General features: G+C 45.3%; 3 protein-coding genes, 1 long non-coding RNA gene and 1 pseudogene across 4 annotated transcripts; 4 read left to right on the forward strand and 1 right to left on the reverse strand.

Moving 5' to 3' along the window:
* Positions 1 to 4,670: 4,670 nt before the first annotated feature.
* Positions 4,671 to 6,691, forward strand: LOC132251368 (uncharacterized). Its single transcript, XR_009463341.1, has 2 exons — positions 4,671 to 4,876; positions 6,260 to 6,691. It is a non-coding gene; the product is annotated as an uncharacterized LOC132251368 (long non-coding RNA).
* Positions 6,692 to 14,761: 8,070 nt separating this feature from the next.
* Positions 14,762 to 15,597, forward strand: LOC132251760 (olfactory receptor 14C36-like). The gene has a single exon (XM_059731692.1). The coding sequence runs from the start codon at positions 14,762 to 14,764 to the stop codon at positions 15,392 to 15,394; it is 633 nt and encodes a 210-aa protein (XP_059587675.1). The 3' UTR covers positions 15,395 to 15,597.
* Positions 15,598 to 23,425: 7,828 nt separating this feature from the next.
* On the forward strand, positions 23,426 to 24,346 carry LOC132251761 (olfactory receptor 14A16-like). Its single transcript, XM_059731693.1, has one exon. The coding sequence runs from the start codon at positions 23,426 to 23,428 to the stop codon at positions 24,344 to 24,346; it is 921 nt and encodes a 306-aa protein (XP_059587676.1).
* Positions 24,347 to 31,059: 6,713 nt separating this feature from the next.
* LOC132251762 (olfactory receptor 6F1-like) lies at positions 31,060 to 32,610 on the reverse strand (annotated as a pseudogene).
* Positions 32,611 to 38,227: 5,617 nt separating this feature from the next.
* On the forward strand, positions 38,228 to 38,722 carry LOC132251763 (olfactory receptor 14A16-like; the record flags this gene model as incomplete). Its single annotated transcript, XM_059731694.1, has 1 exon — positions 38,228 to 38,722. A coding segment is annotated over exon 1 (495 nt), but the record flags the coding sequence as incomplete, so codon positions are not given.
* Positions 38,723 to 67,176: the final 28,454 nt, after the last annotated feature.

Below are 67,176 nucleotides of genomic sequence, written 5' to 3' on the forward strand. Positions count from 1 at the left end.
ATTCAAAGAAGGGAGAGCAAATGCAGGCCAGAGGAAAAGGGGGCTTTCTGCTACATGGGCGCTGATCACCAGTGTGACTGGATCCTCTGCTGCGGCTAAGCTCTGCAGACTTTCATGCTTGAAGATCAGGTGCTAGCTATCTCTGTCCTGCAGCGCTGCATGAGAGATGGTAGGTAGGGCAGCAATGATGGTCTCTGGGAGGTCAATGAATGCAGATTCAGGAGCCCTCAGGTCACTTCCTGGCCTCGCTATAGACTTCCTGCGTGACCTTGAGCGCATCACCTAACTTAGGCAGTGTCACATCCCCATGCGTACCTGTGTCAACCCCCATGTCATCTGGTATGGCAGGTCCAGCATCTTCAGACAGCGTCTCGAACTGTTCCACGGAAAGAGGGAAAAAAGAAAAGTCAGGCCAGGTCTTGTTTGATCCGCGCTCCTCAGGATTTCTCTTGCTCACTCCTGCTGCGCTCGCTAGCCCCACTGAAAATGCTTGGTAGCTCTAACACTGCCTTTGCTGCCCACCCTCTGTTTGCTACCAGAAGAGCTCTGCTAGCTCCTCTCTGCACCTTTCTGTGCATGTCCAGGGTGGCGGGGCTTGCAACGCCGGGATCAGGAAGTATTGCTCAACCCCGACAACTCTTGGACATGGCACCTGAGCAATGAAGTGTGGCACTTGGCACTGCTGTGAGCAGCACTAAGGGAGCAGACCCCAACTACCCATTGTATTGTAGGGCTTAGAGCTGCAGGTTGCATGGAAGGGACCTAATTAGGGTCCACACTAATCCTGCACAACCAGCCAGCCTGAGCAGAGGGGAGGCAGCGCAGGTATCCTCCATTTCAGGTCATGCTCTAGCCTCTCTTTTACAGAGACCCAGCCTTTATTTCAGGACCTCAGGTGAGGGACAACTCATTGTACCCCCGCCCGGGTAAGTTGTTCCTGCGGTTAATAACCCGGTGTGTAACAAGAAAATAGGGTGCACCGTATTCCTCGAATGAAATTGTCCAGCTTCATCTTCCAGTCACTGCATTCTCCGGAAGCTTTAAGAGCCTTTAACAATCAGAAACTTTCTGTACATAGAGGTGCTTTTGGCCCACACTCAAATTGCTGTCAGGATAGAGATTAGGAAAAGGCGCTCAGCCCTACTCCTATTGAAACCAGGGGAAAAAGACCTCTCGACTTCAGGGATAGCAAGTTTGGAGCAACCGGGCTGGGGAACAGACTGCGCCACACGGCTAGAGGCAACCTCTGCAGAGAGATGACGGAAAAGATACCAGAAGCGAATGAAAGAGTGAGGAGCCTGCAAAAGGCAAGGGGTCAGCTGGGGGAGCCAAGAGACCTTTTGTGGGCCAACGTCCTGGGGTTGTTACCCGAGGCTTGACAGGAGCCTTACCACAGCAGTGTCTAAAGAGTCTTCTCTGCAGGGGTCAAAGTAGGGCAGATGGGCAGGAACAGCCCTGCACTCAACAGCTCCTGCTGCCCCCACCGACAGCCCTCCCACCTCTCCCCACCCCACTGCTCTACATAACTGGATTGATTATTGGATCCAGCATGGAATAGATTATGGTTTCTATGAGGTCAAGAGCTGATGGGGAGCTGGAGATAGGTTTCATATAGGGAAAGGTACACATGCTTATAAGTAAGCAGACCAGAATGAGGTGGGGAAGGAAAGTGAGAAGTCTTTGTGCTGTCCTTGCTCAGATGGGCACTGTGTTGAAGATCTGAATGTAAGATACAATTATGAAAAGTAAACAGGTCTAAAGTTATGCAAACACCAACAGCAAGTATCTCAAGGTGTGTATGGTACAAGTCAGAGCAAGTGAGCTTGATTAGCTGAGGGATTTCACAGAAGAACTGGTTGATGATATTAGCTTCCTGGAAAGACACACTAAAGGTGTTACCAGTGTGCAGGGTAGAAAATAGAAAACCACAGATCCATGCACTGGCTGCCATTTATCTGCAAGCTCTCCTGTTCAAGATTGTCTCATAGTGCAGTGTTCGGCAGATACCAATGCATCGATCATGTGCTGTGATGGCGAGGAAAGGGAAGTCAGCTGCAAGGAAGAACAAGAAGAAAAGGACTTGGATGACACATCCAGCACAGAACATGGACCTGGTGTTCAGCAGAGAATTGGCTAAGGATATTGAGCTGGTGACAGAGATCGTTCCAAGGTCTGGGATAGAAAGATTCATCAGGAAGAAGTGCATGGGGCTGTGACGATGGTGGTCAAGAATTATAACTGTGATCTCAAGAAGATTCCCAATCAGAGATGCCACCAGAAAGTGATGCCTTTCACATTGGGAAGACAAAACCACTTTTTTGTTGAAGGTTGCAACAAGGGCTATTGGGATAGCTGTATAACTCTATGTAATGGGCACAATATGATAGAGCGGGGGATCACCAACATTTTCTATTTTTAGACCAGACTGACCCAGCTCAGGGGAAAACTAGGCTGATACCAAAACCAGGTGACTACTACCACTTTTCCTCAGTGCTGCTTCTTTTTGCTGCCCAGCTGCAGTACAGCACAGCGCAGAGTAAGAGAAGGCCCCTGTTAGGAAAACACCTTCCTCCACAGGGTGGATACAGTGGGGTCATGGGCTCTAGATTGCCAACTGCTGTGATAAAGTCCAGACAAAACTGATAAGGTCAAAATGAAATGCTTTGGGACTGTTTGGTTCATGAAAAAATAAAATAAATCCCAAGCTGGGGTTTGAGAAAGTTTGATATTTTTAAATTTCTCTCATGATGGGATCATAGTTTCTGGCCATGGGAACATCTGTGAAGACAGCGAATTCCAAACAGCATAAATCTTCCAGCTGCTGCACTCCAACCAACCCCTGTCCCAAGTGGGAGCTGCCAGTACAGTAGGTTAGCATGGAGGCTGAAGGACAGAGACACATATTGTGACATCAGGCTCTGGCATCTGTCAGGTTTGGATCGAGAGCAATCAGGTCCATGAATGAGTCTCTGATCTCTTGGTGCTTCTTGTGGAGCCTGCCTGGCATAGACTGTACATGGCATGAGGCTGCATGGGGATGTCTGCTTCATGTGGCACCTGTGCCAGGCTAGCCCTGTGTACTAGACTGGGGGTCTGTGTGCACTGGGCCCATTGACCCACCCTGCACGCAGGATCCAGTGTGCACAGTCAGCTACACGTCTGCCCCACTGGGCAGTTTTTACTGTGCAGACATGTAGTACTTGCTGTAACGAGAACTAAATGAACACGCAGTACCCGCCGTGACTGCGAATTCCCCAAGGGGCAAGGAACATTTCAAACCCTACTGTGCAGTAGCAATGAAGTAATGCTCAGGAGCTCATTGCTACTGGACAGTAGCGGCAGCATCATGGTTAGTGCCTGCCAACACTACATTGCCACAGGGATGAACAACATCGCCGTAGCTCATCCCTACACCGACCTAGAATCTCGTATAGACTCAGCTACCCTGGTGCAAATGCCACATGCCATGAACGACACGTGCCCCCGGAAGCTGTTGGGGAACAGCGACTGCCTGCAGGCGGCAGTGATGGCAGCAAATGGGGAGCTCCTGCAGGTAGCCGTGGTAGTGTCGGCGGCGGGGCAGAGGGAGTGGCAAGTAGTGACCACCCGCAGACATCACCAGCCATGTTGGCAGTGACCAGTAGCGATCAGCGACCGGCCAGAGATACTGTTGGCAGTGTGGACAGTCGGGGGCGAGGGGGCACTGGCAAGTGGCAACTGCCTACAGGGACCGGAGGTGCTTCTTTCATGGGGTGAACCACCAATCTCAGGAGGTCCACATGCTCCCATGTACACCCCCTATGCATTGCCAATGCCATATGTAATCTGCACCCCCAGTGACCTGCTGTGGGTAACATGTGCCACAGGCTGGCTCCTCACATCTTATGCTGTGCACGGTGCTGGGGCTGTTTTGTGCTGTGTGTGGTGTGCAGGGATAGAGCTGTACTCGTGGTGCAAGCACCAGATGTGGCCAGCCCACAATGCACGTTGCATGCAGTGCCTCCATTAGACCACCCCTGTGGGCTTGACCTGGCAGATGGGGTCCATCTGTGTTTGATACCACTGGGTTCAAGGGAAACTGGTGGTGGAAGAAATGCGGGGGAGCTAGGACCTGGGATGTAAACAAGTCAAGGGAAAGTTCTCCATGGGGCTGTCATATTCATGACAGTAGATAGAGAACCAGGACCCTGCTAATGATTGCTGAGCTAATATTTTGTCAATGTGATGCCTTGCAATGGAGCTTGTTTGCCTGAGTTATGGAATATATTAATTATATTTAAAATTATTTCTTTTGCACCTTACAACCTAACTTTTATTCTCATGTTATTTTCTCATGCAAAACTACATAGGAACTAACCCAATTCAATTTGGTGCCTCCCTGCATCCTAAGGTGCCCAGGCTGGCTAACTGGGACAACAGAGCCAGATAGAGAAGCTCAGGGCCTTCTCAGAGATCCCATGACTTGTGTTGTGAGGGACATTAAACCACAGCACAGCTCTGCTGTTCTGCTAACATCTGTACAGCTCAGACTGTTTACATCTGGGCTTTTCCTTCTGAGCTGTGCAGGACTCCAGGGAATGAGTCCCATGAGCCTTTGGAAGAAAAAAACCTAAAAAAAATGCTGTCTTATTCACTCCTTTTGTACAAGGCAGGGTTGAGGTCAGCTGCACACTCAGACACTTGGTTGGATTTACTCCAGTCACTCAGTGACAGAGGGAGCAGGGAAAGACCTCTGGGCTATCTGTGCTTTTGGGGATCTCGACTAGTGGTCGGTGCAGAGGAGATCTGAGAGATCAACTGGACAAGAGCAAAGGATCTCAGGAAGGGAACCCTGAATATGGCACAAGATCAGGACATTTCCAAAAAAAACATTTCAGTAAGTTTTCTGTATCAATGAAGTGTCGTGTTTTAGGAAGATGCAGAGGACAATTAAAAATATTAAAGTTGGAAAACCTGGCTCCATAAATCATATTGCATTCTACATATAATAGATTCAAAGCTACAAGAGTCAGTGAAGAATGTTTCACTGTTTTTGCTATTAATTCAGATAAAGTTATACAGCTTGTTGGGAGTTGGGTGGAGGGTGGGGTGGGATTAGGACCACTAAGGAAGTCAAATTTTATATATCTTATATTTCACACATATTTGTTTCCAGCATACATTTTCTAGGTCAGATGGATAAATTATAGACTTTTGGATTTAAATCAATAAAAATAAATAAATAAATAAATCATGAGTTGCGGTTGGGCTACCATTTTTTTCACTTTCTAAATGGAATATTAAAATATTTTATTTTATGTATGTAGGGTCTTGCCAGGGAAAATAATTTATTAAAATCAAATTTCCCATGAGCAAAAATTGGAATATTTACATTCTTACCATGAAATTTGGAGACATTATTGATGGGACTATCAAAGCCACTGAGTTGGTTACTGTCCTCCTTACCACTGCCCTTGTTCTATTATACCCAGGACTTGCACGGTGCCCTGGAAAGGAAGATGCCCAACTGCACCACTGTAACTGAGTTCCTCCTCCTGGGCTTCTCTGACACTTGGCAGCTGCAGATCTTGCACTTTGTCATCTTTCTGGCAGCGTACCTGGCAGCTCTGGTGGGGAACCTCCTTGTTACCACTGTTGTAACTATGGACCACCACCTCCACAGCCCCATGTACTACTTTTTGGCAAATTTGTCCATCCTTGACCTTGGATCCATCTCTGTCATTGTCCCTAACTCCATGGCCAATTCTCTCTTAAGCACCAAGACAATTTCCTATGCTGGATGTGTGTCCCAGGTCTTTCTCTTGATCCTCTTTTGTTCAGCTGATTTTTCATTCCTCACCATCATGGCGTATGACCGGTACATTGCCATCTGCAAGCCACTGCATTATGGGATAATTATGAACAGAAGAGCTTGCGTCCAGATGATTGCCAGTGCTTGGGCTGCTGGTGTCATGTACTCTGCACTGCACACTGGGAACACCTTTAGTCTCCCCTTCTGCCACTCAAATATCATCAACCACTTCTTCTGTGAAGTGCCCCAGCTGCTCAAGCTCTCCTGCTCTGACACATACCGCAGGGAGCTGGCAGCTCTTGCCTTCAGTGTGTTTTTATGTTTAGGCTGTTTTGTTTTCATCATTGTGTCGTATGTTCAGATCTTCACCACGGTGTGAAGCATCCCCTCGGAGCAGGGCCGGCAGAAAGCCTTCTCCACCTGCATTCCTCACCTTACTGTTGTCTCCCTGCTTCTTTCCACTACCAGCATTGCCTACATGAAGCCCGTCTCTGACTCCCCGTCCCCTCTGGATCTCCTGGCAGCTGTTCTGTATTCTGTGGTGCCTCCATTGATGAATCCGGTCATCTACAGCATGAGGAACAGGGAGATAGAAGCTGCCCTGAGGAAACTGCTCCACAGGCTGATCCGCTCCAAGAACAGTCTGTCCATGTTTCTTTCATGACTTTGCTTTACTTATATTTTTGTTTTCTAATTTACACATTAACTTAGTTTTTTCATAGTATTGTGTGAATCCTACATATATAAAATGAAGGTGGTGGGTTAATTCTGTAACGTTGTAAGGTCAAATACTTGGCTTTTATCATTTTGTATTGGCACTGTTGAAGTGGGAAAGTAATGTTTCATGCATCAATTTTACTGTTTTTGCACCATCTAAAATACATCCCATCAATTGCAAGATATGAAGAATTAAAGTGTTTTGTTTACTAATTGGTGCAATCAATTATTCGGATGACAGAATATACAGGCAGATCTCCAGATGATGTGAAACTGGAATGATGTGCAAGTAGCTTAGGGGACAGGGATAGAGTTCAGATGGATGAGGATAGATTGGGAAGCTGGGCTTGAAACAATAAGACGAAAGCCAAGGAAATAAATGCAAGTTGCCACACATAGGGGAGCATAATCAAAAGCACAAATACAGCTTGGGTTATAAATGGGTGGTATCATGGCTGAAAAGGTGGGTCACAGAGTCAATATGAACCAGCAATTTGATGCAACTACAGAAAAGTGAATGCAGTTTTTGGCTGCAACAACAGGAGTATTAAATGTAAAACAAGCATGTTCATTGTGGTCGTGTTGGCCACAGGCAAACAAGGTTCTTTGCGTGAATCTGATACTTTTCATTAGACCAGCTTAAATAGTTGGAAACAATTTTCGTAGCAAGCATTTGGATTTAAAAGACAGGAAGAGCACACACCAACTGCAGATGCTTCCCCAGCCTGACGAAGGGTTTTTAAACCCAAAAGCTTGCTAAGAAAGATGTAAAACATAGGAGGTGATAGTACTAGGCTTCACTTAGACTACTGTGTGAATTTCTGGGCTTCACATTTTAAGATGGAATATGAAGCAATTAGAAAAGTTCAGAGATAGGTGACAAAAATGATAAATTGTTGGAAGACAAGCCATGTTAAGAAGAGATGGAGAGAAGTAGGCATATTTAGCTTGCAGAAAGGGTAATTAAGAGACAGATCAGAGCAGTCTTGAAATATCTGAAAAACTGCCATGAAGAAGAGGGTGAACAATTGTTCTCCCTTGTTGAATAAGGAAACACATCAAGCTTCAGATGACAGCAAAGTAGATTTAGATTAGATTTCAGGGGGAAAAGCACCCTTGTTTCTAGACCAGTGTGGACGTGGAATACACTGCCCAGGGACGTTGTGGAGTTTCCTTCATTTCAGGTTTTCAAAAAGGGGATAGTCATTGGTCACAGATGATTTAGGAGTAACAGGCTTACATTTGTGCAGGGGGTGGACTACATGATCCTTGAGGCCCCTTCTAAACTTATGAGTTTATTATTATTATCATTGTAATAGCATCATAAATTTATATTGTGGATTAAAACAGTCAACTGCAAGTGAATGGACACTGAGACAGAAGGATTACCGTGTGTCTTATTACACAATCTCTTTTTTTTCTTTTTAGAGGGTAGACAGACAGATGGGTACTAGTCTTCCTAATATTTCATGCACGTGTGAACTGCTGGAACTCGAGTTGACATTGTTAGGGTAACAATATGGATTTTGGATGCTGGAGTAACGATAGGGAATTTGAGGAGTGCTGAGCGTGCAGCTGAATGAAGGCTTTTACCTGTGTCTCAGCAAAAAGCTGCTGGTCACAAGATTGGTTTATATATTAAAAGGTAACCTCAGGAAAAGCTGCTGGTCACAAGGCTAGCTGACATATTAAAAGCAACCAATTTAGCTAGTGCTTAAGTAAGCGGATTCTTAACAAAAGGATAGAGTGCAAAGTGCATGATGTGTTAAGCAACTAGTGCCAGGAGACAACAGCAGAGATACAGCCTTGGAGATGGAGAAGTCAGCAAGAAAACCAGCAAGAACTGTCGAGAAACTGCAAAGTGACCAAAAGAAGATAGGGGTCAATTTTTTATGCATGCGCTCTTAGCAGAGAGGCAAGTAAATGAATGAAATGCATAGGCAATACCAAGCTAATGAGGCAAACAGTAAACAGGTGGAGCTGGAGATGGGAGGAGAAATGGGTGGAACCACAGGAAGGTCATAGGTGGAATCCATGTAAATATGTATAGACCAGGTGTATGAATATTGAAAAGAACTGTTGTTCAGGGCTGCTCCCCGTATTTGGTCGGTGAGGGAGCTCGCCCAAAGCCATCTCTGTTCTGAAAAAAGCTGTTGCGAGCAATGTGTGCTGGTGTTTGCTCCCTGCCCTGCTCTGGCTAATGAGCAACAGGATCCCTGGGCAATTGGACCATCATCTCCCCAGTTGTTTGGTTGCCGCATGGAGTCAAAGTCTAACAGACATGACTAAGGTTTTGTGAACTTGTCCGGTTATAGCAACACAGCATGTTCCAAATAAAAAAATGTTTTAAAGGAAATGTCCTGATCAGCTTTGCTACTGATCACACGAAACTTTCTGGAATTAGCCCGTGTTCTAACTACTATAAATAAGCTTTGAATACAGCAATATCCTGTCTAAACCTCGGTATGGCAAAGCGCTTCCTCTTTCCATCTGAGAACATGCTTCCTTGCCCATATCTCCCAAGTGCTCCTTCATTTTTTTTTCTCTCCAGACTCTGACTGCAAGGTTTCAGGGCAAGGATGAGAACTACAGACATTAGGAAGCTCAGTCAGTTTGGGCCCACAGTAAGCCATGAAACAAGCCTTTTTTGCACCACAAGGAAGAGGATACCCAAGGAGAATATTCATGTAGATTTGCTTATGGAGACATTTTTATTTCTGATGCAGACAGAGCAGTTTTCCAAATGGCAAAAGGAATGATTCAAGGCTGAGGAAGGCATGCCATTGAAGAACAGAGTCTCATTAATCTGTGTTAGAGCACATCATTGTCACCAAAGCCTTGAGGTCCGGTGCTCAGAGGGCTAGCACATTCAAAAGTGCTTTGGCATTGTTGGGTGCCTAACTACATTTGGCTGTTTGGAAACAGCTGTCTCATTAACTCCAAGCCTTAGTACTGTGTTTTGATCAAAGTAAGGGAGGGTTACCAGATAATTAGGAAAAAAAAATCAGTGTCATAGATATCTGTTCACCACTGCTTAAACAAGCTGAGGTTTGAAAAAAACAAACAAACAAACCCTAAAGGAAGTTAGGTGCTTACTTTCAATGAGATTAAAGATCTTAAACTCACTTGCCTGTTTCAAAATATTCATAGGTTCCTAGGACTGGAAGGGAGAGTATTGCTTTCTCCGATGCTATGTTTGGTCCTAATACAACAACACTGTTCTTCGGGTGCATCTATTCATGAAATTAGCACAATCGAATAAACTCCAACACAGTTCTTGCTGGAGTTTATTGTTCCTGGGTGCAGAATTAGAGTAGATGGCAATTTGTTCCCAGTCATCCTAGGTAGTGGGGGGACACAGAGGACAGTGGGTGGGGTGGTGGGACCTGTTCATGGCTCCTGTGTGAAGATCATGATCTCAGTCCAGCTTGATGGTGCTGGCTTGGGGTGACGCCTGTGCCCAAGCGCGTGTGGGTGGCGGGGGCCATAACCACTGCTGGGACTGGGGAGAGGGGAACCACGAGGGGGAAGCAGCACCAGGACTTTCCTGTAGGGTTTGTTAAAGACGCCATCAGCATGGCTAGGTGGAAAACAAAGATCACATGTAACAAAGAGGATCGAAGCCCAGACTCAAGGAGGGTGGGTGCTGGAGGGATCACAGCCTTGTCCTGCTGAATACCATCCCCCAACTGGCTGATGGGTCTGAGCCTGGTTCCTCAATTTAAAGGGGTATAGGTGCACAGTGTGCAGCCCCCAGCCATTCCCTGCCTAGTTCAAGTGACATGCAGTACAAGGTGTATATGTTGTCCAGCTTGTTACCCCCTCTCATCTTCTCCCTGCAGTCCCAGTGCTGCTTAGCTCCACTGCCAGGCATAAGGCATCAGAGGGCGTGGGATCCCAAGATCCGTGCAGCTGGGAGCTGTCCCCCATTTCAGGACAGTTCCCCCCTATCTCCAAAACTCAGGCCTGACCCCTGTGCCGCCTGCCAGCCCAGGGCTGGCACTGGGGAAGCCTGGAACTCCCCCTGGCTGCTGCAGCACAGCAAAGCAGGGCAGGCAGGTAGGAACAGCCCTGCACTCAATTGCTCCCACTGGGAGCAGATTTGCTCTTGACCCAGGTGCACATGTATACACATACCCAGGTGAAATTTAGTGGGTTGATAGTTTTTACCATGCAACACTTTTTGCCATATTGTGCTGAGATGCTACTGCAGAGCAGTGTAACAGCTGTATATCTCACTGGGCTGCAAGCTTGGTGGACACACCATGTTTAGTTCCCTTTGCATAAAGGCCAGCAAATGCTTGCACTGGGTGCCATGGCTTTTCCAAGCAGGAGAACACACTATACACTGTGCATGCTTTTTATTGGACCATCTGCAATGTAATCAGAGCCCCACTGCAAACTGAGGGCTCTGATTGACTGTGCTTGTGCTTTAAAGCACCCATAATGTGGGAAAAGAGGAGAGGAGGATCCAATTCCAGCTTTGAGAGAGACGGGGCAGAGGTTCAGCCCTCCACTCCTCCACTGGAACGGGATATGAGCCTTGCTCCAGGAGCTCACATGCCAGAGATCAATCAGCGACTGGAAGGTGGAGTGGGGGTCCCCTCACAGCCAATCTTGCCAAATGGGCGGGGAGGGGGCGTTCCCCCATGGCCGATCACATTGACTGGGAAGCACCCACGGCACTCCTGGAAGTGGCCGCAGCATTCCTGGAAGTGGCTGCGGCACTGATGAAAGGGGGTCAGAGCCTCAAGAAGAACAGGAGCTGTGTTCACACCAGATAGTGGCAGATCCTTGCAATAAATGTGTTGCTATTTATTACAATGAGAGGGGAGGTTAAATTCTAAAAGGAAACTGTTTCCTTTTTATCAAAAGGATATGATCATGCAAGTGTAATCAGTGCCGGAGTCTGCTGTAACGGAACAACCCCCTGTGTTACAATAATTCACTTACAGTTACATTGCTAGATTGTATTCAAATGATTGCTTTTATTATTCTCTATTGATAATATATATATGTATATATGCCTTCTTTTTGATTAATCTCTTTCTCTTCCTGTATATAGTTATATATATAATAAAGAAACCCATCTGTTCATTGGGCTTGGAGTAAATGCTTGGACTATGAGGGTGAGGGCCAAACCCGCTCCCACGGACACCCATCAGCAGATCTGCCTGAGGGAGATCCCAGGACTACTGGCACCTTGAGGATCTCAAATCTGGCATATCGCCCAGCCTAATGCTCCGGCAAAGGTTACAGTAGTATAAGGCTACTGCACAGTAGTGTCACTTAAAAGGTGTTTGCTCGTGCTACTGTGTAGTAACTCTTGTTACTGTGAATTTATATAATACTTCTCTTATACAAGCACTAAATAAATATGCAGTAAAAACTGTGCAGTAATGCCTTGTGTAGATGCACCAACTGGACCTTTTTTTAATGCACAGTAACTTTGAGGTTAACCTACACATGAAAAAAAAAAAAGCCCTGCACTCATCGGTTGCTGCAGCAGCTGTCGTAGTCTCTGGGGGCTCATGGCAGAGCCCGCCTCTCCCCCACCACACACACAGCGTAGGGTAGTGGTGGGGCTCTGGGGATCCGCCCCCGTGCCTGGCAAGAACCAGTGAGTGCAGGTTGTTTTAGGGTTTTTTTTAAGGTGTTGGGACACTGGAGCCAGGTGGGGCAGCCATTGATGGGGCTAGGAGAGCGGACAGGAGATCAGGCCTGTTCAGTTCAGAGATTCAGCCAATATGGCAGCCCCTGAATCTCCAACTCAGATTTGGCTGAATTGATTCAGGATGGTGATTTGAATCACTGAATTGAATCACTATCTTCGAACCGGATGAATCCGAATCCGAAGCAAATACTAGCCGCTTTGTACAGGCCTACCGCAGATGACACAAATTCTGGCCCAGAAGAAGGAAACAATAGATAAAAGATGATCAAAGTAAAGAATTAAACAAAACTTATTTGCCTTAAAATACATGAATCCAGAAAGGCTTGTTTCTGATTCTGTGCTTCAGAGGTAAGCTGGGCTCTAGGGATCAAGTCCCAGAAGCCCTAACAAGAGAGATGTGGATAAATCACCTTCCTGCAGCATCAGTTCTTCCAAAACAGTGAAGTTCACCGTCTTCTGCAGAGAGAAATTGGTTTGAATCTACTTCTGTCAGGTCAGTCTTGGAGCGGAGAGAAAGCTCCTACTAAGATATTTTGACTTGTGAAGGTTTGGTAGTGGCAGGGAAAAGGGAAATCAAACAGATCAGTAGAAGGAAATAAAGCAAAGACTCCTGGCATTCGAGGATCAGATCAATAGCTGAGAAAAACTTCACATTCATTTGTTTAATAAACTTAGAGCAATGTGGTTGGTTGGTAAGAAGAGGGATGTGTGTGGAAATTAGATAGATCATTAGAGGGAAAATCATGCAACATTCTTTGTGAAGTTTTTCTCAGTTTAAGATCGATCCTCCAGATTCTTTGCTTAAGTTTTTAATTGAAATTAAATATGGTTGGTTGACAAGAAGGGCGGTGTGTGGGGTATTTAAGAACGTGAAAATGACATTGAAGTGGAAAGCTCTCAGCATTTTAATAGCAAGGTCTTCAAAATTCTTCAGCTGGTCAAAGGAAAAAAGAAAAGAAAGAAAAGAAAACAGCTCCCTTTTGAAAGCTGAAATTGCCATCAAGTACCCACACATTGCAGTGTTTCAGCAACTTGAGAGTTTGTTTTTTTTTTCAATCAAAAGTTCCTGGAGGCCTCCTATTTTAAACCAATTTATTCCTCCATCCCCATATTGATAGATCTTCTTCATGAACTGATTGTTTTGAAGAAAATGCATGTATTGTGAGAGAGGATATGTTTAACAGAATACATTTTTATAAGAATCATCTTTATAGGCTTAAATTCTAAACCCCTTGGCAGAGATTCAGTATTGCCCAGCAACACCAGAATTACAATCCCACCTCAGTCATTGCATCCAGATATGGTCGTTTTCCAGAAAAATTCCTGGAGGAGGGAGAACTCAGTAAGCCCCACAGTTGATCCCCCTGAAAATGTCTTTTACATATCTGAGTGCGTCTCATGTTAGGGTCGGGGGACTCAAGAAAGTGAGATGAGGAAATGCATAGTGAGAAGCATCCCTTGCCCAAAATACCTTCAAGTTCTTGTACCCAAATGACAAAGATCAATGACACAATGTGGAGATAACAGAAGGATGAAATTGGCCTATCATGGCATAGAGATGACTGTCCAGATGGGGAAGGGGACAATATAAATTGGCAAATAGCCACATGGCAGGCATTACTCAGATTCATTTCAGATGAGGTGACACTTAGGATGGTGTCTATGCATATGCAGTATATACCAGGGAAGGGGAAAGGTGGATGGGCTAGCAGTTTATTGACCAGCTTCTTACTGTAGTCACAAGTGCTGTGTTGCCTGATCTTGATGTTTGCTGAGCTTCTTGCTGTTCTTGTTGTTGCTGTTAAAAATCAAATAAAAATGCTGTACTCTGGTCTGCCAATTTGTTGAAGGGAGATGGGTTCATAGTTAGATCTGAAATGAGGTGAATGACAGCATGAAGCAATGAAAAGGCAAACCCACTGAGATGTTGCATAACCAATATTCATAATTATAAACATTGTTTTGTTCTGAAAGAGTCTCTTTTGTGTGTTTTGGTTTTAGATATATAAAACCACCGTTAAGGATGTTTGTGAAGCTCTTTTATACTCAAAAAGACATATTCCCAGCAATAATACTTTCCACTGACAATTTTATAGCACTTAAAGACAGTACTGACAGTTAGTTTACGAGCTATATCTGATATGAGATTGCCTCCTTTTATATTTGCAACATTAATCCTGGCAACTATTCTTGTCCTTTCTTCACAGGCTTGGCACTATGCGCTGAAGAGGGAAATGTCCAACCAAACCACCGTGACTGAATTCCTGCTCCTGGACTTTTCTGATATTCGGGAGCTCCAGATCTTACACTTTGTTATTTTTCTCGCAGCATACTTGGCAGCCCTGATGGGGAATCTCCTCATCATCACAGTTGTAACTCTTAACTGTGAACTTCATTCTCCCATGTTCTTTTTCTTGATTAATTTGTCCATTGTGGATCTTGGCTCCATCTCAGTGACTGTGCCCAAATCCATGTCTAACTCTTTATTGAACACCAGGTCGATCTCCTACTCTGGATGTGTTGCCCAAGTGTTTTGTCTCTTCTGCTTCTTGGGAGCAAATTTATCCCTTCTTACAGTTATGGCATATGACCGATACATTGCTGTCTGCAAACCACTGCATTATGGGATAATAATGAACAGAAGAGCTTGCATCCAGATGGCTGCTTGTTCTTGGACTGCTAGTGTCATCTACTCTGCACTGCACACGGGGAACACCTTTAGTCTCCCCTTCTGCCACTCAGATACCATCAACCAGTTCTTCTGTGAAATACCCCAGCTGCTCAAGCTCTCCTGCTCTGACACATACCGCAGAGAGTTGACAGCTCTTGTCTTAAGTATGTTTTTAGTTCTAGGCTGTTTTGTTTTCATCGTTGTGTCGTATGTTCAGATCTTCACCGCAGTGTGGAGGATCCCCTCGGAGCAGGGCCATCAGAAAGCCTTCTCCACCTGCATTCCTCACCTTATTGTGGTCTCCCTGTTTCTTTCCACTGGTGGCGTTGCCTACTTGAAGCCCATCTCTGACTCCCTGTCCCCCCTGGATCTCCTGGCAGCTGTTCTGTATTGTGTGGTGCCTCCATTGATGAATCCAGTCATCTACAGCATGAGGAACAGGGAGATCCAAGCTGCCCTGATGAAACTGCTCCACAGGCTGATCCGCTCCAAGAACAAAACTTCCATTACTTTGCTTTACTTATGTTTCTTTTATAATTAACTAATGAAATTAGTGTTTTCATACTATAATGTGCAAACTGTTTACAAAAAATGAAGGTGGTGGGTTAATTCTGTAGCTTTGTACGTACAATGACACTTGACTTGAGTCATTTTGTGTTAACACCATTGAAGCAGGAAAGTAATGTTTCATGCATCAATTTTACTGTCTGCGCCACCTAATATATATGCCATCAATTACAAGATGATGAATGGAAGTTGGTGTAATCCATTATTTGGATATAGGCAAATATCCAGATTCTGTGCCGCTGGGATGAACTGCAGACATTTTAGAGGGCAGGCACAGAATTCAGATGGACCTGGATAGACTGGGAAGCTGGGCTAGAAACAACAGGATGAAGTCCAAGGAAAGAAATGCAAGTTGCTGCACCTAGGGAAGAATAATTAAAAGCACAAATACAACCTGGGTTATAAATAACTGTGTGGCAGCATTGTTGAAAAGGATCTTGAACGGTAAGTGTGGCCAAAATTTGGATATTGCTTCCAAGGGAGGTGGTGCTCTCCCTTAACTTGGAGGGTCTGTAAGAGAACCCTGGATAGGCATCTGGCTGGGGTTATCAGACCCCACCACTCTTTCCTGTGTAGGCAGGGGTTGGATTTGATGATCTGTTGAGGTCCCTTCTGACCCTAGCATCTATGAATACATGGATCCTGGGGATCTGGTGCCTCACAGACTCAACATGAGTCATCAATTTGATGTAGCTAAAAAAACATGAATGCAGTTTTGGGCTGCAACAACAGGGGTATTAGTTAGAAAACATGGGAGGTGGTAGGAATTAGTGCTTGGACCAATGCTATTCAATATATTCTTTAATTATATGGACGATGGGGTGGAAAGCTCAATGATTAAGTCAGCAGACAATACCAAGCTGTTCAGATACACGGATGTACTGTAAGATAGGGTGAAGGTCAGGATGACCTTGGAAGACTGGATTTATGGGTGGAACAAAATCAGATGAGGCTTAACAGGGAGGGAGAAGTGCAAGGTCCTTCACCTGGGTAGGGAGAACCCTCACCACAACTATACAATGAGTGGTGGTCCACTGGCTGGCACAGCGTCTGAATCAGACCTGGGGGTCACAATCAACTGGAACACGAGCATATATAAGCCAACTGTGTGTTGAGGCTGCTAGAAGGTAAAACAAAATTCTGGCATTCATCAACTAATGTGTGGCCAATAGATCCAGGAAGGGGCTCCTCCCTCTCTAGTCAGCCTCAGCTGGAGTCCTGTGCCGGTTCTGGGCACCACACTTCAAGAAAAATGTGGATAAGTTCAAGAAGGTACAAAGAAGGGCCACTCATTTGGGTAAGGGCATGGAGGGTAGGCCCTATGAGGAGAGACTCTGGGAACTGGGCCTGTTCAGGCTGAGTAAGAGAAGGCTGAGAGATGACTTGATAGCTGTTTACAAGCACATCAGGGGGGAGCATCAAGAAGTAGGAGAGCGACTATTCAGGAGGGCACCTCAAGGGAGGATGAGGACTCATGGGCATAAACTAATAAAGGGTAACCTTCAGGGTGAACATAAGGAAAAACTTCTTCTCTGTAAGGGTCACCAGGTGCAGTCAACCTCCTTGGAGGTGTTCAAGATGAGGCTGGAAAGGAGCACATCTGAGTCCAAAAACTTCCAGCCCATGGCAGGGGACTGGACTTGATGATCTTACAGGTCCCTTCCAGTTCTATGTTTCTATGGCTCTATACAGCCAATTGACCTGCTCCTGGTTAGGCTTCATCTAGACTATTATGTGAAGTTCTGGGCTCCATGTTGTAAGAAAAAATTTTGAAAAGTTAGGGAAGTTCAGAGATAGGTGACATGAATGAAAATGGGTTGGAATGCAAGCCATGCAAGGAGAGGTTGAGAGAACTAGGCATATCTAGGTGGCAGAAAAGGTAATTATGGGGGCACATCACAGTAGTCTTGAAATATCTGAATAAGTGCCGTGCAACAGTGGGTGGAAAGCAACAGTTCTTCATTGCTGCATAGGGAAGGATGTCAAGCTTCCAATGAAAGAAAAGTAATTTTTGATTAGATTTGAGGAAAAAAGCACTCTTGTTTTTAGAGGAGTGAGGACATTTAATAGATGTCTCAGGGAAGTTGTGGAGTCTTCTTCATTGGAGGTTTTCAAGAAGAGGTTGGATGAACATTGGCCAGGGATAATTTTGGAGTAACATTCTTGCATTTGTGCAGGGATGAGATCACATGATTCTTGAGGCCTCTTCTATTCTATTGTTATTAACTGAGATTCTATTATTATTAAAATTATTTGAACAATAGAATTGTGATTCTAGCATTGTTAATTGCATCACTAATAGGTAGGGGATTTAAACAATGGACCTCTTGTCAGCCCGTAGACTTCTTCAGTCAAATAGAGCTCCTCAATGCAAGTGAGGAAGCTTTGTGACTGATCGGATTTGGCTGAATGCTCTTCCCATGAGATGTCAGGGTGGTTGAAGTCACACATGATGACCACGCACTGAAAATGTGCATCTTCTGCCAGTTCCCTAGCAAATTCATGGTCAAGCTCTTCCTCCTGGTTAGGAGGTCTGTAATAGACTCCTACAGTTATAACACCTGCACCATGGTCTCCCCGTATTGTAACCCAGAGGGTGTCAAGTCACACTCCTTGAGTGCCAATCTCTGCCTATAGTGAAGTGTACTGCCCCTTCACATAGAGAGCTACACCCCTGCCTCTCCTCCGTTATCCCTATGAGATCATATTCATTTTTGGTTACCAAAAGGGCCAGTTTCTCCTGTTTGACCCCATGCTCCTGGCAGTTGTGTACAGGAAGCTAAGCCTGCCATCGGAAGCTCTGGGATTCCCGGTGCTCTTAGAAGAGTCTCGTCCTAGGGCTGGGGTAGGAGTGAGAGCCTTTGTGTTACCTGACCTCCTGATTCTGTGGTTGCCCTGATTCTTCCAGGGCTAGCACAAGTGATCGTCCACCCGTGCCCTGTCGATTTTAGTGTAAATATCATGGCATCCTTGGGTTAAAGAATGACATCATCAGTATTTCCTTCCAATATTAAATGTCAAGAAAAGAGTTTCTGTAGGTTTCTGGATGGGCACATCCCCAGTTAAAAGACTATATTAATGCTGGTTGGACCTTACCGCATGTTTAGCCATGTGTTAATATGAACCTACAATCTTACATATGTGTCCTTTTCTCTTGTTAAACCTAAGTGGCTAAATACATGCATGCTGTGTCAATTTTAGCACGATGGAAAGGCATTTTGGAAGACAAGGACATACAGTATTTCCTAAGACAACCTATGACTGAAGAATAATATCACATGTTGATCCTGTTGATGTTGTTGGGAGCAACCAGTTTCTTTGAAGAGTTCTGATTTTGAGCAATGTATTTGTTCAATGATTGGTAAATTGAAGCACATAAACTTTTAGTAATGATGGGATACATGTCCAAGAAGAGGGTTCAAACTTCCTGTGGCCAAGATGGTTCTGGAAGCAGATCTCTCACTTTCCAAGGCAACTGAGTATGAGGCTGAGTAATGAGAAAGTGCTCTGAGTACTAGGTTGCTGGAAAAGAGGTGGGTTCTTCTTCCTCCATTATGCATAGTTTTAGGACACCTGACATGCACCTAAGTGTCACAGACCCTTTCATTGCTGTGATGACATGTTTTGGAATCCCAAATCTCTTACAGTTGGATGAAGATGGCAATGTACATATCTCTTTCAAAATGGTGGCCATACCCAGACCATACTTTTGTGAGGAAGGCAGCTACACTTCAGACAACACCACCTGAGCCATTGCAGTTTGTACCAGTTTGCTGGTTAGCACTACAGATGAAAGGGACTTGGGGGTCATGATTGACCACAAGATGAACATGAGCCTTCAATGTGATGTGTCATATGTTCAGATCTTCACTGCAGTGTGGAGAATCCCCGCTGAGCAGAGCCGGCAGAAAGCCTTCTCCACCTGCATTCGTCATCTGATTGTGGTATCCCGTCTCTGACTCCCCGTCCCCTCTGGATCTCCTGGCAGCTGTTCTGTATTGTGTGGTGCCTCCATTGATGAATCCGGTCATCTATAACATAAGAAACAAGGAGATCCAAGCTGACCTCAAGCAACTGCTCCATAGGCTGATCCCCTCCAAGAACAATATGTCCATTTTTCTTTCATGACTTCCTTTTCATATATTTTTATTTTCTAATTTACACATGAAATTAGTTTTTTTTCATAGTATTGTGTGAATCTTACAGACTTAAAATGAAGGTGGTGGGTTAATTCTGTAACTTTGTAAGGTCAAAGACTTGGCTTTTATCATTTTCGTTGACACTGTTGAAGTGGGAAAGTAATGTTTCATGCATCAATTTTCGTGTTTTTGCACCATCTAAAATATATCCCTCAATTGCAAGATAATGAAGAATTCTAGTCTTTTGTTTACTAATTGGTGCAATCAATTATTCGGATGACAGAATATACAGGCAACTCTCCAGATGACGTGAAACTGGAATGAAGTGCAAGTACTTTAGGGGACAGGGATAGAGTTCAGATGGATGCGGATAGATTGGGGCGCTGGGCCTGAAACAATAAGATGAAGGCCTAGAAACAAATGCAAGTTGCTGCACATAGGGGAGAATAATAAAAAGCACAAATACAGCTTGGATTATAAATGCCTGGGTGGTATCATTGTTGAAAAGGTGGATCCCAGACTCAATATGAACTAGCAAGTGTGCTAAGAAAGATGTAAAACATAGGAGGTGATAGTACCACTCCACATGGTGCTAGTTTGGCTTCACCTAGACTACTGTGTGACTTTCTGGGGTTCACACTTTAAGAAGGAATATGAAGAAGTTAAAAAAGTTCAGAGATAGGTGACGAAAATGATAAATGGTTGGAAAACAAGCCATGTTAAGAAGAGATGGAGAGAACTAGGCATATTTAGCTTGCAAAAAAGATAATTAAGAGGCAGAACATAGCAGTCTTGAAAAAGCTGAAAAACTGCCAAGAAGAAGAGAGTGAACAATTGATCTCCCTTGTTGAATAGGGAAGGACATCAAGCTTCAGATGACAGTGAAGTAGATTCAGATTAGATTTCAGGGGGAAAAGCACCCTTGTTTCTAGATCAGTGCGGACGTGGAATAGACTGCCCAGGGACATTGTGGAGTTTCCTTCATTTCAGGTTTTCAAAAAGAGGATAGTCATTGCTCATGGATGATTTAGGAGTAACAGACTTGCATTTGTGCAGGGGGTGGACCACAAGATCCTTGAGGCCCCTTCTAACCTTATGAGTTTATTATTATTATCATTGTAATAGCATCATGAATATACAGTGGATTAAAACAGTCAACTGCAAGTGAATGGACACTGAGACAGTAGGGTTACTGTATGTCTTATTGTACAATCTCTTTTATTTCCTTTTTCCTTTCAGAGGGTATACAGACAGATGGGTACTAGTCCTCCTAATCGTTCACGCATGTGTAAATGGCTGGAACTCGAGTTGACATGACTAAAGTTTTGTGAACTTTTCCGGTTATATTAACACAGCACTTTCCAAACAAAAAGGGTTTGAAGGGAAATTTCCTGATGAGCTTTACTACTGATCACATTAAACACCACTTAAAAAAAACAAACAAACAGCCCTGCACTCATCGGCTGCTTCAGCAGCTGTCAAGCCTCTGAGGGCTAATGGCTGAGCCCCCCCGCATAGCGTGGGATAGTGAATGATAGTAGGGATTGCCCCCCTTCCTGGCAGGAGGCAGTAAGTGTGGGGCTTTTTTTTGTTTGATTAAGGTGTCCGGATGCTGGGGTCGGACAGGGTGGCCACAGATGGGGTGGGAGAATGGGTGGGGGATCAGGCCTGTTCAGTTCGGAGATTAAGCCAATTTGGCAGTGGTCGAATCTCTGAATCAGATTTGGCTGAATTGATTTGGGACAGCGATTTGAATCACTGAATCCAACCACTGAACCGGACAAAACCGAATTCAAAGTGAATACTAGCCGTTTTGCACATGCCTACCACAGATGACACATATCCTGGGCCGGAAGTACAAAACAATACCAAAAAGATGATCAAAGTAAAGAATCAAAACAAAACTTTTTTGCTTTAATATACATGAACCCAGGAAGGCTTGTTTCTGATTCTGTGCTTCAGAGGTAAGCTGGGCTCTAGGGAATAAGTCCCAGAAGCCCTAACAAGAGAGATGTGGATAAATCATCTTCCTGCAGCATCAGTTCTTCCAAACCAGTGAAGTTCACCGTCTTCTGCAGAGAGAAACTGGTTTGGATCTACTTGTGCCAGGTCAGTCTTGGAGTGGAGATAGCTCCTACTAAGGTATTCTGACTTCTGAAGATTTGGTAGTGGCAGGGAAAAGGGAAATTAGATAGATCAGGAGAGGGAAAATAAACAGAGACTCCTGGCACTGGAGGATGAGATCACAAGCTGAGAAAAACTTCACATTACTGTAAGTTTATTAGTCAAATTAACTGTGGTTGGTTGGTAAGAAGAGGAATGTGTGTAGAGGTTAGATAGATCAGTAGAGGGAGAATAAGCTAAGAATCTGGAGGATCTCTCGTAAGCTGAGAAAAACTTCACAAGGAATGCTGCAGTAAGTTTTTAATTGCAATTAAATATGGTTGGGTGGCAAGAAGGGTGATGTGTGGGGTATTGAAGAACCTGAATATGACATTCAGCTGGAAAGCTCTCAGCATCTTAATAGTAAGGTATTCAAAATACTTAACTGGTCAAAGGAAAAAAGGCAAGAAAGGAAAGAAAACAGCTCCCTTTGAAATGTGTGGGTTCTCGGTAGGAAGTTCAGATTTGTAGCATTTCAGTAACTTGAGATTTTTCAGTCAAAAGCTCCTGGAGGTTGCACTTTTATACCAGATTATCTCTCCACCCCGGTATTGATGGTTCTTCTTCATAGATTGATGGTTCTGAAGAAAATACATGTATTGTGAAAAAGTATATGTTTAGCAAAAGACCTTTTTTATACGAAAGATCTTTCTAGATTTAAATTCTAAGCCCCACGGCAGAGATTCAGTATTGCCCAGCAACACCAGGATTACAATCCCACCTCAGTCATTGCATCCAGATTTGGTTGTTTTCCAGGAAAAATTCCTGGAGGAGGGAGAACTCAGTAAGCCCCACAGTTGATCCCCCTGGAAATGTACTTGACATACCCGAGTGCCTCTCAAATTAGGATTGGGGGACCCACCAAAGTGTGACGAGGAAATGAATAGTGAGAAGCATCCCTTGCCCAAAAGAGCTTAAAGTTCTTGTACCCAAATGACAAAGATCAATGACACAATGTGGAGGTGACAGAAGGATGGTATTGGCCTATCATGGCATAGAGATGACCGTCCAGATGCAGATGGGGACCATATAAATTGGCTTATAACCACGTGGCAGGCAGAACTCGGAATAGATTCATTTCATACAAGGTGACACTTAGGATGCTGTCTATGTTAATGCTGTATATAGCAGGGAAGAGGAAAGGGTGGTGTTAGCAGTTTATTGACCAGCTTCTTATTGTAGTCACAAGTGCTGTGTTTATTGTGTCTGATCTTTCTGTGGCCTTTAAGTTTGCTGGGGTTCTTGCTTTTCCTGTTGTTGCTATTAGAAATCAAATACAAAATGCTGCACTCTGGTCTGCCAACTTGATGAAGGGAGATGGTTTCATAGTGAGATCTGAAATGAGGAGAATGAGAGCATGAAGCAATTAAAAGCAAACCGTCTGAGATGTTGCAAAACTGATATTCATAAGTATAAACCTTGTTTTGTTCTGAAATACTCAATCTTGTGATGTTTGGTTTTATACATACATATATGCCCACAGATAAGGAATTTGTGTCATTTCCTTATACTCATAAAAACATATTCCCAGCAATAATACTTTCCACTGACAATTTTGCAGCACTTATAGATAGACAGTACTGACAGCTTGTTCATGAGGTGTTTCCAAATTGGGATTCCCTCCTGTTATTTTTGTAACTCTGATCCTGACCACTGTCCTTGTCCTTCCTTCACAGGCCTTGCACTATGCACTGAAGAGGGAAATGTCCAACCAAACCATCGTGACTGAGTTCCTGCTCCTGGGCTTTTCTGATATTCGAGAGCTCCAGATATTACACTTTGTTATCTTTCTAGCAGCATACTTGGCAGCCCTGATGGGGAATCTCCTCATCATCACAATTGTAACTCTTAACTATGAACTTCATTCTCCCATGTTCTTTTTCTTGATTAATTTGTCTCTTCTGGACCTTGGCTCCGTCTCAGTGACCATGCCCAAATCCATGTCTAATTCCCTATTGAACATCAGGTCAATCTCCTACTCTGGATGTGTTGTCCAAGTGTTTTGTCTCATCTGCTTCTTGGGAGCAAATGTATCCCTTCTCACAGTTATGGCATATGACCGATATGTTGCCATCTGCAAGCCACTGCATTATGGAATAATAATGAACAGGAGAGCTTGCATCCACATGGCCGCCTGTACTTGGACTGCTGGTGTCATCTACTCTGCATTGCACACTGGGAACACTTTTACCATACCCTTCTGCCAATCAAATACCATCAACCAGTTCTTCTGTGAAATACCCCAGCTACTCAAGCTTTCCTGTTCTGGCACATACCTCAAAGAGCTCGCAGCTCTTGCCTTTAGTGTGTGTTTAGCTTTAGGCTGTTCGGTTTTCATCGTTGTGTCGTATGTTCAGATCTTCACCGCAGTGTGGAGAATCCCCTCGGAGCAGGGCCATCAGAAAGCCTTCTCCACCTGCCTTCCTCACCTTATCATGGTCTCCCTGTTTCTTTCCACTGCCGGCATTGCCTACTTGAAACCCATCCATGACTCCCCATCCCCTCTGGATCTCCTGGCAGCTGTTCTGTATTGTGTGGTGCCTCCATTGATGAATCCAGTCATCTACAGCATGAGGAACAAGGAGATTCAAGCTGCCCTGAGGAAACTGCTCCAAAGGTTTTGAGGAATCTACTCGAGAAATAATAGGTCTATCATTCTTTAATTACTTCACTTTAGTAGTACATATATTTTTGGTGATGAATTGCTTTCATACTATCATGTGAAACCTGCTTATAAAAATGAAGGTGGTGGGCTTAATTTTGTAGCATGCTAAGGACAATGATTCTTTATGCAGATCATTTTGCATTAACACTGTTGAAGTGGAAAAGTATTATTTCATTCATCAATGTTTCTTTGTCCCACCTAAAATAAATCCCACCAATTGCAATGTCATAGAATTATAGAAAATCATAGTAATTAGCATTGGAAGGGATCAAAAGATGTAATCTAGTGCAGGGGTGCCCAAAGTTTTTATGCTATGACCCAGCTAACCGTGGCTTGGCAAACCATGGCCCAGCAGTCACAGAGGACTCCAGATAGATTTTCTGGCCGACAGGTAAGGATACCTATCTTCAGGGCAGTGGTGCAGCAAACCCTGAGCTGCCATGGGCCTAGCCGAAGGGGCCATGGCCTCTCCATCCAGCTGTGGCGGGCCATGGTTTGCCGGTCTGCTGCTACTTCCGGTCTGGCAGCCAACCATGCTGCAGACCAGCAGCTGCTGCCCAGGGATTAAGAACCCCGATCTAGTTAAAATCCCAAAATTATAAAGAATTTTAGAATTTTTTTTCTAGTTGGTATAATTAGCTATTTGGATGGCAGAATATATAAAAATATCCAGATGAGGTGAAACTGGGATGAACTGCAAATACTTTATATCATAAACATAGATATATATAGATTGGGAAAATGGGCTAAAAACAACAGGGTGAAATGTAAAGAAATAAATGCAAGGTGCTGCACCTATCAAGGACTCATCAAAAGCCAAATACAGGTTGGGTTATAAATGGCTGGGTGACAACAGTGTTGAACAGGATCTGGGGAGTCTGGTGGGTCACAGACTCAACATGAGACAGCAACTTCATGTAGCTGCAAAAAAACTGACTTCAGTTTGGGGCTTCCACAACAGAGGTATTAGATTAAAACATGGGAAGTGATGGTTTCCACTCTCCATGGTGCTGGTTAGGCTTCATCTAAAGTATTTTGTGAAGGTCTGGGCTCCGCATTTTAAGAAGGAATATGGAGAAGTTAGAGAGTTCAGAGATAGGTGAAAGAATGCTAAAGGGCTGGAAGGCAAGTCATGCAGGGAGAGGGTAAGAGAACTAGGCATGCTTAGCTTGCAGAAAAGGCAATTAAGGGGCAGATCATAACAATCTTTAAATATCTGAAAAGCTGCCAAGAAGAAGAGGGTGAACAACTATTCTCCCTTGCTGCATTGGGAAGGATATCAAGCTTCAGATTATAGCAAAGTAGAAGTAGATTAGACTTTGGGGAAAAAGCTCCCTTGTTTTTAGAATAGTGAGGAAATGGAATAGACTTCTCGGGGAAGTTGTGCAGTCTCTGTCATTGGAGGTTTTCAGAACGAGGCTGGAGAGGCACTCATCAGGGATGATTTAGGAGTGACATTCCTGCATTTGTACAGGGGCTTAGACCACATGGCCCTTGAGGCCCCTTCTAACCCTTCAATTTTATTGTTCTAATATAATAAAAGGCTTAGTCTTTCTGTTGGTCTGTCTTCAAAGCTTTTGCCCTACTGTGCATGTGCCAATTGGCTGGGCTGGCTGGGTGGCCAGGGGCAGGGCCAGCTGAGTTAAAACGGGACCCCTTTGCCATGCCACCTTCTCCTGCAGCCTCTGGCTCGGTGGTTCCCCCCACCCCACCTCCACAGAGGGAAAAAAAATAAAGATGACATGAGCACTTTAGAAATGGTGGGGCCAGATGAGGTAAAGTGTGAGCCCCTCTGTCACGGTGGGGTTGGACCTGAAGGGTGGGGAGGAGGAGCAGCGGGGTCAGACCTGAACTGGGGGAGAGTGGGGGCAAGGTCAGACCCACAGAGCAGGGGAGGGAGTGGGTGAGGCGGGATCAGACCTGAACCAGGTGGGGGGGGCAGGGAGCAGTGTTAGCCCTGAAGTGGGGGGGGGGGGTGGCGAACCGTGTTGGACATGATTGGTGGCAGAGCGTGGGGGTTGGATGCTAACGGGGGGGAGGGAGGTGGGGCTGGGTTGGACACACACTGAGGGTGTTTGATGGCAGGGACTGGCCTGATCCAGGGGGGATGGGGGAAACAAGATTGAACCCAAACCAGGATGAGAGGGATGCCTCACCCAAACAGGGCGAGGCAGGGAGTAGGGGGAGAGTTGGAACTGAATGGGGGGATGGGGTCAGACCCAAAGTGGGAGAGCAGGTTCAGACCCAAAGCGGGGAGCGGGGTGTGCTTAGTGACCCGTTGCAGAGGCAGTTCTCAAAGTAATATTGGCTGACACAAAGTCAGCCTGACATAAGTTCACAATATTTGGTTGCGAGTAAAAGGGTATGAATTTTGTCAGCCTTTGGGGAAAATACTGGAAACTCAGAATTGGGCCTAGGAGTTTTATAGCAGGCTCTGTAGGTTATGTTTAACGCACATTGGCAGAGCTATGTGTGTATGTGCATGCACAATTGTTTTGGAGCCCAGCGTTGGGTAGCAGGGGGGCCTACAGGTCATGCATGCGGCTCCTGGGCATATATTTATGTCTGGCAGGGTGGCACCTTACAGGCTAACTGGTTATCTGCCACTAAAGGCTGGAATCCAAGCAGTGTTTTTTGAACGTGACACCTGGGCCTGCCCGCCTGTGCCGACCTCCTGGGAACCTGGGCTGCGTTTGTGTGTCAGTGGCACTACGCCGCACCCTCACATTCCTTGTAGACTGTATGGATGGGATTCATTCACAGAATTAATGAATAAAGGCATCACCCTTCCCATGAACTGGCCATCACAGCTTGACCCATACTACCTTACCCATCAGGGGGCAACTTGACATACGAGCTGTTCATTTCCTTCCTTCTCACACTTTAATCTATACTCCCTGACTTGCTTTTCATACCAGCCCCAGAAGACTTCCTCAGACCTGCATTTCCCAAATTACTTTTTATTCTAACGACTCCCCGTGGGACCCATCAAGAACAATCGATAGCTTTGTTTCTGTCACAGCCCTTAATGCCCAGAGATTTGCCAGATCTCCCTGCAGTGTCCCTGGCTCCTCACCTCAGCACAGTATTCCTTGGAGCGCCCATTAAAGTGCATGATGTTATAATGATGGATGTGGGCTCCTACAATTCTCTGGAGCAGCAGGTGCTTCACCGCTAATTAGCGAGATGTCTTTTTAGAAGGTGTGCTGCTGAGAGAGTTGTTGTTAATGATTATTGGAACTTTTTATTTTTTTAACTGAAAATTTTATTAGTTTTATCCAAATGAAAAAATAAAGTTAACATGTTTCAAATGAAATGGATGAGGAAGCTTTCGGAGTAGGGGTCTGTCACTCCAGATCTTTGATTAGATGGATAGAAACAGATGCAACCTGTTGGCTATTATGTTCTTGCCACTTCCCTTGACTAGTCATGAGGGGCTAGGAGTCTTTGCTTGATCTTTAACCCTCTTCTGGGGATGGCTATGGTAGTGGTTACAGTTGCATTGCAAAACCTTGCTAGGTTCATTTCCCATTTGCTTTGTCTCTAAACAATTAGCTATACCATCATGAAAAATATTCTTTAAAACTAACAAAACAAACCAACGATGTTTAAAAAAATAATGCAGTACTCCTGACATAGAAAATAGCCACTCTGTAGCCTCTGCCCAATGAAGTTCACTGTGCATAAAGAATGTGTTCATAAGTCTTGGGTGTAAAGACACGGAGAGAGAGACAGATAGAGAGAGAAAGAGAGAAAAAAAAGAATTTTATTTTTTTTTTTACATGATTGCAAACTATTAATAACAAAATCAATGGCCCTCCCAAAGAGCTAAGAATGAAATACTTGTTGGTAATAAAAACACTCATTTGACCAAATACTGAAACCTGTTTAGAAACCACCTGAATATAGAGAATACAGAATTCTTCAGTATCTGCTTAATGAACTTGAACTGCACAAGAAGTGGGTTTGTTACTTTTCAGAAGATTTATCTATCATTCTTTCTTTCTTCCTCTTTCTGTCCTTTGCTTTCTGGTCTGGGCACATTTGGATCTAAACACTTAGCTTTATAATAAAATGTGGACTAGTTTGTGTCATGCTGGGCTGTGGAAGAGGCACTCTGCAACCTAAGTGGTGCACAGAGGTGCCCATGGCCAAGACCCCATGCAGCAGCTGTCACTGGAAGCCACCGTTTCTCTTGGTGATGGGTACCCTGCACAGGGTGTGCCAGGATGTGTTGACTTACCCTGGTCTTGTTGTCACTAAGCATCATCTCCAATTCATGTCAGGCTATTTTTAATATAATCTCTGCTGCAGCCAGGGCAGGCAGCAAAGACAGGGATGTGGCACACTTTGACCGTGCATGTGAACAGTGCCTTCCCAGACAGGATCTCAAGGCAGATCACCTGAGTTGTAGCTGGGCACAGGGAGGGACAGCAGAGTGCCAGGCCTGCCACTCCCATTGCTGCCCACCACTAGAGAAACAGGCAGTGATAGAGGTGGCCTGTCTAGTGAGCTGCCACTGGGGAAGACTTGTGGTGTGCAGACTTGGACTTCTAGTAGGGAGGAAGGAGCAGAGGCACCTGTTCCTCTTAGGCAGAATTTGGGGGTGGGTTGGACCCTCCACTGCAGCTCTCTTACTCTCTGCCTCTGGCCTGCTTGTGAGAGGTGACAGCCTAGAAATGAGACAGTAAAGCCACTCTGGGGATGTCCTGTCTCTCAGAGGTGCTCTTAAGACTGCTTGGAAAGTGGTATGAGCATACACACCGTTATAATAACTATCGTATAAGTTCCTACATAAAATAGAGGAGAATGTGGCTCCATTAGGTGTGTGTTGGGTGTGAGCCAGTGGTTCTCAGCCCCTACTGTGTATGTGCAGCTGCCCACTGATAGCTGCTCATCTTTTGCAATTTATATCCATGCCTTGAGTCCTGAAGGTTATCACACTGCCTCACAGTGGCTGTTACAAGCCATTTCCCTTGAGGAAATGGTTACCTCTGACTAGACATGGACACACAACACCTTCACCAGTGTAATTACCACTGCTATGTATTTCGACCTGCTTGTCCCTGCAGTATTCCTACACAAGATTCAAACAAGTTACACAAATGTAGGGCTGTACATCTTGTGGTTTCTTGTCTACACCAGCATAAGGCTGGTGACTGATCGATGCATCCTACATGTCTGATCCCCATAAAAATTCATCTTTCTAATGCACTGCTTCAGGGGTATATGGTAGCACAGAGTGCTAGGCAGAAAGAAGTTAAAATCTTCTACAGATCTATGGCTTAATATAGTAGTTTCCAAACTGTCGTACATGTCCCACTGATAGTACAAATGGACATGCTGGTTAGATTTTCACCTGAACAAGTCTTATTGTATTTAGTCTGGGGTACAGCAGGGGTTTCCCCTGTCCCCAGCACCGTTTATTTGTGCTGTTGAGATGATATCTATGTCACAGTAAGGAACAGATTGTGCCCTACTTGTTCTTTGGAACAAGTCTGGAACAGGCCTGGCCATGCCCCCGCGCCTGGCGCTGCAGTAGCAAAGGGGGAGCGCCTGGTGGACCCCGGCTTAGGTCCATGCAGATGGAACAGGGAGGAATTAAACCCCCACCCTGGCCAGGTCACTCCAGGCTACTGCTGGGGCTGGCCAGGCCCCTCCCACTGGAGCAGCAAGGGAGAAATGCCTGGCAGGTCCATGCTGGTGGGACAGGGGAGGGAGAAGTGGAATAAAACTCTTCCCTGCTCCCTTCCAGGGCCAGCGTCTGGCCAGGCCCCCGCCCCTACCTACCCCTGCTCTGGCTGGGGAGCAAAGGGGCAGGACCAGCCCTGCTTGGCTGGAGCAGAGAGCGCAATTCAGCCCAGAGAGCATGCTGGGATGCTGGGGGATTCTGGTTTAACTTAACCAGGAAGAGGTCTGGGACAGAAATTTCATAAACCTGTTTGAGCTCTATCAGTTAAGTCAATACTGCATTCAACCAGGTTTATCTCAAACTGGTTTTGGCCATTTTGAACCTGGCTTATGTGCACTGCACTTATATTCTGTTACGGTTTTAAACCAGTTTCTGATCCCTTAAACCGGTCTGTGTGTAACTTCTGTCCTTAGCCCTCAACATTATTTCCAAATCACAGATTTATTTATCTTTTTACCATGCTTGATATTTACTCAGTAGTTGGACTGAATGTTGAAAGGAGCCTCCGTTACTCTTAAATACATGAGCCAGTAGTTACACTGTCTTCCAGTTCTTTGGTTAGATAGGAACATGACAGCTGTGGGTAACCAGAGCACTTGCTACCTAGATAGTAATAATGACAATGGTTCGGATTTTCAGGGAAGCTAAAGGGAGATCATAACACAATCTACACTTTTCCTCAGTAGAGTCCAGAAAGCTTTAAGAAAACAAAGCCAGCACCATTAACTCTAGCTTGTGGATGGCAAAAACAGGCACAGAGAACTGGAGCAACTTGGCCAGGTCACAGACTTCCTTTGCCATAGGCTTGGAAATGTAGCCCAGGTCTACAGGGCCCGACCTCCCCAGGCGTGACATCCTCTTTCTAGCATGCTGAGGTCACAGTGACTTCTGAGAATAAGGGATATCAGCACTTGGACAGTAAAAATGTCATCAGACAGTATATTGTTTATCTACTGACAGTAACATTTTGGGAGAGTGAGTCATGCCGCATTGACCACTTTTCTCAAAGCATCCTTCACCCCTTTGTTCCTCAAAGCATAGATAAACGGGTTCAGCACTGGAGTGACAATAGTGTTTAGTACATGGACAGTTTTGGTCAAATCCAGTGACTCCTTTATGGAAGGCTTGACATGCAGGAAAATGGTGGAGCCATACCAGATAATCACGACAATCAGATGAGAAGAACAAGTAGAAAAGGCCTTTTGGTGACCTTTGGCTGATGGGATGCTCAATATGGTGGAGATGATGTAAATGTAGGATACCAAAGTTATTGTGCATGAGCCCAGGATGACAATGAATGAGATGATGAAGGCCACCAGCTCCACTGACTGTGTGTCAGTGCAGGAGAGAACTATCCATGGGGCTATGTCACAAAATAAATGATTAATGATATTACGGCCACAGAAGGACAGCCTGGAGATCAAATATGCTGGGGCAGAAATAGCTACAAAGCCACAGAGCCAAGAGCCAGCTGAGCAGACAAGGTGCCATTCATAATGGAGCTATAGTGCAGTGGGTAGCATATGGCCAAATACCGGTCATAGGCCATGACAGCCAGGAGGAAATATTCTGTACAGCCCAGGGAGAAAACAAAGTACATCTGTAGGAGGCAGCTAAGGAAGGAGATTGCCTGACTTTCCTCCAAGAGGACAGCCAGGGCTTTAGGGACACAAGCTGTTGTGTACCATATTTCCAGGAAAGAGAGGTTGCAGAGAAACCAGTACATGGGTGTGTGTAGCTGTGGGTGAGTTCTCACTAAGAGTATGATGGAGACATTTGCTGTCACTGTCAGGATGTACATGAAGAGGAAGAGCATGAAGAGGGAGACCTGAAAATAACAATTGCCAGGGAATTCTTGGAGGATGAAAACTTACAAACTGCTCTGGTTCCCCCTCTCTGCACTGGCTGTAACATTCATCTGTCAAGTCACAAGACACAGTAAGGGATACAACTGAATACTACCGAATACATTGCTGGATGTTGTGAAATATATTTAATAACGTACTCATTAAAAATATATATATCCTTTTGGAACAAGCTTATGAAACACCGTCATCTATTGTTCTCTCCTCTGTTATTAACCTCTAGACACAACTCGATGTGACTCGGACTACCCCAGTGGCTCAGAAAACACTACAACAATCATAGGGAGAGAGTTTTAAAAGAACTGAATGGGTTGGGGTTTTTTTGGATGATGATGGTGATGATGATGATGATACTGAGCAATCAGTTCAATACACTTTAGAAAGTGTCCTCATTTTCAAAAATGCTGCTATCTGAAAGTCAAGCCTACCTTTAAAAGCTGCAACTTATGCCCTTGGCACCCATTCAATTTTTGTCATTCCAAATCCATTTCCGACATCCTGAAGTGTAAGGAGAGGCACATTCAAGCCATTTGACAGCAGAAGAGAAAAGATGCAAAGTTGAGGTTTATCTTGGGATCGTAGCATCTTTGACAGGCACATCAAACATGTACCTGCTGTATAGAGATACTGCTGTCTTCCAACATCCCAGAATGCACCCTTCCCCATCCTTATTTACAGCTTTGGAGATGGGAATTAACCCTTAATTGTCCCAACAAGCTGCAAACTAGCTCCTTGGCCCATCCCACACTGCACACAGGAACTAAGTTTCTGCTAGAGTACCCAGGGGAAGAGCAGGGTTGGGCCCTACCACCATCATCTGCACCCCTAAACCTCAGCTTCCCCCGCAAGCCAAACGCAGGCTGTCAGCCAGACAGGCAATTTGCACTTCGTTCAGTTCTCAGGAATTAGTGGAGCAAGGCATGCTGGAATATCTGCTCAGCATCCCTATAGTGGTGGAGCATGAGCACTGCATGCTCAGACTCATTGGGAGTGCCTGCTTCTGTATTGTTCCAACTTTATTGCAGCACAAAATCCCCAAATTTGGAATTGCACAAACTGAATATGGCCCAAGGCCCATTGGCACTCAAAATGGGACATGCTGAAAACCCCTATTCAACTTTGTGTATCTTGGCACACAATAAGCAAAAACAAGAGAACAGGGGACTGTAAAGAAATGGATCTGGAGAAGGAATTTAGTCCACCCCTGTGCCAAGGTAGGGTCATGTAAGTCTAAAGTATTCTGAACAGATATTTGTTTCACATGCTGTCAATAACCAATGACGTACATTCCCTGGGTAATCATTAGGACTAGCCTGTGCTCATTTAGAGCAGCCTACCTAGAGAAATGGGAATCTCCATCCTTGGAGCAGGTTACACAGACATTTAGCAGCGATGGTTTAGTCAGGGTTGATCCTGCCTTGAGCAGGGAGCTGGATTAGATGACCTTCTGAGGTCCCTTCCAGCCAAGGATTTCCAAAAGAAACAAAGAGGTTGAAGCACCCAACTCATGAATTGAGTCTTTGGCATCAAATGTCTCCTTTTGAATATGCAATGGTAGTAATATATTGATGCAAACAGCATTCAAATATGTAGAAGCAAAGGTCATTAAACTGATTTTATATTACTAAGAACCAACTTGGATGAGACTTTCAGAAAAAGCCTAATTGAATTTGCTACCCACATGAAATTCATTGGAAGATGATTGCTAAATTCCCTTGGACTTCCTTGGAAAAATAGTCATATGATCTGTTTCTCTTACACTCAGTCAGGTTCACAGAGGAGAAAACAGCAGTCTCATAAATTAGGTTTGGAGTCTGTGTGAAGAAGAGCAAAAACTTGTTAAAGTGTTTTTCAGAAAAGGGAAAACCTGCGGAGGATGGGTGTGACCTACTTTCACCATTGCAGAAACAGAAAGCTTATATGGTTATAGAGAATAATTTACACTTAAAATTGGGACACAGCCACAGTTGCTTAAGGTTGGCAAGATGGAACTAAAACACTTGGGAAAGGGGGACGTATATATGTGTTTAGTGTAGATAAACATAGAAATTATAACTGAAATTAAATAGAGACTGAAAACCAGAGGGCTATGAAAATACACGTGCAGGCACATATGCAGGCAGAGGGTGTCAAAAGAAAGGGGTCAATGTATGTTTGTGTGTGGAGAGAAAGAGAGAGGCTAAAGTTAAGTTTGAGGCTTTCAAAGAGTCCTAAGAGAGTTAAGCACCTGAATGCTTTTGACATTTTATTAGAATTTGATACCTCTTAAGTACTTTTGACAAGCCTAGACTGAATAGAAATGGACACTTAGCCCAATGACAAAAATTATTATAGAAGTTTAGTTCAGCTCTCTTGAGATTAATACATTGCACATTCAGTTGGTACAAATCAATGTAGCTGTGTTGAAACAAGTGGGACAAATATTCCTTTCATGTATAAAAGTGCAGCTCCATTTACATCACTTGAGGATCAAAACAAAGATAACTAATTTGGCACGCACCAGAATGATGCTTTCTAGAAACTATTGTAACAGAAGTGTCTAAGTACTACTGTAATATTTGTAAATAAGAAATTGTGGGAATAGGATACAAAAAAAGACGATGCAGTGGGCAACAGAGATTGAACAGAATGAGACAAAATAAAGTAACCCACAATATTAAATAGTACAAAGAAGATAAATTAGTGATAGCTGCTCTTTCCCATAAAATGTTTGAACTAAAAATAATATAAACTATGTTATGATGATGTTTATGATGTTGTTTATAATAATGATGATGATGATGATGTAATTACCCTGTGGAACCCATCACTACCAGTTATTAAAACAATCCAGCCCTTGGCAGAATTTAAAGGAAAAGAAAATGATGTAGGTAATGATAGGTAATCTGTAGACATTTACTTTTGAATTTTTATACATATTTTATGTTAGTTATTATCAAAGAAAGCCAAGAAAGAAGTGATGTATCCAGTTAGAAGAAAAAAGGAGGAGAGAAATGAAGAGAAATAGATGAAAAGACAAAATGAAAGAAAGAAATGCACATCTAGAAATACAAAGAATCAAAGAGAGGAATACTGACACACACCCCAAGATAAAAATCAAGATAAAAAGACAGAAACAAGAGAGGTCTGGCCAGGGATAGATGACAAGAAAGGCAGGGAGGGCTGTACAGGGCTAAAGAAAACAAAAAGCGAATGACAGGAAGTGATAAGAGGGGGTGGGTGAACAGAGACAACAGAAAGGAAGATGACAGTGAGAAATGAAATTTGTTACACAGATAGTTATATAGACAAATAGAAAGATGGAATCAGTGGATGTTAACTGAGATTTCTCTTTTCAAATCAGATTTAATTGCAAGGCAGTTAAAAGCCGAGTATCTTAACACAGGGTCACAAAGACGAACGTGGAGGACCCACGGGAAGCTCTCTCAGACGTTCTCTGAACATCCCAATATCTCATAAGCTGAAGTATCTGACACTTATCTTTGGAATAAGGACAGGCCCTTTCATGACTCCTACATGTGCTTCTTTCCTATATGTCCTTGAGCCCCTGGGGAAGAATCTCTGGGGTGACTGCGAATACTGTGTGAATGTGAGGACATCCAATCAATTTGTAGCTAAGCAAATACACTTTCATTCCACTTTGCTTTGAACTCTGAAGCTCTGAAGTCAGAACTTGTTTATTGTATCTCACCGTCTAAGTTGATGAACAGAGACTGTATTTGTCCTACGAGAAACTGTATTTTCCTGGGACAATGTGAATGCATACAGCCATCCATTTCCCATGTCCCAAGGCAAAGCCCAAAAAATGGATCCAGGACAAGAGGCAGTAACAGCTCCTTCTGGGGTATTGCAAAGTGTATCTCAGGGCATCATCCTAGGACAAGTCCCCAGTTGGTCCTCTAGGCACCACCTCTGCCCCAATCTCAGGCCATCATCAACTTGGGGCAGCTGCTGCAGGCCTGGTGTTAGAACTCGACTGCCCAAAAGTAGCAGGGCCCAGGCAGTTTTACCCACCTATTAATTGCACTGAATGGTGAATTTGCCAGCCATTTCATGTTCCCCAGCCACTTAAGTTTAGCATCAGAGCCACGTCCATCTGAACAACCATAGACCCATCCACCCACCAGGAAGATCTACTCATTGGGGGACCTGCCCACCCATCCAATCGTTCATCCACTGAGTCAAGGTCCACTTTGGACACCCCTCTATTCATCCACTCATCCACTGATCCATCAGCAATGGCCCCACCATTATTGTCCAGCGCCATTTGCAAGAGCAACACCAACTGGGGCCAGGAGGAGGCAGTGGATCTCCTTGCTATTTGGGAAGGGGTTGAGAGCCAGTATGGACTCCATTCAAGCCCCCAAAACCTAGCAGCCTTTGAATGGGTCACTGCAGAAATGGCAGCCCATGGACAGAACCATGGTTAGGCTCATTGTTTCTGCAAGTGCCAGGTCACCTGTGTTTCCATTACATGCACGGTGATGTGTACCAGACCCACAGCCACACAGGTATGGCATAATGCATGCCCAGACATACAGTGGACAGATTGTACATAATCCCCAAAAGTGATATGAATTTTGATGCTGCCTTAGTCAAAAGCTTGTAGCCTTCCCAGATGGCACATCTCTTGGGTTGTCACTATGATCATTTCAAGGACTCAAAGACTTTCATGGACAACAGGCTCCAAGAAAATTTCACTGCTTTATTTCCAGGATATACAGAGAAGAAGCAAGTGTCTTATGTGTGTTCAAGAGTCACATTCTCAGGAGTATCCTGAAAGTGGTAAAGACATACCCTGTGTGCTATTCGAAAATTACAGCCCCAAATTTTATCACCAACCAAATGGGCTTACCCTTATGTTCCTTGAATACAAGGTGATGGTTGAAGTGGTATAGAAGAGAGGAGGCCAATGTATTTCTTAGCTTGTGGTCAATCTGGTATTCTCATTTCATGAATGAGAAGAGATGATGAGAAGCATGGCACTTTATACCCCTAGGAAAGTGGGTACTTTTTGTCTGTTATCTTGTTTGCATATCATAGTAATGTATACCACTTTTCCTCTATAGATCTCTAAGCACCTTACATTCCCATGGCAGACTTCAATACCCTAGTAAAATGGAAATACAAAGACATGGCCTTTTTGACTTCAAAACTTCATGCTCAGTTACTTGTGGGTCAGATTCAGGCACTGACATTGATGAAATGATAGGATTTGAACATCTCCAATGATGGTGATTTCACAACAGCCCTAATCAGTCTAGCTCACTGCCCCATTGGTGCATAGGTGAAGACGTTCTCCTGATACCCAATCTGAACCTACTTTATTGGTGTTTTGGATTTTCTCTCTTCTCTACTCCCCTTTGTCCTTCTTCCCTCCTGACTTTGCCCCCATCCCTTCAGATCTCCAATGTTAACAAGTATGTGGACATCATCCCACTTTTCCCTCAAGCTAAGGTCAGTATGTGTCAGCCTCATCTCCTCATCCCCACTTGCTACCATGTAATTGGTCCCTCGCTTTCCACACATGCATCCAACTGGGCTTGTGTGCTCTCCTCCACTGCAGTACTTAGGAAGGAAAGAGCAGACAACCCACTGAAAACTTCCCCATTTTCACAGACATGGGAAATGCATAAGGTTTAATCAGGGGGCATAACAACGTCTCTGCAAAAGCACTAGAACAATACTTCTCCGGCCCACTTTTTGGATGTAATGTGCCGATGTTCTGAAGTGAGAAAAACATTTCATGAAAAATGTAGTCACTTTAGAAACCCTTATCTTTCATCAGAAAACTGCCTTTCAATTGAAAATAAAAGTCTCTAAAAGTGAAGTTATGCACAACTGCAGACAGAAATGGTGGGGTTATTCTCTTGCGTGCTCTTCTTCTGACACAGTCATTCCCTTTCCCTCCACAGGGTCCTAAAAGGCACTGTGGATGATGACGTCCAATTGCACCGCTGTGACTGAGTTCCTACTCCTGGGGTTCTCCGATGCCCTGGGATTGCAGATCTTGCACTTGGCCACTTTTCTAACAATATACCTGGCAGCCCTGATTGGCAATCTCCTTGTTATAACCCTCATTGCCGTTGACAGCCACCTCCACACCCCGATGTACTTCTTCCTCCTTAATCTGTCCATCCTCGACATTGGATCCATCTCTGTCATTGTTCCCAAATCCATGGCCAATTCCATACTGAAAACCAGGCTGATTTCCTATTCTGGATGTGTCATCCAAGCTTTTTTCTTCCTCTTCTTCATTACAGCAGACCTTGCCATTCTCACCATGATGGCTTATGACCGATACATTGGCATCTGCAAACCACTGCACTATGCAACAGTGATGAACAGGAGAGCTTGTCTGCAAATGGCAGCCACGGCCTGGAGCACAACTCTTCTGTACTCTGCCCTGCACACGGGGAACACCTTTAGACTGCCTTTCTGCCACTCCAAAATCATCAACCAGTTCTTCTGTGAAGTCCCCCAGCTACTTAGGATCTCTGGCTCGGAGGTGTTTACTAGTGGAATTCAGATTCTTATCTCTGGTGCATGTTTAGGTCTTGTTTGCATTGTGTTTATATTTGTGTCTTATATTCAGATATTCACTACTGTAATGAGGGTCCCTTCTGAGCAGGGCCGGCATAAAGCAGTTTCCACCTGTCTTCCTCACCTCATTGTCGTCTCTTTGCTCGGTAGCACTGGTCTGATTGCCTATGTGAAGCCCACATCTGAATCCCCATCAGCTGTGGACCTCATAGTATCTGTTCTCTATTCCATGATCCCACCAATGATGAATCCGGTCATCTACAGCATGAGAAACAAGGACATCAAAGCAGCACTGTGGAAATTGGTGAGATGGAAGTGGTTTATTCCAAAGAAAATGTCAGTTATTCTCCAGTGACTTTGGTTTGACTGACCATTTTTATAGAAACAGAGTTTTTAATACAAATTAACTCCACCAATGTCAGTAGTGGAGCTTTAATAGAAACAATCAACTGTGTTATTAATACAGATTAATTGAACCAGTGTCAGTTGTGCTTCTGTAGGTTTATACCATTTAAAATAATTTATCTAATTTTAAGCTTGTCTCCCTGAAATTGTTGTTCTCTAAGATATCACTCTGTCCTAGATGATCTTCTTGTATCTGTTCAATTTTATCTTTGATTCTGAGTCTGTCATTTGTTAGTGCGGTATTGCAACACCTTGTACATACCTTCAATGTTTGTAAGATTCCCTCGTGGAGAAGATCACTGGATCTTTCTCTTTTCTGGATTAAAAAGTTTTCTTGAGGTTTGACTATTTGGGATCTGGAAGGAGGGAATGAGAAGGTTTAAACGGGAGTGATAATGTTTTTTAGATTGTAGGTGTCAGTCATTCCTCAGGTGCTGGGGCTTTCAGTCATGCTTTCCTTGTAAGGGTTGTAAAAGAGCGCTGAGGGTTTTCCTCCACACAACGCTGAAGAGATGGAAATGATTTCCTGTAGGTGTGTACACACTAGAGCTCCTGTGCACGTCATGACTGCAGTGATGTTGGATTTTGGCTGTCCTTGTATTCCACTATAGGAAAGCTTTAGATAGGTAAACTTGGGGATATTGTCATCTGATTTAAGTATGTCAAGCCCAAATGATGTTCATGCTCCTGGTCCCTAAATCCTTTCAGGACCAGTAGCATCTACTTTCACCTTCCCAACAAGCAGCCAATGCCGGTAACTCCAGTAATGGAAATAGTGTGGCCTTGTTTAGAATGGATGTGAAAGGAAACTCAATAAACACCCCAATCTGTTACCGTACAACTGCATCAAAATTGGGACTTCTATTGGGGCACAATCTCCTTCCTTGGAGGTTCTTAAGACTGGGCTAGACCAAGCCATGGTTGGCATGATCCAACTGGAGATTTTGCTTTTAGTTTTGCTTTTAGTCTGAGTTGGACTAGATGACATCCTGAGGTTCCTTCCACCCCTAAATTTCTATGCTTCTATAATTGTATGAGAGGAGTGGTGTTGTAAAAACCTGAGCAATGTTTTCCCTGTAGCTAACGCTGCTCTAAACCAATGACTAATCTTAGGGTCATAGAAAATTAGGGTTGGAATGGACCTCAGGAGATCATCATGTCCAACACACTCCTCAAATCAGGGCCACTCACAACTTGATCATCTCACTCAAGGCTTTGTATAGCGGGATCCTAAAAACCACCAAGGATGGAGCTTCCACCACCTCTCTGGGTAGCCTCTTCCAGTGCATTACTACCCTCCTGATAAGATTTTTTTTCCTAATATCTAAACTGAACCAGAGACCACTTCTTCTTGTTCAATCATCTGCCAGCACTGAGAACAACTGGGCTCCATCCCCTTTGTAACCACCATTAAGGGAGTTAAAGGCTGCTTTTAAACACGATCTTGCTCTTCTCTTCACCAAACTAAATAAGCCCAGTTCCTTCAACCTCTCCTCATAACTCATGCAACCTGGCCCCTTAACCATTGTTACTACCCTCAAGTAGACTCTCTCCAGTCTGTCTACATCCTTTCAGTAGTAGGAGGCCCAAAGCTGGACACAATACTCCAGATGTGCTCTCACCAGTGCCAAACACGGGGGAAGAATCACTTCCTTTGATCTTCTGGTTATGCTCCTGGTAAGGCAGCACAACTGCCATTGGCCTTCTTTGTAACAAGGGCACAATATTGGCTCATATTCACCTTCTGATCCACTTTAACCCCTAAGTCCTACTACTAAGCGAGTCAGTTCCCATAAGTACCAGTGCATAGGATTGTTCCATGCTACATGCAGGATTTTGAACTTGTTGTTACTGAACCCCATGAGACTGTGTTTGGTCCAAACCTCCAATTTGTTGCGGTCCCTCTGAATTATAGCCCTGCCCTCAAACATATCTATTACTGGCCCAACTTGGTGTCACCTGCAGACTTGTTCAGGGTGTACTCTATGCTATCTTCCCAGTTGTCAACAACAATATTGAACAAAACTTGTTCCGGACCCAACCCCTGGAGCACTTCACTGGATACTGGCTGCAAGATAGACATCGAGCCATTAATTACTATCCCTTCACTTGTATCGTCAAGCCAGTTTTCTATCTACCTCACAGTCCATTCATCACCCCCATACTTGCTTGGCTTGCTTATGAGAATATAGTAGTATACCGAACTGTCATAGACCATTATTAAAGGCCTTGTTATCTCACGTGTCTGTACATGACTGCATGGAGGCTGGGAAAGAAGCAGGAACAACTGGAAGTCTTCACTCAGTCATGGCACCATGACATGATTGGAATAACAGAGACTTGGTGGGAACTCACATGACTGGAGCACTGCCATGGATGTGTACAAACTGTTCAGGGAGGGCAGGCAGAGGAGAAGAGGAGAAGGAGTTGTGCTATATGGTAAAGAGCCCCATGATTGCTCAGAGCTCCAGTATGAAACCGGAGACCAGGCCTGTTGCAACTCTCTGTATTAGGGTTGGCAGGGATCAAGAAGGGTGATGTCACGGTCGCGGTCTGCTATAAACCACCAGGCCATGAGCAGGAGGTGCATGATGCTTTCTTCAGACACCTAAGAGAAGTTTCCTGATCACAAGCCCTGGTTCTCATGGGCAACTTCTTTCACCCTCACATCTGCTCGGAGGGCAATATAGTAGTACATAGGCAATTCAGGAAGTTTTTGGAAAATGTTGCTGAGAACTTCCTGGATCAAGGGTTGGAGACCAACTAGGGGCTGTGTTCTTCTTGATATGCCGCTCAGACGCAGAGAAGAAGTGGTGAGGAATTTAGTAGAGGATGGCAACTGGGGCAGCAGTGCCTATGAGATGATCGTGGGCAGGATCCTGAGGAAAGGAAGATGGAGAGAAAAGGAATAGGGAAAACAGACTATGACTCCATCAGGGAACTCCTTGCTTGATGCCCTGGGAGGCCAGTCCGAGGGGGAAGGGGCCCCAAAGAGCTGTCTTTGTTTTAAGGAAACCTTACTGAGGACACCGAGACAAATCATCCCAATATACATGGAAGCTGGCAATTATGGCAGAAGACCAACATGGCTCAGCAGGGAACTCTTCAGTGACCGCCAAAGGAAGCTGCAAGAAGAGGACACTTAGATCAATGACTAGGGAGGAGTATGAGAGTATTTCTCAGGCCTGCAGGGTTGAAATCAGAAAGGGCAAAGAGAGCTGAAGTTTCAGCTAGTTCGGGACATGAGGGGTAACAAGAAGGCTTTGGAAAGTATGGGTTCCTAGCTGAATGGGGGAGGCAAGCTAGTGACCGATGATGTGGAAATGGCTGAAGTGCTCAATGCCTTTTCTACCTGTCTTCACAGGGAAGGTCAGCTCCCAGACTACTGCACCGGGCAGCACAGTTTGGAGAGCAAGTGAGCAGCCAACACTGGCAAGAGATCAGTTTAATTTAAGAGCTACTTAGAAAAGCTGCATGTGTACAAGTCCGAGGGGCTGGACACGAGGCACCTGAAGTGCGGAGGGGAGCTGGCTGATATCCAGAGGTGTGCAGAAAAGAACAGGCTTCCTCAGGTATATGAACAAGGTGGGGGAAGTCCCAAACTTGTAGTTGTGGAAAGCACCCAGACCACAAATGTTAGAAGCTGGAGAAGGAGACAGCCCTCCTCCCTTCTCACAGAATCAGAGGAAGTAGACCTGGAAGGGACACTGGGATGTCATCTACTCCAGGCCTAAGGGCAGAAAAGATGGCATACAATCAGTGGAAGTAAGGGGCTGTGATCAAGGAGGATGACACCTCCGTTGCTTGTGATTGCAGGGAAGCAGTTAGGAAGGCCAAGTCAGAGATGGAGCTAGGGCTGGTGACCAGAATTAAAGATAACGAAAAGTCCCTTTTCAAGTCCATAGGGAGTTAGAAGAAGGCACCGGGTAACATGGGGCCCTACAGGACAGGCTAGGCAATCGAAACCCAGTAACGGACCAGGGGATGGCCCCTTGTACAACACAAATGTGATAAATAGTAGACTAAGAGAAAATTAGGGCTGGAAGCAGCATTTGGAGGTCTAGCCCCCTGTACAAGGCACAATTATCCCTATCCAAACTACCCCATATAAAACCTTTTTCTAAACTGTTTCTAAAAGTATGCAGTCCCCCTGTCACACCACTACAACACAGGATATACAAAGAAGGCATCACCCCAGCCCCATTACAGAGAAAGGACCCTCATCCCCCACAAGTCTCTACCCATGGTTGTTGGGAGAGGGGGGTCCTGACACTGTTAGCAACAGGAGGGGAAAAAATTCCTCCCACCCCCATGTTGCGATTAGCAAAGCCGAGACACATTGGCCCACTGATAGATGCAGCCTGTTACAAGCCAAAACGAGATCCTCTGACGTGTGGTCAGCAGTAGGTCCAATGAGAGACTCTGGACAGTCCTTCTGGCTTCAATATCTGTGAATCCAGCGTGTTTGCCCATGGGCTCTGCTTCTGAGCTGTGCAGGGCTCTAGGGAAACAGTCCCATGAGACCTCCCAACATATACATAGACAACTCACTGACTGCGACTTCAGTCTCTTCATTGCAGTAAAGCTCCAAGGAAGCTGCACGCCCAGCTCTTCTTCAGGGACTCATCATTTTGGATCAACTCCTCTCTGTTCTCCTGCACAGTGAGAAGTGCACGCCCTCGAGAAACCTGTACCCCTGGCATCTAGATAGCACAGTGATGGGGGCACAAGAGTTTGGAGGCAGGAGTAGATGGTCAGCAATCAAACTGTCCTGGAATTCAAGGATTTAATGTAGCAAACTGAAGACAAATCCATTAGGATGAGCGCAGTAAGTAATATATTCAATCATTCAATAATGTTTGGGTTTTAAGAAAGATGAACATTTGGAACAGAATAATGAATTATAATTAAAATTATTTAAGATCTTTATCTTCCATTTAATAAAATACCTTCTTCAGGTATAATGGGAGGAAAAAGAAGGGTCAGGGTAGCATAGGACTTCTACAGGACAAACTTGGACAATTACGGACAGAAAGTGGGGACAAAACTGAGCTCTTCAATGAGTTTTTTGCCTCTCTATTTCTCATCTTGGAGCAGGACAAATCTCCCCATTGGATCATAGACAGGGACAAAAGGGCTACCTGCCCACCAACTCTTAGCACCCACTTAGTGAAGACACAGTTGGAAGGCTGGACGTGTTTAAGTCAGCAGCCCTGTGTGATCTTCATTGACAGGTGCTGAAGGAATTGCCAGTGTCATAGGAGAGCCATTGGCACGGCTGCTTGAGCACTCTTGGTGCTCAGGTCAGGTCCCAGAGGACTGGAAAAGGGCCAATGTGGGGCAAAGTTATCACATGAAAGGATAGGAATCAAATCCAGGCGGATCTGGACAAGTTGGGAAAAAGGGTGGAACAGAATAGGATGCAGTTCAATAAGGACACATACAAAGTGCTGCACCTAGGGAAAAGGATTCACCAACATGCTTACCAGCTGGAGGATAATGTTTGCAGCAGCAGAAAGGGATCTTGGAGCTGTTTTTGATACCAAGATGAAGATGAGTTGTCAATGTGACGAAGCAATCAATGAAGTTAACCGCACTTTATCATGCATTAGCAGATGCATGACAAACAGGTCCAGGGAGGTGATACTTTCCTTTATGCAGCATTGGTTAGGCCGCAGTTGGAGTATTGGGTCCATTGTTGGGCACCAAGTCACAAGGACCTGCCATGGTCCTACACCTCGTGTGAGCTGACAGGGCCCCTTGGACTAGAAAGGAGCTATCCCAGTTTATGCCAATGTGATAGTGCACTGATACTTTCTCCATTTTCACAGACGTGGGAAATGTATAAGGTATAATCAGGAATTGAAACAAGGTCTCTGGAAAAGTACTGGCAAAATACTTTTCCTGTCTGCTTTTTAGATGAAATGGCTCACTATTTGATTTTTTAAAAAAGATTCACAAAAAATGTCATCACTTTAGGAACCCTGCTTTTTCATGATTTTCTTTTTTAGAGAGCCACCTTATTTTTCATTGAAAGGCAGTTTTCACAAGTCATGTATTACTGTGGGGAGAAATAGTGGGGTTTTTCTCTTGCATGCTCTTCTCCTGACACAGTCATTCCCTTTCCCTCCACAGGCACCCCAAAAGGCACCGTGGATGATGATGTCCAATTGCACCGCCGTGACTGAGTTCCTGCTCCTGGGGTTCTCCGATGCCCTGGGATTGCACGTCTTGCACTTGGTCACTTTTCTAACAATATACCTGGCAGCCCTGATTGGCAATCTCCTTGTTATCACGCTCATAGCCTTGGACAGCCACCTCCACACCCCGATGTACTTCTTCCTCCTCAATCTGTCCATCCTCGACATCGGATCCATCTCTGTCATTGTCCCCAAATCCATGGCCAATGCCATACTGAACACCAGGCTGATTTCCTATTCTGGATGTGTCACCCAAGTGTTTTTCTTCCTCTTCTTCCTTCCAGCAGACTTCGCCATCCTCACCATCATGGCTTACGACAGATACATCGCCATCTGCAAACCACTGCACTATGCGGCAGTGATGAACAGGAGAGCTTGTCTGCTAATGACAGCCACAGCCTGGAGCACAACTCTTCTGTTCTCTGCCCTGCACACGGGGAACACCTTTAGGCTGCCCTCCTGCCACTCCAACATCGTCAACCAGTTCTTCTGTGAAGTCCCCCAGCTCCTTAGGATCTCTGGCTCGGAGGTGTTTACTAGTGAAATTCAGATTATTATCTTTGGTGCATGTTTAACTGCTGGTTGTATTGTGTTTATATTTGTGTCTTATATTCAGATATTCACTACTGTACTGAGAATCCCCTCTGAGCAGGGCCGGCATAAAGCAGTTTCCACCTGTTTTCCCCACCTCATTGTTGTCTCCTTGCTGGGTAGCACTGGGATGATTGCCCATATAAAGCCCACATCTGGGTCCCCATCAGCTCTTGACCTCATGCTGTCTGTTCTCTATTCTATGATCCCACCAATGATGAATCCGGTCATCTACAGCATGAGAAACAAGGACATCAAAGCAGCTCTGTGGAAACTGGTAAGATGGAAATGATTTATTGTGGTGAAGATTTCAGTTATTCTCCAGTGACTGTGGTTTCAGTGAACATTTTTATAGAAACTGAGCTGTTTTAATATTAGTCCACTCCACAGGTGTGAGTAGTGGAGATTTATAGAAACAACTAACTGTGTTATTCATACAGATTTAGTTAACTCATGTCATTTGTGTTTCTTTAGGTTTACACCATTTTAAATAACTTCTCTATCTAATTTTCACCCTAAATCTCACTGAACTAGTTAGTCTCTAAAATACCACTCTGATCTCGATAATCTTTTTGTATGTGTTTAATTTTATCTTTGATGCTGATATTGTCATTTCTTAGTTCACTGTTGCAACAGCTTTTACTTAACTTAAATATTTATTAGATGCCTTGGTGTAGAGTATCACTGCATCTTGCTCTCTTCTGGGTTTCAAATCAGAAAGAATAATTAACATTGTACAGAATGCCCCGGAGGACACCATCCTCCAAAAGAAAAAAAAAAATAGCTGAAGTTAATTACTTCTGAGAGTTTAGGTAACTGTCCAGAATTGGCACCCAAAAGCAAATTTTGAAAGGTATGAATCAGTTAGTTTGACTCATACTGAGTCCTACTGTTGGGCAATTTGAAGATAGTTCAGGCAATGTGGTTTTCATACAAGAAACGAGCAAAGAGAAGTCTGCGTCAAGCTGAAAGGCAGAGCTGTGGCACAATCTCCTTCCTTGGACGTTCTTAAGACTGGGCTAGACCAAGCCATGGTTGGCATGATCCAAATGGAGACAGTCTTTCTTTGACTGCAGGTATAGGGATTTGTCTGACCCAGAGTGGTGGGGCAAGACTCCCTATCTCATGATCTTGGGGCTTTAGTTTGAGCAGGAGCTGCGGCATATCATTCAAAATCCCCAACCTTGATTTCAGCCAACACCCAATGCTGGACTAGATGACACCCTGAACTCCCATCCATCCCTAATTTTCTATGTTTCTATCATTATATGAGAGGAGTGGTGTTGTAAAACTCGGAGGGATGTTTTCCCTGTAGCTAACACTGCTCTAAAACAATGACTAGTTTGAGGGTCATAGAAAATTAGGGTTGGAACAGACCTCAGGAGATCACCTTGTCCAACACATTCCTCAAAGCAGCGCTGCCCTTAACTTGACCATCTCACTCGAGGCTTTGTCTAGCTGGGTGTTCAAAACCTCCAAGGCTGGAGCTTCCACCACTCCTCTGGGTAGCCTGTTCCAGTGCTTTACCACCCTCATCGTAAGATTTTTTTTCCCTAATATCTAAACTGAACTCGAGTCCATTGCTCCTTGTTCAATCATCTGCTACCATGGAGAACAATGGCGCTCCATCCTCCTTGTAACCACCCTTGAGGGAGTTGCAGGCTGCTATTAAACACCATCTTGGTCTTCTCTTCACCATACTAAATAACCCCAGTTCCTTTGGCCTCTCCTCATAACTCATGTAACCTGGCACCTTAACCATTTTTCCTGCCCTCCAGTAGACTCTCTCCAGTCTGTCTGCATCCTTTCAGTAGTGGAAGGCCCAAAGCTGAACACAGTACTCCAGATGTGCTCTCACCAGTGCCAAACATGGGGGAAGAATCACTTCCTTTGATCTTCTGGTTATGCTCCTGGTAATGCAGTACAATTGCCATTGGCCTTCTTTACAACAAGGGCACAGCATTGGATCATATTCAACTTCTGATCCACATTAACCCCTAGGTCCTGCTACTTAGCCAGTCAGTCCCCAGTCTGTACCAGTGCATAGGACTGTTCCACGCTACATGCAGGATTTTGTACTTGTTGTTACTGAAGCTCATGAGATTGCATTTGGTCCAATCCTCCAATTTGCTGAGGTCTCTCTGAATCATAGCCCTGCCCTCAAGCATATCTATTACTGCCCCCAGCTTGGTGTCATCAGCAGACTTGCTGAGGGTGCACTCTATGCCATCTTCTCAGTTGTCGACAATGATATTGAAAATAAACTGGTTCTGGCCCCAACCCCTGTTGCCACTCCACTTGATACTGGCTGCCAGATAGACATGGAGGAAGGGGTGGGGGGTGGGGGGAAACCTGCTTCTTACCTATCAAAGCATTAGTTGAAATTCCTTCCTGATCCCAAGTACAGGGTTTTGTCTGACCTAGAGTGGTGGGGCAAGACTCGCTAGCTCATGATCTTGGGGGTTTAGTCTGACAGGAGCTTTGGCATATCAGTCAAAATCCCCAACCTTGATTTCAGTTAACACCCCATGCTTTTAAAGGTAGAAGAAACCCCCAACCACATGGCTCATGTAGCAAAAGGAGAGGGAAGAAAATCCTTCTTTATTCTGGGCAGCAAACAGCAAAGACCAGAGGAATTGGAAGTAACCAGAGACGAACATGGATGTAGCTATTCCTAGATCATCCCTGACCAATGCTAGTCCATCCCCTTGAACACCTCCAATGATTGAGATTGCACAACATACCTAATCAGTCTAGTCCACTGCCCCATTGGTCTATCAGTGAAATCGTTCTCCTGATAACGAATCTGAACCTATTTTATTGGTGTTTTGGATTTTCTCTCTTCTCCCCTTCTCTACTCCCCTCTGTCTTTCTTCCCTCTGGCCCTTGCCCCCATTGCTTCAGACCTCCAATGTCCCTCTCTTTCTACCCATGCACCCACCTGCGCTGGTGTGCTTTCCTCCATTGCAGTACTTAGGAAGAAAGAGCAGACAGGACTCTAAAGAGGAACAGGATCTTGCTTCCTAGGGAAGTCTTAGTTAGAGTCCAGACCTGGCAGCTGAGCAGGGGATGGGCCCATGTACAAGAAAGAGCAAACAGAACTGTAAATAGGAACACCATTTAACTCCATGGGAAAGTCCTCGTTAGTCTGTCATTTATCACACTTGCCTTGAGCACGGGACTGTTCCCCAGTCAGTTGCTCGGTTTGGACTCGAATAGAAAAGTAGGACCGGAAGCAGCTTCTGGAGGTCCAGCCTCCTGCTCAGGGCATGATCTCACCTATCCAAACTATCACATATGCAACCTTGTTTAAACTGGGTCTACAAGTATGCAGTCACCCCCATCCCACTATATTCCCCACAAGCTATATTGCCCACACACACTAAATCTTCCACAATGTGCCACAGGTAAAAAAGGAGGAGACAAAGACTGTCAGTGCCCTGCTCCTGCAAATGTTTTTAAACACATTCAGGATATACAAAGAAGGTAGCTAGCCCCCCCAGTTACAGAGAAATGACGCTCCTTCTCCCGGAAGTATCTACCCATGTGTCTGTACAGTAAACTTCCTTCTGGGTCCCAAATGTGGTGATTGGCAGGTCCTTGGGGGGAGAGAGAAAACCCTTTACCCTGGGCTGCAGCCAACCCCCTGTGCTGCTGTGGTTTGCAGGTTTGTTGGGAGTTGGGGGTCCTGACACCCTTAGCAACAGGAGGGGGAAAAATTACTCCTGTCACACGTTGCGACTAGCAAAGCCTAGACACATTGGCCCACTGATAGACGCAGCCCGTTACAAGCCACAGCGAGATCCTCTGACATGTGGTCAGCACTAGGTCCAATGAGAGACTCTGGACAGTCCTTCTGGCTTCAATATCTGTGAATCCCGTGTGTTTGCCCATGGACACTGCTTCGGAGCTGTGCAGGGCTCTAGGGAAACAGTCCCACAAGACCTCCCAACATATACATAGACAGCTCATGGACTGAGACTTCAATGCCTTCATTGCAGTACAGCTCCAAGGCAGCTGCACACCTGGCTCTTCTTCAGGGACTCATCATTTTGGATCAACTCCTCTCTGTTCTCCTGCACAGTGAGGAGTGCATGCCCCCGAGAAACCTGCACCCCTGGCATTTAGATAGCACAGTGATGGGGGGCAAGAGATTGGAGGCAGGAGTAGATGATCAGTAATCCAGCTGCCCGAGGATTTAGCATAGGAAACTGAAGACAAAACCATTAAAAAGAGCACAGTAAGTAATATATTCAATTCCATAATGTCTCGGTATTAATAGAGAGGATCTTTTATACAAATTATAATGAGTTAAATTTAAAATTATTTCAGAACTTTATTTTCCATTTTGATAAAATTTGGACAGTTGTCATAAAAAGTATGCATATCAGTATTCATGTGAAAAAAGGGATATTTCTGTTCTGAAATTTTTACCTATTCTACCGTAATGTAAGTGAGCAGGCAAGCAGGACAGCAGCCCAAGGCATTGCCTTTGTGGAGTGGGGAAATAGCCATGACCACAGGTTGGCAGCATGGCAGGCAGAGCTGCCCTGTGCATCACAGCCTGCCCTGGGCTTGGAGCTGCCCTGCTAGCATGGCTCCCTCTTCATCAGTAACCAAGAGTGCCAAGTGCCAAAAGTCATCTAGTTTGCCGGCCACATAAGATTTTCAGACTAAACTAATAAAGAAAAGGTCAAATATCTTTAAAGCAGATGAGTTACAAAATGTAGGGAACAGTAAGGGACAATGACAGCCCATGCTTATATATATTTCTGAGACTAGAAGCCAGTTTGAACACACAGCCTTGTCCACATCGTGCCAGCCATTTGATTGCAATCTTCCCAGGTGACTTAGAGCCCCCACACAGCCAGCATCTTAAGCTCTATGACCCTAGGAAAATTTAAATACTATGGGATGACCTTTTTGACTTCTAATTTCTTGCTCAGCTGCCCGTGGGTAAGATTCAGGAACCAGCATTCATAAATTGATAGGATCTGGGGTTGTAATTATTCCCTTTTCCCACGTCACATGGACTTACAATGGACCTGTACTGGATGTGAACGGACAGGGCCCCTTGGACTAGAAAGGAGCTGGAGCACTTTACGCCAGTGTGACAGTGCACTGACACCTTCTCCACTTTCACAGACGTGGGAAATGTATGAGCACTAGTGAGTGGCAGTGACAGGGTGTCGGCAAAAGTTCTGATAAAATACTTTTCCTGCCCAATTTTTCAATCAAATGCTGCAATTATACAATTTTTCTTTTTAATATATCATGAAAAACATTGTCCTTTGGAAACCCTGATTTCGATCAGAAAACTCCTTTTCAACTGAAAATCAGGTGGACCTCTAAAACAATCAAGTCAAGGAGAATTGTGGCCAGGAAAATGCTGTTTTTTTCTGACAGAGTCATTCCCTCTCCCTCCACAGGCATCCCAAAAGGCACTGTGGATGATGACGTCCAATTGCACCGCCGTGACTGAGTTCCTGCTCCTGGGGTTCTCCGATGCCCTGGAATTGCAGATCTTGCACTTGGCCACTTTTCTAACAATATACCTGGCAGCCCTGATTGGCAATCTCCTTGTTATCACGCTCATAGCCTTTGACAGCTACCTCCACACCCTGATGTACTTCTTCCTCCTCAATCTGTCAATCCTCGACATTGGATCCATCTCTGTCATTGTTCCCAAATCCATGGCCAATTCCATACTGAACACCAGGCTGATTTCCTATTCTGGAAACCCAAGTTTTTTTCTTCCTCTTCTTCCTTACAGCAGACCTTGCCATCCTCACCATCATGGCTTATGACCGATACATCGCCATCTGCAAACCACTGCACTACGCGACAGTGATGAACAGGAGAGCTTGTCTGCTAATGGCAGCCACGGCCTGGAGCACAACTCTTCTGTTCTCTGCCCTGCACACGGGGAACACCTTTAGGCTGCCCTTCTGCCACTCCAATGTCGTCAACCAGTTCTTCTGTGAAGTCCCCCAGCTCCTTAGGATTTCTTTCTCAGAGGTGTTTACTAGTGAAATTCAGATTTTTATCTTTGCTGCATGTATAGGTCTTGGTTGCATTGCGTTTATATTTGTGTCTTATATTCAAATATTCACTACTGTACTGAGAATCCCCTCTGAGCAGGGCCGGCATAAGGCAGTTTCCACCTGTTTTCCCCACCTCATTGTTGTCTCCTTGCTGGGTAGCACTGCTCTGATTGCCCATTTGAAGCCCACATCTGGGTCCCCATCAGCTCTGGACCTCGTGGTGTCGGTTCTCTATTGTATGATCCCACCAATGATGAATCCGGTCATCTACAGCATGAAAAACAAGGATATCAAAGCAGCTTTGTGGAAACTGGTGAGATGGAGGTGGTTTATTCCAAAGAAAATGTCAGTTATTCTACAGTGAGTGTGGTTTTACAGACCATTTTTATAGAAAAGAGTTATTAATACAAATTAACCCCACCAATGTCAGTAGTGGAGCTTTATTAGAAACAATCAACTGTGTTATTAATACAGATTAACTGAACCAATGACAGTTGTGCTTCTGTAGGTTTACACCATTTAAAATAATTTATCTAATTTTAAACTTGTCTCCCTGAACTAGTTGGTCTCTAAGATATCACTCAGTCCTAGCTAATCTTCTATCTGTTAAATTTTATCTTTGATGCTTAGACTGTCATTTGTTAGTGCGCTATTGCAACAGCTTGTACATACCTTCAATGTTTGTAAGATTCCCTCATGGAGAATGTCACTGGATCTTTCTCTTTTCTGGATTAAAAAGTTTTCTTGAGGTTTGACTATTTGGGATCTGGAAGGAGAGTATGAGAAGGTTTCAAAGGGAGTGATAATGGTTTTTAGATAGTAGGTGTCAGTCATTCCTCAGGTGCTGGGGCTTTCAGTCATGCTTTCCTTGTAAGGGTTGTAAAAGAGCACTGAGGGTTTTCCTCCCCACAACGCTGAAGAGATGGAAATGATTTCCTGTAAGTGTGTACAAACTAGCGCTCCTGTGCACGTCATGACTGCAGTGATGCTGGATTTTGGCTGTCCTTGTATTCCACTATAGGGAAGCTTTAGCTAGTTAAACCCGGGGATTTAGGCAGCTGAATTAAGTATGTCAAGCCCAAATGACTTTCATACTCCTAGTCAATAAATGCTTTCAGGACCAGTAGCATCTACTTTCACCTTTCCAACAAGTGGCCTATGCCAGTAACTCCAGTAATGGAAATATTGTGGCCTTGTTTAGCATGGATGTAAAAGGAAACTCAATAGAGACCGCAATCTATTACCGTACAACTGTATCAACATTGGGACTTCTATTCCATTATGATTGCTCAGAGCTCCAGTATGAAACTGGAGACCAGGCCTGTTGACAGTCTCTGGGTTAGGGAAGGCAGGGAAGAAGAAGGGTGATGTCATGGCGGGGGTCTGCTCTAGACCCCCAGACCATAAGCATGAGGTGCATGTTTTCTTCAAACACCTAAGAGAAGTTTCCTGATCACAAGCCCTGGTTCTCATGGGGAACTTCTTTCACCCTGGCATCTGCTCGGGGGGCAATACAGGAGCACACAGGCAATTCAGGAAGTTTTTGAGTTTTTGGAAGATGTTGCTGAGAACTTCCTGGAGCAAGGGTTGGAGAGAGAAACTAGGGGCTGTGTTCTTCCTGATTTGCTGCTCAGACACAGGGAAGAAGTGGTGGGGAATTAGGTAGAGGATGGCAACTAGGGCAGGAGTGCCTATGAGGTGATTGAGGGTGGGATCCCGAGGAAAAGAAGGATGTAGAGAGGTAGAATAGGGAAAACAGACTATGACTCCATCAGGGAACTAACTCATGAGCAGGATGTCCTGGGAGGCCAATCTCAGGGGAAGGAGTCCAGTAGAGCTGGCTTTGTTTTAAGGAAACCTTTCTGAATGGTTCCAAAACAAACCATCCCAAAGTACATGGAAGCTGGCAGGCATGGCAGAAGAGCAGCATGGCTCAGCATGGAACTCTTCAGTGACCACCAAAGGAAGCTGCAAGAAGAGGACACTTAGATCAATGACTAGGGAGGAGTATGAGAGTATTTCTCAGGCCTGCAGGGATGATATCAGGAAGGGCAAAGAGAGCTGAAGTTTCTGTTAGTTCAGGACTTGAGGGGTAAGAAGAAGGCTTGTCCAAGTATGTCAGCAACAAGAGGAAGGGAAGTATGGGTTCCTAGCTGAATGGGGGAGGCAAGCTTGTGACAGATGATGTGGAAATGGCTGAAGTGCTCAATGCCTTTTCTACCTCAGTCTTCACAGGGAAGGTCAGCTCCCAGACTACTGCACCAGGCAGCGCAGTTTGGAGAGCAAGTGAGCAGCCAACACTGGCAAGAGATCAGTTTAATAGCTACTTAAAAAGCTGCATGTGTACAAGTCTGAGGGGCTGGACACAAGGCAGCTGAAGTGCAGTGGGGAGCTGGCTGATATCCAGAGGTGTGCAGAAAAGACGAGGCTTCCTCAGGTATATGAACAAGCGGGGGGAAGTCCCAAACTCATAGTTGTAGAAAGCACCCAGACCACAAATGTTAGAAGCTGGAGAAGGAGACGGCCCTCCTCCCTTCTCACACAATCAGGGGAAGTAGACCTGGAAAGGACACTGGGATGTCATGTACTCCAGGCCTAAGGGCAGAAAAGATGGCATACAATCAGTGGAAGCAAAGGGCTGTCATCAAGGAGGATGACACCTCCGTTGCTTGGGACTGCAGGGAGGCTGTTAGGAAGGCCAAGGCAGAGATGGAGATGGGGCTGGCCACCAGAATTAAGGATAACAAAAACTCCCTTTTCAAGTCCATAGGGAGTGAGAAGAACCCACCGGGTAACGTGGGGCTCCTACAGGACAGGCTTGGCAATCTAGTGATTGCAGCAAAGGAAAAAGCTGACCTCTTCAACGAGTTCTTTGCGTCCATATTTCCAAGCAGGGACCAGGACAACTCCCCCACTAGGATTCTGGACAGGCTCAGGAGACACAATGGCATGCCTAGGGTCAGGGACCATCTAGTTAGGTTACTCTTGGAGGGGCTGGACGTGTTTAAATCAGCAGGTCTGGATGCTCTTCATGCCAGGATACAAAGGGAACTGGTGGAGGTCATAGCTGGGGCCCTGACACGGCTGTATGAGCACACTGTCCAAATTCTCTGATGATGCAAAGATGTAGGGAGAAGTGGGCACACTGGAAGGGAGGGACTGAATCCAGCTAGATCTAGACAGGTTACAGAGATGGGTGGATGAGAATAGGACGGGATTCAATACTGACAAGTGCAAGGTGTTGCATCTAGGGGGAAGGAGCCAGCAACACACCTGTAGGCTGGGGAACACCCTTCTCAACAACACAGTGGCTGAAAGGGATCTCGGAGTCATTGTTGACTCCGGGATGGACATGAGCCACTAATGCAAGGGAGCAGTCAGTAAGGCTAACCGCACCTTGTCATACATCCACAGACGCATCACGAGCAGGTCCAGGGAGGTGATCCTCCCCCTCTGTGCGACACTGGTCAGGCTGCAGGTGGAGTACTGCGTCCAGCTCTGGGCGCCACACTTTAGGAGGGATGTGGCCAGCATGGAGAGGGTCCAGAGGAGGCCACTCACATGAGCAGGGAGCAGCAGGGCAGGCCCTACAAAGATAGACTAAAGGGCCTGAATCTATTCAGCCTCCACAAGAGAAGATTGAAAGGGCATCAGGTGGACATCTATAAACTCATCCGGTGGGCCAGCAGAAAATAGGTGAGGCTCTGTTCCCCTGGGCACCACCTGAGATAACAAAAAGTAATGGCCACAACTTGATTGAGAACAGGTTCAGGCTTGATATCGGGAGGCATTATTTTATGGTTAAGGCTGCCAGACTCTGGAACGGGCTCCCAAGGGAGGTGGGGCTCTCCCCTACCCTGGGGGACTTCAAGAGGAGGTTGGATAGATATCTGGCTGGGGTATTATGATCCCAGCACTCGTTTCTGCCCAGGGTTGGGGGTCGGACTTGATGATGTGATCAGGTCCCTTCCAACCCTAGAGACCATGAAATTATGATACTCTTTCAACCCTGTGCCAGACGCAGGATCATAGCTATCCACATTAAAAGCCATGCTTACCAGGTTCATAAAAGCAAACAGGGAACCCCCTTCCTATGGAGTCAAAATCCCCAACCTTCATTTCAGCCAACACCCAATGCTTCTAAAGGTGGTAAAAAAACCAACCCCTGTGACCCATGTAGCAAAAGGAAGGGGAAAGAAAATCCTTCCTGATCCCATGCAGTGGACAGCAAAGACCAGAGGAATTGGAAATAACCAGAGAAGAACATGGATGTAGCGATTCCTAGATCATGCCTGACCAATACTTATCCATCCCCTTGAACACCTTCAATGATGGAGATTGCAGAACACCTTAATTAGTCTACTCCACTGCCCCATTGGTCCACTAGTGAAGAAGTGCTCCTGTCACCTAATATGAACCTACTTTATTGGGGTTTGGATTTTCTCTCTTCTCCCCGTCTTTACTCCCCTTTGTCATGCTTCCCTCTGGCCCTTGCCCCCGTTGCTTCAGAGCTCCAATGCTAACATGTACGTGGACATCTTTCCACTTTTCCCCCCAAGCTAAGGTCAGTATGTGTCAGCCTCATCTGCTCGTCTACCACTTGCTATCATGCCATTGTACCCTCTCTTTCTACCCATGCATCCACCTGGGCTTGTGTGCTCTCCTCCATTGCAGTACTTAGGAAGAAAGAGCAGACAGGACTCTAAAAATGAACACCGTCTCACTTCCCGGGGAGTCTTAGTTAGAGTCCAAACCCGGCACCTGACCAGGGGATGGGCCCATGTACAAGGCAAGAGTGATAAATCACAGACTAATACAAAAGTAGGATTGGAAGCAGCTCTGGTGGTCCAGGCCCCTGCTGAATCATCTTTCACAAGCTACACAAGCTGTCCCTTATGAAACCTTCTTTAAACTCTTTCTAAAATTATGCAGACACCCTGTCACACCACTACAGGGTATATTGCCCACAGTCACTGAAACTACCAAAATTTGCCATAGGTGAAAGAAGGAGATGAAGGCTGTCAGCATCCTGCTCGTACAAGTGCTTTTAAATACATTCAGGATATACCAAGAAGACAGCACTCCCACCCCATTACAGAGGAAGGACCCTCATCACCCACAAGTCTCGACCCATTGGACTCTGCGGCAAACTTCCTTCTTGCTCCCAAATGTGGTGATTGGCAGGTCCATGGGTGGAAAGGAAAACACTTTAGCCTGGGCTGCAGTCAAAACCCAGGGCTGCTGAAGAAGGCAGGGTTGTAGGGAGATGGGGACCCTCACACCCTTAGCAACAGGAGGGGAAAAAATTCCCCCCGTCCCCACGTTGTGACTAGCAAAGCCCAGAAACATTGGCCCGCTGATAGACGCAGCCTGTTACAAGCCACAGAGAGATGCTCTGACATGTGGTCAGCAGTAGGTCCAATGAGAGACTCTGGACAGTCCTTCTGGCTTCAATATCTGTGAATCCTGTGTGTTTGCCCATGGGCTCTGCTTCTGAGCTGTGCAGGGCTCTAAGGAAACAGTCCCACAAGACCTCCCAACGTATACATAGACAACTCACTGACTGCGACTTCAGTCCCTTCATTGCAGTAAAGCTCGAAGTAATTACACACCCAGCTCTTCTTCAGGGACTCATCATTTTGGATCAACTCCTCTCAGTTCTCCTGCACAGCGAGGAATGCACGACCCTGAGAAACCTGCACCCCTGGCATCTAGATAGCACAGTGATGGGGGCACAAGAGACGGGAGGGAAGAGTAGATGGTCAACAATCAAACTGCCCTGGCATTCAAGGATTTAACATAGGAAACTGAAGACAAAACCATTAAAACGAGTGCAGTAAGTAACATATTCAATTCCATAATGTTTGGGTTTTAATAGAGAGGATCTTTCATAAAAATTATAATGAATTATATTTAAAATTATTTCAGAAATTTATTCTCCATTTGATAACATCTCTACAATAAGCATAGAACTACTTGCATGAACAGTAGCAGATTTCTGTCCTGAAATGTTTACTATTTCTACAGCAGTGTAACAGAGCGGGGAAGCAGGACAGAAGCCCAAGGCATTGCCTTTGTAGAGTGGGGAAATAGCCATGACCACAGGTCGGCAGCATGGCAGGCAGAGCTGCCCTGTGCATCACAGCCTGCACTGGGCTTGGAGCTGCCCTGCTAGCATGTCTTCCTCTTCATCAGTAACCCCTGAAGTGCCAAGAGTCATCTAGTTTGCTGGCCACTGAAGATTTTCAGACTAAACACATAAAGAAAAGGTCAAATATCTTTGAAATACATGACTTAGGAAATGTACAGACCATGCAGGGATGTTGACAGCCCATGCTTATATATATTTCTGAGATTTGAAGCCAGTTTGAACACACAGCCTTGTGCACATCCTGCCAGCCATTTGATTGCAATCTTCCCCGGTGACTTTAGAACCTGGACACAGCCAGCATCTTAAGCTCTATGTCCTAGGAAAATGGAAATACTATGGGATGAAATTTATGACTTCATAATATCATGCTCAGCTGCCAGTGGGTAAGATTTAGGCACCAATACTCATGAAATGATAGGATCTGAGGCTGTAATTATTCCCTTTCCCCACATCACATGGACTTGCAATGTACCTGCACTGGATGTGAATGGACAGGGCCCCTTGGACTAGAAAGGAGCTAGGCCAGTTTATGCCAGTGTGACAGTGCACTGACACCTTCTCCACTTTCACAGACATGGGAAATGTGTGAGCACTAGTGAGTGGCAGTGACAAGATGTCTGCCAAATCTCTTATAAAATATCTTTCCTGTCCAATTTTTCAATGAAATGCCAAAATTATCGGGGAAAAAAAAAATGTATCTTGAAAAATAATGTCACTTAAGGAAACCTGTTTTCTATCAGAAAACTCCATTTCAACTGAAAATCAGGTGAACATCTAAAACAGTCAAGTCAAGGAGAATTGTGGCCAGGAAAATGGTGTTTTTTCTCCTACTTCTTCTTCTCTTGACACAGTCATTCCCTTTCCCTCCACAGGCATCCCAAAAGGCACTGTGGATGATGACGTCCAACTGCACCGCGGTGACTGAGTTCCTACTCCTGGGGTTCTCCGATGCCCTGGGATTGCACATCTTGCACTTGGCCACTTTTCTAATAATATACCTGGCAGCCCTGATTGGCAATCTCCTTGTTATCACGCTCATAGCCGTGGACAGCCACCTCCACACCCCGATGTACTTCTTCCTCTTCAATCTGTCCATCCTCGACATCGGGTGCATCTCTGTCATTGTCCCCAAATCCATGGCCAATGCCATACTGAACACCAGGCTGATTTCCTATTCTGGATGTGTCACCCAAGTTTTTCTCGTCCTCTTTTTCATTCCAGCAGACCTCGCCATCCTCACCATCATGGCTTACGACCGATACATCGCCATCTGCAAACCACTGCACTATGCGACAGTGATGAACAGGAGAGCTTGTCTGCTAATGGCAGCCATGGGCTGGAGCGCTGCTCTTCTGTACTCTGCCCTGCACACGGGGAACACCTTTAGGCTGCCCTTCTGCCACTCCAACATCGTCAACCAGTTCTTCTGTGAAATCCCCCAGCTTCTTAGGATTTCTGGCTCGGAGGTGTTTACTAGTGAAATTCAGATCCTTATCTTTGGTGTATGTTTAGGTCTTGTTTGCATCGCGTTTATATTTGTGTCTTACATTCAGATATTCACTACTGTACTGAGAATCCCCTCTGAGCAGGGCCGGCATAAAGCAGTTTCCACCTGTCTTCCCCACCTCATTGTTGTCACCTTGCTGGTTAGCACTGGGACGATTGCCCATTTGAAGCCCACATCTGGGTCCCCATCAGCTCTGGACCTCGTGGTGTCTGTTCTCTATTCCATGATCCCACCAATGATGAATCCGGTCATCTACAGCATGAGAAACAAGGACATCAAAGCAGCTCTGTGGAAACTGGTGCGATGGAGGTGGTTTATTCCAACAAAGATGTCAGTTATTCTCCAGTGACTGTGGCTCCACTCAACATCTTTATAGAAACAACCAACTGTGTTATAATTACAGATTAATTCCACCGATTCCCATTTTGTTGCTTTAGCACTACACTATTTAAAATAAGCTCTGTATTTAATTTGAAGCTTATGTCTCCCTGAACTAGTTAGTCTCTAAGATGCTGCTCAGACCTAGCTACTGTCTTGGTGTCTGTTGAAATTCAGCTTTGATGCTGATATTTTCAGTTGTTACTGCATGATTGCAACACTTTGTACATAACTTCTATATCTCAAAAAATGCCTCTTGGAGAATATCATGAGATCTTTCTCCTTTCTGTGTTACAATATTTTCTTGAGGTTCGCCTATCTGAGATCTGGAAGGAGGGTCAGAGAATGTTTAAAGGGGAGTGATAATAGTTTTTAGATAGGAGGTGTCAGTGATCACTCTGGTGCTGGGAGTCTTAATCATGATTTCCTTGTACAGGTTTTGCAAGGTAGCTAATGGCTTCTTCTACACCATGCTGAAGGGTTGGAAATGATTTCTTCTAAGTGTCTACTCACTTGAGCTTCTATACAAACCGTGACTGTCGTGATGCTGGGTTTTTGTTGTCCTTCTATTTCACCCCCTGAAACAGTAGATAGGTGAGCCTGGGGATTTTGGGAGGTGATTTAACTATGTCAAGCCAAAATGGCTTTCGAGCCGCCGGTCCCTCAATCCATTATCCCTTCCAACAAGCAGCCTATTCTATGAAGTCCACTGATTCCAGGACCATGGCCTTTCTTAGAAATGATGAAGCAGCAAACTCGGTGGAGACCCGAATCTGGTACTGTATAACTCCATGGAAATTGGGATTGCTGTTCCACCCCAAATCCTGCAAAATATGAACTGTGTTTTGCTTTCAAATCAGATAGAATAATCAACATTACCCGGTGAAAAAAGAGTTTCTAACAAAAAAAAAGTAGAAGAAAAAGTTTCTCCTCCAAGAAAATACTGCTAGCAATTTGGAAAACTGTCCAGAATTGACACTCAAAAGGGCAATTTTCAGAGTAAGGAATTGGATTGTTTTGACTGATATGGACACATAGTTTCATAGTTTCATAGTAGGTAGGGGCAGGAGGGACCTGAACAGATTATCTCGCCTGACACCCTGCCACAGGCAGGAATGAATGCTGGGTTCAAAAGACCCCAGACAGGTGAGCATCCAACCTCCTCTTGAATTTGCCGAAGGTAGGGGCGAGGACCACTTCCCTGGGAAGTTGGTTCCAGATTGTGACCACCCTTTTGATCTCCAACCTAAACCTGTTTTCCATCAGCTTATGACCATTGTTCCTCGTCAACTCAGGTGGTGCTGGGGAGAACAGGGCTCTGCCTATTTGCTGTTGATCCCCCCGATGAGCTTGTAGGCAGCCACCAGGTCCCCCCTCGGCCTCCTCTTGCCGAGGCTACTCAGGTTCAGGTCCCTCAGCCTCTCCTCGTAGGGCCTGTCCTGCTGCCCTCTCAACAAGTGGGTGGCCTCCTCTGAACCCTCTCCAGGCTGGCCTGAAGTATGGCGCCCAGTACTGGACGCAGTACTCCACCTGTGGCCTGACCAAAGTGGCATAGAGGGGGAGCATCCCCTCTCTGGACCGGCTTGAGATGCACCTTTGGATGCATGACAAAGTATGGCTGGCCTTGCTCGCTGCGGTCTGGCATTGGCGCCTCATGTTCGTCTTGGAGTCAATAATGACTCTGAGATCCCTTTCCACCTCTGTGCTTTCAAGAAGGAAACTCCCCAGCCTGTGTGTATGCTGTGGACTCCTTTCTCCCCAGGTGCAGCACCCTGCATTTGTCTACGTTGAACCCCATCCTATTCTTGTCTGCCCACTTTTGCAGTCTGTCTAAATCTAGTTGCAGCCTCTCTCTCCCTTCAGGTGTGTCCACCTCGCCCCACATCTTAGTGTCATCAGTAAACTTGGACAGTGTGCTTTCCACCCCCTCATCCAATTTGGGCAATTTGCAGCTAGTTCTGGCAATGTAGTTTACATACAAGAAATAGAAGAAAGGGAACTCCTATCAAGAGTTGAAATGGAGTTAGGCTGTGGAATTGCCATCCTTGAAGGTTTTTAACACCTGGATAGACAAAGTCATGGTTGGCACGATCCAATTGGAGACGGTCCTTCTTTCAGCAAGGGGTTGAACTAGAAGACCTCCTCAACTTCCTTCCAAGTGTAATTGTCTACGTTGTCCTTCTGTGCACTTGTCCTTACTGAACCTCATGATATTTCTTTTGGTCCAATCCTCCAGTTTGTCGAGGTTTCTTTGAATCCTAGCCTACCCTCCAGCATATCTACTACTCCCCCCAGCTTGGTGTCACCTTCAAACTTGATGAGGAGTGACTTCATCACATCTTTCAGGTCTTTGATGAAAATATTGAAATAGGCCCCAGGCCCAACCCTAGGGACAGTCCACTGGATATCACCTGCCACCTAGACAGTGACCCATTGATTACTATCCTCTGAGCTGAACCAATCAGCCATTTTCAATCCACCTCACAGTCCATTCAACCCATACTTCCTTGGCTTGCTTGTAATAATATTGTTGGAGACTGTATCCAAAGGCTTGCTGAAGTTGAGGTATAGAGCATTCAGAGCTCTCCCTACATCCATAGGGGCAGTCATCTCTTCCCTCAGGTTGGTCAGGCATGACTTACCCTTATTGACTCCATGCTGACTGTTCCTCGTTGGTGCCCTGTTGAGTGGTGGAAGCAACATAGTGACCGATGATGTGGAAATGGCTGAAGTGCTCAATGCCTTTTTTGACTTCAGTCTTCACAGGCAAGGTCAGCTCCCAGACTGTTGCACTTGGCAGCACATTTTGGGGAGAAGATGAGCAGCCAATACTGGCAAAAGTTCAGTTTAGGGTCTCTTTAGAAAAGCTGGACCTCTACAAGTCCATGGGACCAGAAACAAATGCAGCTGAGGGTGCGGAGGGGGTTGGCTGATGTGCAGAGCTGTGCAAAGAAACAGGCTTCCACGGATGTTTGAATGGAGAGGTGGTGGTCCTAAACGTGTAGTTGTAGAAAGCGCCCAAACCGCAGGTGTTGGAAGCTGGAGAAGGAGATGGCCCTCCTGAGTTCCCCTACAATCAGAGAAATATAGAGCTAGAAGGGACCCCTGGATGTCATCTACTCCAACCCTCGGATTGAAGGAGGACCATTGCTATCCAAAGGCAAAACCTGTCTAAAATGTTACTAAAAGTGCACAGGCAACCCCCTTCCATTGGAGGATGGGAAACCCTGCCATGGTGCTCCCCATTTGATCATAAATTGAAATTCCTCCCTGATGCCAAATACAGGGATTGGTCTGACCCTGAGTGGAGGGTCCTGATACCCAATCGAAACCTACTTTACCAGTGTTTTGGGTTCACTCTCTTCTCCCCTTCTCTTCTCCCCTCTGTCCTGCTTCCTCCAGCCCTTGCCCCCATTCCTTCAGATCTCCCATAGTAACATGTAAGTGGACATCATCCCACCTTTCCTCCCAGCCATGTCATTACGTGTCACCCTCATCTGCTCGTCTACCACATGCTGCCATGCCATTGTACCCTCTCTTTGCACACCTGCATCCTCCTGGTCTTGCAGGCTCTCCTCCATTATAGTCCTTAGGAAGAAAAAGCAAAGAGAACTGGAAAGATGAACACCATCTCACTCCCAGGAGACGTCTTAGTTAGAGTCCACATTGGACAGTAGACCAGGGGATGGTCCCATGTACAAGTCAAATGTGATAAATCACAGACTAGCACAAATGTAGGACTGGAAGCAGCTCTGGAGGGCGGTCCAGCCTCCTGCTCTAGGCAGCATCTTCCCTATCCAAACTATCCCATATGTAACCTTATTTAAACTGGTTTTAAAACCATGCAGACACCCTGTCACACCACTACAATGTATATTGCCCACAGACACTAAAACCACTGAAATCTGCCACAGGTAAAAGAGGGAGATGAAGACTGTTCATGTCCTGCTGCTGCAAGGGGTTTAAAACACCTTCAGGAGATGCAGGTAAGGCAGCCATGCCCTGTAGTACAGAGCAAGGACCCCCGTGTCCCCATAAGTCTCCACCCATCCCACTCTGCAGTAAAATGCCCTCCTGCTCCCAAACGTGGTGACTGGCATGACTATGAGTGGCCCAGGGGCAGGGAGGGTAGACCTTTTAGGTGTGGCTAAATACTACCAATTAGCAGCCAGTACTGACTGCTTGTGAGAAAAGCAGGGCTGTGGGGTGAGGTGAAGCCCGACACTTGTAGCAACGGGAGGGAGGAAAAATCCTTACCAAACCCATGCGGCTATTAGCAAAGCCCAGAAACATTGGCCTACGGATAGACACCGCCTAAGTTAGAAGCCAGAATGAAGTCCTCTGACGTGTGATCAGCAATAGGTCAAATGAGAGAATCATGACAGTCCTTCTGGCTTCAAAATTACAGATTTCATAGACGCTAGGGCTGGAAGGGACCTTGTCAGATCATCGGGTCCAGCCCCTTGCCCAAGGGGCAAAGGTAGAGGCAAAGGATCCCAGCTTGATAAGCATCCAAATGTTTCTTAAAGGTGATCAGAGCTGGTGCTTGCACCACCTCGGGGGGAGTCTATTCCAGTGACTCGGTGAATCCATGTCTAATCAGTGAATCCAAGGGTGTTTGTCCCTGGTCTCTGCTTGTGAGCTGTGCAAGGCTCTAGGGACCGAGTCCCATGAGCTCTTAGGAAAGATGCATAGAGAAATGACTGCGCTGAAGCTTCGGTCCTTTTATTCCAGCAAGGCTCCATGTGAGCTACACCCAGAGCTCTTTCTCAGAGAGAAATCATGTTGATCTCCCCCTCTCCGTTCTCTCATGGAGTGAGGGGTGGATGACTGCGAAACCCGTGCCCCTGGCATCTCGATAGTGCAGTGATAGGGGGACAAGGGATTAGATACACTAGAAGACAGTCAGTAACCAAACTGTCCTGGCGTTCAAGGATCTAATGTAGGAAACCGAAGACAAAACCATTAAGATGAGCACAGTAAGTAAAATATTCAATTCAACAAAGTTTGGGTATTGAGGCAGAGGAACATTTGGAACAGAAATATAAATTACAATTAAGAATTGTTTGAGAGTCTTATTCTCCATGTAATAAAATTTCTTCAGTTTGTCAGACAAGTAAAGATGTTTTTAGAAAAAGAAAAATGCAGATTTTCCATTTTCTACACTAGTATAACTGAGGTGAGCGACCAGGGCAGGAGCCCCAGGCAATGCCTTTGCAGAAGGGTGCAGAATTAGAGCTCTCATCTGCATCTCAACGTCCCTGGGCTTGGAGCAGCCTTGCTACCGTTTCTTCCTTTTTATCAATAATCCCAGAAGTACTAAGGATAATTTAGTTTCTTGCCCACAGAGGGATTTCAGCTTCAGCAAATAAAGAAAAGATGATCTTTTCAGATGATCAATCATGATCAATTTTTTTTTAAATAGATGAGTTACAAATACTTGAAGCAAAACTGGGGTCTTGATATCCCATGCATATACATATTTGTGAGACTGGAAGCCAGTTTGCAATCAAGTGGCTGGCAGGATGTGAACAAAGCTGTGCGCAATCTTTCCAGATGACTCAGAGCTTAAGACATTGGCTGTGTCTATACTATATGTGCCTAGGAAAATGGAAATACAATGGCGTGGCCTTTTTGACTTCATACCTTCGAGAGCAGCTCCTTGTGGGTCAGACTCAGGCACCAGCATTCATGAAATGGGGTTGTAATTGTTCTCTTTTCCGAAGCTATCTTATGGATCGGACCTGAACCTGATGGCGACTGACAGCTCCTTCGACTGCGGAGGAGCTAGGCCAGTTTATGCCAGTGAGACAGTGTGTCAGTGCACTGACAAATGCCAGTGTGACAGTTTATGCCAGTGTGTCAGTGCACTGACAAATGCCAGTGTGACAGTTTATGCCAGCTTATGCCAGTGCACTGACAAATTCTGCATTTTCACAGACATGGGAAATGTGTCCGCTCTAGTCGGTGCCAGTGACAGGGTCTCCACAACAGCACTGGCAAAATAACTTTGCTGCCCACTTTTTGGATGAAATGCCACAATATTCTGGAGTGACAAAAACAGTTTCTTAACAATTTTGTTACTTTAGGGGCCCTAATTTTTCATTTAACCCCCCCCCCGCCAAACTGCCTTTCAACTGAAAATCAAGTGGCACTATTAAAAAAAATAAGACATGCATGACTGTGGACAGGAAAGCTGGGGTTATTCTCTTGTCTGCTTGTGTCCTCACCACAGTCATTCCCTTTCCCTCCACAGGCATCCCAAAAGGCACTGTGGACGATGACGTCCAATTGCACCGCCGTGACTGAGTTCCTGCTCCTGGGGTTCTCCGATGCCCTGGGATTGCAGATCTTGCACTTGGCCACTTTTCTAACAATATACCTGGCAGCCCTGATTGGCAATCTCCTTGTTATCACGCTCATAGCCATTGAGAGTCACCTCCACACCCCGATGTACTTCTTCCTCCTCAATCTGTCCATCCTCGACATCGGATCCATCTCTGTCATTGTCCCCAAATCCATGGCCAATGCCATACTGAACACCAGGCTGATTTCCTATTCTGGATGTGTCACCCAAGTTTTTCTCGTCCTCTTTTTCATTCCAGCAGACCTCGCCATCCTCACCGTCATGGCTTACGACCGATACATCGCCATCTGCAAACCACTGCACTACGCGACAGTGATGAACAGGAACGCTTGTCTGCAAATGGCAGCCGCGGCCTGGAGCGCTGCTCTTCTGAACTCTGCCCTGCACACGGGGAACACCTTTAGGCTGCCCTTCTGCCACTCCAACATCGTCAACCAGTTCTTCTGTGAAGTCCCACAGCTCCTTAGGATCTCTTTCTCAGAGGTGTTTAGTAGTGAAATTCAGATTCTTATTTTTAGTGCATGTTTAGGTCTTGTTTGCATTGCGTTTACATTTGTGTCTTATATTCAGATATTCATTACTGTACTGAGAATCCCCTCTGAGCAGGGCCGGCATAAAGCAGTTTCCACCTGTCTTCCCCACCTCATTGTTGTCGCCTTGATGGTTAGCACTAGTATGATTGCTTATATGAAGCCCACATCTGGGTCCCCATCAGCTCTGGACCTCATGCTGTCTGTTCTCTATTCCATGATCCCACCGGTGATGAATCCGGTCATCTACAGCATGAGAAACAAGGACATCAAAGCAGCTTTGTGGAAACTGGTGAGATAGAAGTGGTTTATTGTGACAAAGATGTCAGTTATTCTCCAGTGACTGTGCTTCCATGGAACAACTTTATAGAAACAACCAACTGTGTTATTAATACAAATTAATTGAACCAATGCCAGTTGTGTTCCTTTAGTTTTAAATAGCCTCTGTATCTAATTTTAAGCTTGTCTCCCCCTGAACTAGTTGGTCTCTAAATGCTGCTCTGCCCTAGTTATTGT

Source organism: Alligator mississippiensis, chromosome 7 (assembly GCF_030867095.1).
Source record: "Alligator mississippiensis isolate rAllMis1 chromosome 7, rAllMis1, whole genome shotgun sequence".
Lineage (NCBI taxonomy): Eukaryota > Metazoa > Chordata > Crocodylia > Alligatoridae > Alligator > Alligator mississippiensis.

What these genes read in the sequence shown, in the direction of transcription:
- LOC132251760 (XM_059731692.1), top strand. Translation starts at nt 14,762, where the DNA reads ATGGCATATGACCGATACATTGCTGTCTGCAAACCACTGCATTATGGG.
- LOC132251761 (XM_059731693.1), top strand. Translation starts at nt 23,426, where the DNA reads ATGTCCAACCAAACCATCGTGACTGAGTTCCTGCTCCTGGGCTTTTCT.